This window comes from Pinus tabuliformis, chromosome 5_1 (assembly GCF_031772625.1).
Source record: "Pinus tabuliformis cultivar Carrire ecotype Pingquan chromosome 5_1, CPIR1, whole genome shotgun sequence".
NCBI classification, from domain to species: Eukaryota; Viridiplantae; Streptophyta; class Pinopsida; order Pinales; family Pinaceae; genus Pinus; species Pinus tabuliformis.
The window spans coordinates 949,914,048-949,986,136 of NC_142305.1; the positions used below are offsets into that span (position 1 = coordinate 949,914,048).

The following is a 72,089-nucleotide window of genomic DNA, read 5'->3' on the forward strand; positions in this document are numbered from 1 at the left end:
GACTATCAGTGGCACTTCAACTGGCATCACTTTCACATTTATTCTTTTTTTGTGGGGTTCTTTTATCATTTCTTTTTCTTTTTCTATTTTTTCTATTTATATATCCTCTTTTCATTTTTTATTTTTATTTATATATCCTTTTTTGGAACTTCAACTGGCATCACTTTCACATTTATTTATTTTTTGTGGGGTTTTTTTATCATTTCTTTTTCTTTTTCTATTTTTTCTATTTATATACCCTATTTTCATTTTTTATTTTTATTTATATATCCTTTTTTGGAAATCATTTGCAGTAAGCAATATTATTTACAATCTGAAATATTGAAAGAAATAATTCAATCATCATTTGATCCTATAAATTATAGGACCCTAACAGTGGCTCTAGCTGGGGATGGCACTCTCCTTGTGAGGTGTCAAGAACAATAGACTAATATCCTTGAATCCTTATCTTCAGTGTTTTACTGCATTTGATTTTTTGTGGTTGTTGTAGTTATGGTGGCAAGATGACTAAAAGCTCAGAGCCTTCTCCACGGGCTTCAAATTTTAGACATAAGCTACCCAATCATGACATTACAAAGGAAATGGTATATACAATGGGTGTGATGAAAACTGCTTTTATTCCTGAAAACATAATGTTTTAGCATCCTACCATTGACAGGTCCTCTAGGTAGCTCTGTTCCATCCATGTCCTTAAGAAAAAATGCACTATTACCCATGTAAGCATGGATTATGTAAGGTCCCATCCACAAATTATCAAACTTACCATGCTTTCCTTTCTCTTCTCTTATGGAATCCCATTTCAAAACATGATTGCCTATCTGAAAATCATCAGCCTTAGTTCTTTTGTCATAAATCTTCTTTATACTTTCCTGGATCAACTGAGTTTTGTTGTGAACTTCCTCTCTTGATTGCTGCAGATGAATTGTTTGATTTATTCTCCTTTGTAGATCATTTGGTTCAACCTCCAATTCTTGAAGCATTTTCAAAACAAGAATTCCCAACGAAGTTGGAAAAACAACATCTATTCCATAGACTAGCTGGTATGGAGACATGTCAATTGACTTCTTGGTAGTAAGTTTGTCTGATCGTAATGCATTTACGAGCTTATTGTGCCATGATTTCTTGTTATCATGCAACAAATTTTTAATAATATTAACCAGACTTTTGTTGGAAGATTCTGCTAGTACATTTCCCTGAGGGTAAAAGGTTGTAGAGTGTCGCAAAGTTATTTGATATTTGTTGCAAAAATCTACCATCCTCTTTGATCTGAATGTTGCAACATTGTCTGTAGTGATTTTCCTATGGCATCCAAATCTTGAAAGGATATTGTTATCTAGGAATTTAATGATTACTACATCAGAGGCTTGTTTAGTAGGTATGGCTTCTATCCATTTTTTAAAATAATCAGTGGCTGTAAGAATCCACTTATGTTGGGCAGAAGAGGAAGGGTGAATTTCTCATATAAAGTCAAGGCCCCATTGTTGGAAAGGAGTTTCAGCAGATATGGGCTTTAAGGGTAAAGGCAATAGTTTCCTTTTGCCTTCACATATCTTGCATTTGTGGCATGAGGTGACTTTCTTTTGGACATCAGAAAATAAGGTTGGCCAATAAAATCCTACTCTTAAGATCTTGTTGGCAGTAGTCTTCCAGTACAGGTGTCCACCGCAGTCTTCTTCATGAAATTCCTGCATCATTTTATCTACTTCATCTTTCAACAAGCAATTTAGTAAAACTCCACCAGCATCTTTCCAATACATATTTTTATCCAAAATACAAAATTTCATAGCTTTGAGTTTAATAAATCTAGCTTTTGTTCTAGCCAAACCAAGAGGAGCTTGTAAATGATGTAGAACAAAAATAATGTCTACATACCAGGGAGAGGTAGCAAAATCTTCTACTACCTGTGGAGTCGCCAACTCTTCTAATTCATCAAGTATAGCTAGAAAATTTATATCCAAAGCATGTAAATTAGATTCAGCCATTAAATTCACTAACCCTTGACCTTTAATGAGTTTGGTAGGTCTGATTTCAATGTCATATTCTAAGATAATGGCTATCCACTTACCCCTTTTCCCATCAGGATCATTTTGGGTTAGTATATCTTTTACCACTGCATTTGGAACAAAGGCAATTATATGTGAATGGAGGCTATAAACATTGAAATGGTGTATTTCTTTTACCAAGGCAAAAGCCTGTTTTTCCATGATGTCATATTTTAATGCAACATCTCTTAAGGCTTTAATAAATAAAGCAATTGGCTGTTCATGGCCTTCATTATTTTTCTGTAAGAGAACTGCAACAATAGTGTGCTCAGAAGCAAATGAGAAAATGAGAAAATATTTGTAAAATCTGGACTAATCAACACATAAGCATGAGTTAAAGCCTGTTTTGCCTCATCAAATGACTATTTAGCTTCAATGTTCCATTTTACCTCTGTATATTTTCTCAACATGTTTGTTATATTCTTTAAAAGCTCTGCTAGATTAGGAATGAATCTCCTAAGAAAATTGATCTGGCCAATGAAAGATTGGACTTCCTTTACATTTCTAGGGGGATTTATTTTTAATATAGCTTCAATTCTGCTGGGATCTATTTTGATTCCTTCCTTTGAAATGATATGTCCCAATAGTTTTCCTTCTTGTAAACCAAACAATGTTTTCTTTGGGTTGAGGGAAATACCAAATCTCCTACATTTTTCAAAGACTCTCCTCAAGTGAAGTAAGTGTTCCTCATCTGTTTTCGAAAAAACAGTGATATCATCAAGATATATGACTATAAAATGACCCATTTCATCTGCAAAGGTAAATTCCATTGCTCTCTGGAAAGTGGCACTAGCATTCATTAGACCAAAAGGCATCTTCACATACATGAAAGTGCCCCAAGGTGTAGTAAAGGTTGTCTTATCTTGGTCTTCAGGGTGTACTAGGACTTGATTATAACCAGAAAATCCATCTAAAAGAGAAATTCTACTAGATCCAACCACCTTCTGTAGAATGTGGTCCATCTTGGGCAAAAGGTAATTATCTTTCAAAGAGGTTTTATTTAAATTTCGGAAATCAATACAGAGACTGATTTCTCCAGTCTTTTTCCTATTTGGAACCAAATTAGACATCCATTTAGAATATCTTAATGGCACTATGATCTTGGCTTCATACATCCTTTTAACCTCTTTTTCAATTAGAGGCATAAGCATTGGGTTGATTCTCCTTAATTTATACTTAAAATGTTTTTGATCTTCTTTTAAGGGAATATTTTGTTGTATAATGCTAGTGTCATAGGATTTTTAATCCTCATAACTCCACGCAAAGACATCTATGAGTTCTTTGAACAAGTCAATGTACTTTAGCTTTTCTACTGGGGATATAGATTTGGATATTTTAATCATCTTAGGTTCTTGTTAAGTTCCAATGTTACACTCCTCAACTCCAGCTCCAGTAGGTTCAATTTTAGGCTTCTTATTTACATCATTAAAGTCAAAACAAATCTTCTAAGGGAGCTAATCCTCTAGGCAAAACATTGTCTTTCAACTGTAAAATTTATGTTTCTTGTTTTTCTTGATCAGTTTCTTTCAAATATAGGGGACCTGCAACATTTGGTTTATACTTTCAAAGGTAATGGTGAAAAGGATTTCACCATTAGGGGAGATGATAGCCCTCTTACTTGAGAGATAAGAGGCATGACATTTGAGGAAGAATTTTGGGAAATAGTAGGACTGGGGAAGACGAACAGGGGTAGTCTAGACCGCCAGAGGTTAATCTCGTCAGACTAGTCAAGGTAGGTGTCACGAAACCAACAACATAATTCGAAAAGGTTGAATTAACACTACCTTTCAACGATTTTATAATCTTTGTCCACTAGGGGGATGTGGTCTAAATCCACAGGGGGAGCGAGCATGGGGTTTACCACAGTGGCAGTTTTGGGGGCCATCGTGGTAAGAGGTTGAGAATGCAGAGGATTACTATTAATTTTGCAGGAAAATCTAGGAGGGAATTCTTCTATAAACAATCACTGATAGGAAAGAAAAAAGAGGGCTCAGGAGCAGCGTAACAATAGGAAAGCGATAAAAGAACATGATCGCAGGAAAAAACTGGGCTTTATAGTTTAGTAATTGGAGTGGTACTATTGGATAAACGGGTGTTCGGGAGCTGCATTTACTCAATGATGGGATAGAGGCAATGGGAGGGAGCTGCAACAGAAAAGAGTAATGGTCATCGACGTGGCGGAAAGGGATAGGTGGACGAAGGCGCGGGGCCATTGGTGGGAAGTGATAGGCGGAAGGGATACGTGGCAGTAGGGAATTGGAGGTGAAGCGGAAGTGGAAGGTGACGTGAAGTGGGATTGCCGATTAAAGCGGGATTAGGGAAACCACTTTCGAAGGGGGGTCAAAGCAGTTTATGGTATTGGGGGGGGTCCGAAATCATGAGGGAAGGACACGTAGCGGTGGGGAAACCGCTTTTCGGACCCCGCCCCCTTCGCTGTTAAAGAGAAACATAGCGAGGGGGTCCAAAAAGGCTTTAGAGACGTCAGATTAAAATAGGGTCGCGATCGGGCACAGGAAGATGTGTAAGGTTTACCACCAACAGTCCCGCATCATATCTTGGGTGGATATTTTTTACAATAAGGTCTGACTTTGGACAAAGGACCATATTTAACCATTTACATAATAAATATAATTTTCCCAAACTAATGTACCTTAAACCAATTAGGGTGCATTTAAAAGTGCAAACCCTGATTTATTTTTCCATTTTAAAGGACTAAAATATTTATTCAAACAACTAAACTAATCTAACAACTGCATTAATCCATATTAAACTGTTGGATTAATTTATTCACCTATTCTACCTATCTAATCTCAGCCAAGATTACACTGTTTGGCTAAGTTATTCACTCTAATCTAATTGACATAAATTGAAATGTGTTTGAACATGATTAAAACTATATGTTTCAAACAAAAAAGGTATTGTGCCATTTTAGACAAGCTGCACACAATTTCATGAATTTATTATCTACAAAATGATTGGACTATTATTGGCACTTCAATTGGCATCACTTTCACATTTATTCTTTTTTTTGTGGGGTTCTTTTATCATTTCTTTTTCTTTTTCTATTTACACACCCTCTTTTCATTTTTTATTTTTATTTATATATCCTTTTTTGGAAATCATTTGCAATATGCAATATTATTTACAATCTGAAATACTGAAAGAAATAATTCAATCATCATTTGATCCTATAAATTATAGGACCCTAACACTCCTCACATACAACATGTGACCTTTCACCTTCCTTTTCTCCTAATTTCCATTATTTTCATTGATAAATTGCCAAAAATGCCATTTTGCCTTTCCAAAGCCTTTATCGTTGCCTTTGTCAATTTCCTTAGCCATAATAATTGAAATGAACACCCAAATTAGGATGGGTTTTACAACATTCAGCTTGGAATAAGTGTCCCATAACTGTGGTTATTATTTTTCCTTTATTAACTTTTATTACATGGCATTTTCACCAGGGTTGTTACACTTGTGTTGCCATAGGGTTTGAAGGACCCGTTGAATATGTTGCAAGTGCTCTACCCAATTCTTGCTAAAGATGAGGATGTCATCCAAATATACAACCATGAACGAGTTGGTGAAAGGTTGCAAGATGTAATCCATCAACCTCATAAAAGTTGTAGGGACATTTGTCAACCTAAAGGGCATGACCAACCACTAAAAAATACCCTCCTTGGATTTGAAGGCGATCTTCCATACATTTGTGGGATCTATTGGAACTTGGTGATAATCGAACTTCAAATCAATCTTGCTGAAGTACTTGGCCCCCTTTAGCTAGTCAATAAGATCATCAATTTTACCTCTTCATGACAATGATTTTATTCAGTGCCCAATAATCAATGTAGAGTCTCCAGGTCACATCCTTCTTCTGTAAGAGTACAATTGGGCTCCCACTATAACCACCCATCCCACACTTACCCAAATTCATGAGCTTTCCAGGGTAAACATGAGACAAGTGTCACCATGTCACGATCCGACCACCAAGTTCCAGTTAAGGAAGTGGGGCCTTCAAACTGAACACATATTGACTTCCCACAGGGACTACATATTAGTAAGGAGTTATACATTCACCCCAGCTGATCAATCCCTAAGTTGTAACCCTGTTTCTTTGACCTAACACCCCAATCACATGCATAACAAGGAAAGGGTATGGATATCGGCCTCCAACTGCATGCAGAGGCCTACTTCCATGTGATTATGGCTTAAATCCTTCAGTTCTGAGCATGTGGTTTCGAGATCTGCGCCACCTTTTCAGGCCAACCTCTAGATCACTACCCAAATTTCCTGTAACTTTCCATAATCATAATTTACACGATGACAAAGCCAAACATTCAAACTTGAAGCAAGAACTTGACCTAGTCTGTCTAATCCATAACAAACATTTCATCAAACATATGGAAAACATGTAAGCTACAGGTCATGAATGCATATATGATCATAAATTGATAATCTCCATCTGAGAATCACCAAGAAGGCTATAATCCCTCTCTAGCTAGCTGCAATAACACTTTTTAGTCCATACATCCATCAACCATTCAATAACTTATTAAAACATGTCAAGAGCCATAGATAGACTACACCACATGACCAACATAGTAAACCATGGAAACTCAGCCATAATGTCAACATGATAACCAATACAAGCATTCATAAATCATAGTAGGAAATAACTCTTATTAAAATATGCAAATGCCAACCAAGTCAGGGACTTCCACAATCCACCCGACCATAGATTGGGTTGAACCAAATCTCTCTTTCAGCCAATCACCCTTGCGCCATATTCAAAGCGTGAATGTGGGATCTTATGAAATAAACTAAAATAAAACCAATCAGGGTTTCCAGAGGCCAAACCACCTCAACCTTCAACCATAGTGATTACACCTCTACGATCCGAAAATCACTAACATCAACCAGATCAATCTTTACCCAAGTTATCTAGGGCTCCAGGAACTAGTAGCTCAACCCACATCCTTCCAGAGCTCTAGAGCATTTGTTCCAACCGTGGCTCCAGGGACTAATAACTCAACCCACCAAGGGCTCCAGAGCATTTGTCCCAACCAACGGCTCCAGGAACTAGTAACTCAACCCAAATTGTTCCAGGGATTCTAGAGCATTTGTTCCAACTCACAACCATTGGGAACCTAAGAACCAATCGACAAAACAAGTTAAAAAAACCCACGACACCATGGTTATCCGGGAAATGGCAAGGCAAGGCTAAACCCATTGCCACTTCAGGCAAATCTCCATGCCAATGACAACACATAACCAAAAAATTACATGCATATACCATGCATCCAAAAATCAGTAAGGAAATCACACATGCAACCTGTTACCTACAAAGAAATCTAGTTGTAACTGTTGATCCAACTGTTTCCTTGCACTCCCTGGTTCCATTTGCCTTCTTTCTCGAAATTCAAGTGAATACTCGAGTGCTCCAAGATGCTCTAAGTGTGCAAGAGTATGAGAGAATGAGAGAATGAAATGAGAGAGGCAAAAATGAACTGACAAAAAGCTAGCAATTGATCCTCAAAAGCCTTTTTATCATCTAGGTCTCTATTTTCTTCATTTTCCTTCATTTCCCCTCTAATTTCCTTAGCATGCAAATATGTGTCTCTTCACCTTCCTTTTCTCCTATTTTCCTTTTTTTTCATAATTAAATGCCATTTATTGTCTCTTTGTCTTTGGCAATTTCCATAGCCATTAATTAATCACAAGTGATGCCCACTATAATGTTTTTCCCGACATTCAACTTGGAATACGTGTCCCATGACCTTAGTCTTATTTTATTTACATGTAAAATCAACCAGGGGTTGTTACACCCACAAGGTGAGGAACTTGGTCGAATGTGCCCTTTTTGCAGCAACTCCTAGATCTGCCACTCGATTTCCTCATTTTCCAAAAAAGAATGCTAACATATTGGTCCATTGGGTAAAGGAGCTCCGGGAGTTAGATCGATCGAGTGCTTGACCTAACGATGCAATGGTACTTATGTGGATGAGGAGAAGATGTCCCTATATTCTTCCATGATGTTATCAACTTTCTTCTGCTACACGAAGGGACCCTTCCGAGGGTCATGGATGTGGCCACAATCTTCCCCTTAATTTGAGAATGAATCAGAAAGAAAACAAATTTCCTGGTCTGGGAGATGACCTTACTACATTGCTTAAAAGAAATCAAAGAGATGGCGTTAGGCGGGCTACCTTTGGCAGCCTGTAAAGTTTACTAACCAAAGTAACAATCACAGTGTGAGGCCTAGACTCATACACAACATGACGCTTCCACAAGTATGGTTGGCCTAATAAAACATCACAAACTTCAAGAGGAGCAACATCACATAATACCTCATCTGTGAAGAACTTGATGCAATAGGGAAGGTGACACTGCTGGATAACACAGAGATCTCATCCTTGGTGGAGCCACCCGATGGAATATGGTTGTAGGTGTGGTGTGGTCGACAAGCCCAACCGCTTAATGACTTTTGCTGAGATGAGGTTATTTTGGCTCTCAGTGTCAACAATGAACTACATCGAAGAACTCTTCACCCACATTTATGAGTGGAAGAGTTGATCACCCTCTTCTAGATATTCAGGCTCAATCTTTTGGACCTTGGTGGTGGCAACGGTGGCACTGGGTTTTGGGTCAATAATCTGCTTCCCATTATCATTCTCGTTGTCAGGTTTTGGCTAAGAGTCGGGACATACATCAGAGTTCGAATATTTTAGCTCGACCACTAGTGACTTCTTGGCGTGACATTCATTTGTGTTGTGGGTGGGGCTCTTGTGGAACACACACCACTTTCCTGTGTCCTTCTTCATCTTCATGGTGTCATTATTTTTTGGTGGCTTTGATGGGTTGTATTAGGTCGTTCCACCTTGCCTCTGTCCTTTATTCTGCAGTTTGGGGGTGCTATTGCCCTGCTTTGGATCCGTAGATCCAAAGTCTCACTTCTTTTGTATAATTTTTTGTTCAATCTTGGTAGCATATCAATATGTTACACCAAGCAAGGAGATGTTCAGGAACTCCATTTCTTCCTGAATATATTTATGCAGATAACCGTGGTATTTTAGCACCAAATTTCGCTTGGAGTATTTGATACCTAACTTTGTGAGTAGAGTATGAAAAATATTCATCAACTCATGCACATCTTGATCCCTTTGTTGCCATAGTGTGGTTCATTGTATGTACTTGTCTACATAGCTCCCAACAAGGTAATATTGTTCCTTCGCAGTGCCTCAGAAAGAGTTCCAAGAGGGTGCGACTAAAAACAGAGAGGCTTCCTCGTCCCTTCTCTCATAGTAAGTTTCCCACCAGTCCTTGACATGGGGGGCAAGTTTAAGCATTGCAAAAGTAATATTTTCCCTATCAGAGAAACTATGGACCAAAAATAACCTTCCAACAGACTTAACCATTTATCTACAACATTTGCATCTATCTAAACTTTGAACATAGGGATATTAAAGTTAACTTGTACCTTGAAGGGGGTGGGGCCTCCGAAGTGACTATTGGATGAAGATGCGTCCCCTGTTGGCATGTGCTGAAGGATCTAGGCAAAGTTGTCCATCATTTCATTCCTTTCTCGCTTGAGGGATCCTTAGAGCAATAATTTGATATGATCTCCTACTCTCTCCTCTTTCTTTTCTTCTGCCATGGGAGGCCGTCGGGTTTTGCGATGGTGGTCTTGCAAGGGTTTGACTAATTCGAGTCCCAATTCCTTATACCTCGACCTTGTTGGGGACATGCACATAAAAATAGAGAAAGAGCAGACCACTTTGATACCACTGATCCTCATTTATGAAGTAACGAAATGAAATACAAAATTAAACAAAAACACCTAGATACAATAATACTGGACTTCAATAAATAAATAGGGAATGCAGAAAACTGTTTACAAGCAAAATGAAAATAATTTAGCTCGAGCGATGGTAGATCATCTTTGAGAAGAGCTGTGACAACTACATGCCTTCTGAACTATGTTACCATATGGTTCATATGATTTTTTATCATAAATAAGAAGTGTGAAACTCTAACCCTAGGAGATGAAGTGACAATGGTTTTGGGTCCTGTTGGGGTAAGTTGGACCACCAACTTCTTGAGGTCGTAACTTTGGCATACGATCTCCGTTTGGCTATCATAAGATCTTGTTTCAAAGATCTCCACGAGGAGGCAAAAAAATACTAATATGTAAAATAACATTCTAACACTTATTCAGTTTTTCTGTTTTCCCAAAAAATGTCTTTTAGGACCTCAAAATGGCTCTAGAAGTTTAGGAACCAAAAAGATTGCCAAAAATAGAAAGATGTGCTAGAATTAAGGAAACTGAAAGCAAACAATGTTGGGGGTCCAAGTGGAATTGACATATGGTTGCTAATATCCACCTCGATCATTCTTTTTGATAGAGTGCTCATAATGGCTTTATGCTTCCTATTTAATGTCCTCGAAAGAGGTTAATTGCGGCCTACCTTCAGGAGCAAGTAGTTTGACACAATTTTGAGACTCATGGGCCTTTACTTGTTTATGGAAAAAAGACGTGTTTTGATCACTGACTTTTAGCCATAGGCTACGTGGTTTTAGTATCCACAGTTCCTCTTCCTATCGACTAACTTTAAAAATTTCCCTTGTGAGTTGTTGTTCCTTTTCTATATGCCATGGTTCCACCTGACTATTCTCTGTTAGATGTTGATGGCTTTCTAACTGCTCTACTAACTCTTTCCTCTTCTGCCCAAGCGACTTATAACTCTCCTTAAGCCATTCCCTCAATGCATGCTTCACCATCTTTAACTTGGATTCCTATGCGAAGGAAGGCGATCTTAAGACTAGGGTTTTCCATTCTTGCCTTATATTATCCATTACACTGTCCTCTTGTAGCCATGCTGAGTTGAACCTAAACGGGATGGGACCTAAATCTTCCGATTGATCCATTAATAATGTGATTGGGAGATGGTCATAATATCCCTACACCTTGATTGATGAAGTGCACTCCAAACCCTTTAGCAAACAACTAATGTGGATAAGAAATCTGTCAAGTCGAGCCGAAATATGATTAATTCTAGTTTGTCGGTTCAACCAAGTATATTTACCGGCCTTTGGGAGCAGAGCAATTAGATCCCATTCATGGATTAGATCTTCCATATATTCCTTGAAGGGATATCGAACTATGCTCCCTCCTTTCTTTTCTACATATTTGAGCATTGTGTTGAAGTCCCCTCCCATTATATAGTTGTGGTGGAAATATTTCTCTTTAATAATGTTCAAAGAGTCCCAAAAGTACACTTTCTCTCCATATAGCACAAGTGCACAGACGTTGATAAAGGGGATTTGTTCTCTAGTGTCCTTCTTTTCCAAAATGATTATTATCCAATTTTGAGTTTGCATACTGTCTATATATTTGAAATGGTTTCCCGTAAAATAATACCTATACCTCCAGACATACCTCTGGAACTTTGAACGATGTCATTACCTTCTCTCCAAAAGGCTTTAACTGCTACAAAAATATCCTTTTCGTCAAGCTTGGTTTCATGAAGAAATAAAACCCAAGGCTTCTCCTACTTCACCATGTCTTTGACTGACAAGGATTTATTGGGGCCCCCTAAACCCCTTATATTCCAGGACAATATATTCATTATTTATTTGGAGGGAATTGAGGGGCTCCTCCTCCTACTTCTGGTGACTCCGCATCTTTGACTGGTCTTGGTTTTAATATTTTTGTGATTATTGATTGATTGTCAAGTTTCTTATTAAGCTCTGCTTCTTGCTCTCACGTGGTTTTTTTTATAGGGTCTTCCCTTCTTTTTCTTACTGCTCTATGTTTTGTGACTGCTACCATCCTCTGCCCATACTAAATTTTGCGCCATATTTCGGGTAATAACCTCTATGGCGAAAGGCCTCTCGTGGACATCCTTTTGAGGAGAATTCTCAAACGCAACCACCGGGGCATTGTGTGCTTCCATTGCAAGTTGCTTTATGATCTCGAGGATCAGATGCACTTCCATTGAATGAGGCTCTGATTGTTGCCGGTCCATGACATTATCGACACCCGGGGTTTCCCCAACTTCATTGATCTCACCTTCTTCTTTTTTCATGATTGATTCACCCTCACTCAGATTGTCATTGTTCACTGGGTCCTCTTTGTAAGGATTGCAGTTCTTACGCGCGTTCTGGCTTGAAGTGCAAGTTCAACATAAAACGTGTGAAGGTGTTATGAGTGTGTGGAAGGTTGGGTGAACAATTTATATATGCGTGGGAGTGTAATGGAACACCCACGGGCCAACCAGCGAACAAAGTAAGACCAACCTTACTTGGGAGCGTTTGAGGGAAGGCCGACTTGAGTTTTGAAGCATTTGCAATGAAGGTTGAGGGCGTGGGCAGGTCGGCTGGGCAGCCACGACCTTGCCTGCCACTCATATATATTGGAGGTGCATTGGAGCTCATTCAACCATCGCACCATCGCTCATCACAACAAACTCGCTCAACATGTGAAAGAAAAGGCGCAGGTCTAGTGTGGATGCAGCAAAGAAGAGGAAGGCACAGGTTGGTGATGCGCCCGTTCTTGGGCAAGGCCACACAGAGATAGCACCGTTTCTGGGTTTGGGTGAAGGGTGCGAGTAGAAGTCGCCCGCCGGTTGAAGTAAGGCGTGCACGGGTGTGGAGCCCGGGTTGTGCGAAGGGGCGCCCGACAGTGAAACGAAGGCGTGGGCGCCCGGTTTGTGCAACGACTTGGCACGGGTTCTTGGGTGACTCGGGTGAGCGCCCGCCCGTCGTGCAAGTGTGCACGATGTAACTTTTGGTGAAGTGTTGAGATTGTGAACGGAGGTGCGACTCGTGCAGAGGCACCCGTGTGTGGCGACTTGGAGGCTCGCCCAAGTTGGGCAAACAACACGATCGTGCAACGAGGTGAACGAAGGGTTGGTGAGCGGCGACCGTGCAGAGGTGCCGACGAGCTAGGCAACCGAGTTTGCCGAAGTTTAAAAATTGGATAAGTGTAAATTTGGGGTTTCCCAAGATTTAACTTGTACTTTGTAAAAGTGAAGATTGTATAATATATTGATTCGGGCAGACTCATATTGCAGAGAGTTTCCCCTCCCTTTATACTATTGTGCATTTCTCTTGTATAATGTTGTTTATGTGAATGTTATGGGCTTTCACTTGTATAAAGGAACACATTAATAATACTTGGTTGCGAAACACAAACTAAGTAGGATAAGTGGAATGTTAGGCGTAGTCTACAATCGTAAGTATTGGTGAAAAGAAAATGATTGGTAGTGCCGCACCTCGCTATAAGCGGTTGAAAGACTACCGCAGGTGTAGGGGCGTGACAGGTGGTATCAGAGCTAGTGTCGGGGAGCTGGTGCTGGTGTTGAAGCATTGAAGCTGATACACACCTGCACTTCGTGACAGGTGGTATCAGAGCTGGTGAACTGAATCAAGTGTTGATTCTACGAAGACCGAAGACTTGAAAGGGAGTTCAAGCTTTGCAGGTGACAGGTGGAATATTAGGGTGATTCAGGTGAATGGTGAAACAGGTTTAGCAGAGGTGAAGCTTTGTGCTTGGACCAGGCTGAACAACAAGGCATGGTAGGTTTAGAAGAATGCGAAGGGAAGCTCTTGCTTACCTTATACAGGTTGAAGCGGATGAAAAAAGAGAATCCCCGGATTCAAAAGGAACTTGAAGTCTTGGAAAAGAATGTTGAAGATGAACTTCTTCAACTTGGTTGGACAATGGAGCAAGATGAAGTTGCAGATTGTGCTGACAAGGAAGAGGAAGCCGTGATGATTGAAGATGTTGCAGATGTGACAACGATGGAGGATGAACTTGAGGTTGATCAAGTTGGACCAGGATCGTGCAGTTTGCAGACATGGATGGATGAGGGTACTCAGATGGAGGAGCCTCATGATGATGATGAAGTAAGTATTGAAACTTGGGTTTCACTTGAGCATTTGGTAGATGGACCGTATGCAGGGAAGATCAAAATCAGTTTGCCGATGCTAGGGAGGATCTTACCATGGATGTCTATGATGAGATCTTGTATGGAGAAGCAAGGATTGTTGATTGTTGCAGGACTTGTTGGGGTTGTTTGTGACCTTGTGGCAGAAGGTACAAAGGCCCGTGATAAGGGAGGAACATGATGATCATTGCGGAGGATTGGGTCATGTTTTAGCCACATGGAGAATTCGCTAAGTGCCTGGCATGACTCATGGACAGATTGAAGGGCACACACTTGGGTATGATGATGCTTGGGTGGAATTCTCATGGCCGAGACCAAGAGATAGTCTTGGTGGAACCTTTAGTGGGGGAGCTATGATGGAATGGACTCGTGATGATGATGATATGATTGGGTGACCGAGTTCACTAGACCGAAGATTGCAGATTTGGATGAGGATGACCGATTGTTGTGATGGGTCTACTTGGTTGGACTACATGGGCAACTTAGTCATGGACATCATGTTGGAGACATTGAGCATGGCAGTCTTATGCAGGGACATTAGGCAAGAGCACTTGTAGAGGTGTCACTTATGGGCATCCAATGAGGAGTGCCAAGGCAAGGATGTTGTGCAGGTGGATTTGCTAATGTGACATGGAGATGTTTTATGTATGAGTCGATGGAGAGGTTGTGCACTCTTGTACAACAAGGCCATGGACTGGATGGAGTTGTGAGCAGACTATGGAGAATTCCTACTACATGGAGAGTTGAGGCATCTTGTAGAGACCTTTGGGCCGAGACATGTATGCTTGCTAGATGTTGGTTGGAGATGACTCATGGAGCTCATGATGACATGAGGTTGTGACTTCCAGGGAGACTTCATATATGGTGGACTTAGAGGATCTGATGCATTAAGGAGCTGAGGTCAGAGACTTTGATGCAGGGTGGGGTGCATACTTTCAAGTACATGTATGGGGATGGCTTGAAAGAGTGACTTGATGTGGAGGATCGATATGAGACACTTTGGAGTGATGGGGTTACAACGATTATGATGCCTTGGTGGCAACACTTGGGCATGGGTTGAGCCGAGACTTAACCACTTTTGACACATGGGAGCTGATTGATCTATGATCATGGATAGCACATGGATAGATGAGACAGGTGTATACTTGTTTCTATGGCAGACTTGAGGGATGGCACATTACAGATATGATGGAGGTTGCTTCATGGACCTAGATGTGGCACATCGAGAGTTGGAGTTTGATGAGATGGTCTCTTCATATTGAGGAGGCACACATATGGATGATGATGTTGGGATAGATGTGGCTGATTTCAGGCAACACATTGGTACCAAACATCATGGACAACATGTTGTAGATGAGATGAGGACTACTTCATGGACCTGAGCATGGCTTACACTTATATGGAGATGGATTCTTGATCGAGTTGAGGATGTGACGGGATGTTCAGAGAAACAATTGATGGTGGCATGAGGATGTGCATTCTCATGGTTTGAGCGTGATAGTTGGACTGATCACCCGACTAGTTTAGACATGAGGGCTGACATTTACAGAGATGTGTTAGCATTATGTTGGAGTATCATGGTAGCAGTTCACACGAGGACGACACATGATGAGGTTGACACGAGATGTTGCAGGAAGCATGTAGCTTGAGATGGAGGGGCTAGCCTTCCACGATGGGGAGCAACATGTGGGGATTGCGACGAGATGGTCGATGGTCATGGATTGAAATGATTTCCGATGTATGACATACCGATGTGGTGTATACCTTGGTATGGTGATCTTGGTGACAAATGGTTGCCGGGACGAGACATGATGGAGACAGTGGTTCTACATATGATGTAGAGATGTTTGCAGTATGTGGAGGAGTTGGCATCTTGGATGAGATAGATATTGATGATCTTGGTGGATGGCTACTAGGATGGTATGTTGTTGAGGATGATAATGACTTCAGGTGGAGGAGGATGTAAGGACCTGCAGTCCTTATGCGCATTTCGGCTTGAAGTGCGAGCTCAACATAAAACATGCGAAGGTGTTATGAGTGCGTGGAAGGTTGGGTGAACGATTTATATATGCGTGGGAGCGTAATGGAACACCCACGGGCCAACCAGTGAACAAAGTAAGACCAACCTTACTTGGGAGCTTTTGAGGGAAGGCCGACTTGAGTTTTGAAGCATTTGCAATGAAGGTTGAGGGCGTGGGCAAGTCGGCTGGGCAGCCACGACCTTGCCTGCCACTCATATCTATTGGAGGTGCGTTGGAGCTCATTCAACCATCGCACCATCGCTCATCTCAACAAACTCGCTCAACATGTGAAAGAAAAGGCGCATGTCTAGTGTGGATGCAGCAAAGAAGAGGAAGGCATAGGTTGGTGATGCGCCCGTTCTTGGGCAAGGCCGCACAGAGATAGCACCGTTTCTGGGTTTGGGTGAAGGGCGCGGGTAGAAGTCGCTCGCCGGTTGAAGTAGGGCGTGCATGGGTGTGGCGCCCAGGTTGTGCGAAGGAGCGCCCTACGGTGAAACGAAGGCGTGGGCGCCCGGTTTGTGCAATGACTTGGCACGGGTTCTTGGGTGACTCTGGTGAGCGCCTGCTCGTCGTGCAAGTGTGCATGGTGTAACTTTTGGTGAAGTGTTGAGATTGTGAACGGAGGTGCGACTTGTGCAGAGGCGCTCGTGTGTGGCGACTTGGAGGCTCGCCCAAGTTGGGCAAACAACACGATCATGCAACAAGGTGAACGAAGGGTTGGTGAGCGGCCGCCGTGCGGAGGTGCCAACGAGCCGGGCAACCGAGTTTGCCGAAGTTTAAAAATTGGCTAAGTGTAAATTTGGGGTTTCCTAAGATTTAACTTGTACTTTGTAAAAGTGAAGATTGTATAATATATTGATTTGGGTAGACTCATATTGCAGAGAGTTGCCCATCCCTTTATACTGTTGTGCATTTCTCTTGTATAATGCTGTTTGTGTGAATGTTATGGGCTTTCACTTGTATAAAGGAACACATTAATAATACTTGGTTGCGAAACACAAACTAAGTAGGATAAGTGGAATGTTAGGTGTAGTCTACAATCGTAAGTATTGGTGAAAAGAAAACGATTGGTAGTGCCGCACCTCGCTATAAGCAGTTGAAAGACTACCGCAGGTGTAGGGGCGTGACACTCTTGGTCATTTTGGAGGATGCCGAATGGATTTGATGATGTTGAGGCCCCATTATTCTTTGAGGGGTTTCGAGCCTTGTTTGTTGTTGCCTTCCTTTTGTTTCCTCCTCGTCGTTGAGTTTTCCATTGCTCCGCATGATTTGTCGTTGGATCTGAGACTTTGCTGGAAGTGGCTTTTTACAATCCCTAGCAAAATGTCTGTATTCATGGCAAAACTGACATTTGAAGGGGATCTGTAGTCAAGACTTTGCCAATGTATCCAATTCCCAAGCGTGAAATTATTATTTGGGAAGGCATGCCCTTTTACAAATCAACTTCCACACAGATCTTAGCGCATGCAAATTGGGAGCGTTTGGGTTATGCCTTGTCCAAGTATTTCCCAACTCTATTCCCAATAGCTCTTTCGTCACTCCAGTAAGAGAGAGGGAGCCTTGGTAACTTAACCCAAACTGGTACTGCATTCAACATATCCTCATTTGGATTGAAATCTAGAGACCACTTATTTAAGTACATTCCATGAGATCCAAAAAAGTAAGGGCCATTCCTGAAGATCACATCCTTATCTTCCTTTAGTTCAAACATGAAGGCAAAAAATCCATTTCCACATGCATACATTCCAATGTTTCCCTTCACCTTTGGCTTTAAATTTTTGTCTATCCAGGCATCCATTGAGCGAGGGGATGGCCACATCCCTGTAAATTTGTCGACAAGGGCTCGATCGGTGAAGGCCAACGATGTTCTACACATTGTCGTGGGGAGGGCAACCAATGAGATTGATTCAATTTTTTTACAAATTTAGATTCCTTGTTCTTAGGCTTCGATGCCAATACATCCACGATAGTCAGAAAAACAACTTCGTCACGGGGAATGGGAGAGGGAGGCACCCCTCTAAAGTTGCCACTGATAGAAGAAGCTAGAGTTCAAATATGCGCAAGAGCAAAGTGAAGAAAATAAATTCTTAATTTAAATAAACTTTGTGAATATAAATTAAAATCATAATAACATTTAACTTAAATATATATATATATATCTTTATATATATATATATATATATATATATATATATATATATATATATATACATGAAAAGAAACAAACTTATGAGAAGTAAATAGTAAAATAAATACCTTAAAAAAATTCACATATTAGTATAAGAGTTAACCAAAATCACAATATTAATGTAAAACTTAAAACTTAACCAATGGAGATGATACTTCCCATATAAAGAAACTCAAGAACAACTTGATATTTTTTTTATACCACATGGTGAATCGGTAACTGCCTGGCCTAATCTAGGAGAGACCCAGGATCAAACCTTAACGCTGCCACTATAACACCAAGAGCATAACCAACCACCTGCAAATTAGTTATACTAAGTTCCTATGATTTTAGCAAGAGCAGACTCAACGGGAAAGGGGAATCCGCCCCTCTAGCCTCCACCACAGCAGGTCAATGTACTCAATGAGATTTGAACTTCGGTCCGCCCGGGCTTCGCCCATGTGACTTACCGTCAAACCACACATCACTGTACTAAGAACAACTTGATATTATTATTAAATATTTTAAAATACATAGGGTTTGTGTCTAATTGGTTTTCATAGTGGACAACGTGAGAACGCGTTTCTTTCTTTGATTTAGGGGTTGAATTGGGTTCCCTGGTTCCTTATATGAGACTTTGTCATTGCTTTTGGTCCAACCTTTAATTGTATTTTTGTTTAGAAGGAAAGTTGTGAGCACAATTAGAGGGGCCGAGGGTTTCATGTGTGCTGAACATAATTGGTCTTATTTAGAAGAAGTTTTGCAGCTGCCCAGTGCCAAAACAAGAGGCAGAAACAGTGACAGATTGTGAGCAAGTATCAATGGCCAGAGGTATTTTTTTTTGGGCATCAAGTTTTTTACATTCTTTACGATTTCTTTAAGTTTTTAATTCTGTAATAAAGAATCATTATTTAGCTAACATTTGAAATATTTTGAAATTTTGATAGATATAAAAAAAAAAACTTATTATTTAATTTAGTGTCAGATCAATAATATATATATATTTTTTTATTTTTTAATAGACATCTTTTCAAATGATTTTAGTTTTAATACACATAATATGAAAGCGCAAATCAGTTATTCGGTAAAAATGATCCATATTATATTTTGTTGTTGAGAATTTCGTTCCGCAAGCGTGATGGCCAAGTCGTGTGCTTAATGGATTAATGCATCCGTTAAATCCTCGACAACTCCATTGCGTGAGACCAATGTAACATTGATTTTGATACAAGGTCTATCATAACTCTCGCTGTTACACAGGTACCATTTCGAATCTCGACAGAGAACATGGCTTTTTTCTAGATGATAATTCTCTCTTCTATGTTAAATGAAAGCTTAAGGCTCTTAACGTGAGCTTTGGATTAGGATTGAAATCTTTCCACAAACTCTGGAATTTCTTATTTATTGGTTTTACATTTACTAAGATCTTTGCTGATAACGTATCCTGTTGTAAAGGACATTGAAATGCCTACCTGGATTCCTTATATGAATTAATAACAGTGAGTTATTCTTTAAATTCAGTCAGATTTGTTTTTGTTTCAGTAGACTAGAAATATTAAAAATTAGTAATCAATGATAAAAAGTATCTCGATGACATTCAATGCATCTCTTGAGGGGCTATCTGTGCAGATAAAATTGGGTTTAGTTGGCGACGCAGCCCCCTCTAAAATGGCCATTTGGTTGGTTTTTTAGTGTTCGTGAATCTCGGTTTTCTTTGGTCTGGTGTCTTTCTTTGGCCTTCCGAGAGGTCTCCGAAATAGCCATTTAGTTGGCTTTTTAGTGTTTTGTGAAGCTTTGTTTTCTTTGGTCTGGTGTTTAATTGTGGCTTTTCTAAGAGTGCGAGTTCATGTTGAAACAATTTGGTAGTTATGTCAAATGATTATGACAATAAATTTGAAAATTTGGAGGGTGAGGGTTCTGTTGGACACAAATTTTACATGATACTCCATTTGCAGTTTCAATAGCCTCGTGAATTTCATTACTGATTGATCGAGTATCACTTGTCTTTCCCCAGTTTTCAACGGAGCCGACATTCGATCTCGGGGCGATGTAGATTGTACATATGGGGCATGAATATTAAAGACATTTGAAAATTTTGGAAATATAGAGAGCAGTCGCCTCCTCAACAAACAGTTTTCCGGGACAGATTTGTATCAGTCTGCTTCGTTGTAGAGGGAGCAGATTGAAGAGTTTTTAAGTATTTTTGCTAGGCTAGGCAAATTGAGGCAGATTTTTGTGTCTGAGAGGAGATGGCGACTAAAGAGGCAGACCCATCATTAGGGTTTTTGACAAAGAAGGAAACTGAGGTTAAGCTGGCTCGGCCCACTAGGGTGAAAAATAAAACCCCTGCACCCATTCAGATAACCGCGGAACAAATCTTGAGGGAGGCCCGGGAACGGCAGGAGGCTGAAATCCGACCTCCGAAGCAGAAGATCACTGACGAGAGCGAGCTCGCGGATTACCGGCTCCGAAAGAGGAAGGAATTCGAAGACCTGATCAGGAGAGTGAGATGGAACACGAGCGTGTGGGTGAAATACGCTCAGTGGGAGGAGAGTCAGAAGGACTTCGCCCGTGCGAGGTCGGTGTGGGAAAGGGCCCTGGAAGTCGATTACCGAAACCCTACTCTGTGGCTTCGCTATGCCGAGGTGGAGATGAAGCACCGCTTCGTAAACCATGCCAGGAACGTCTGGGACCGGGCTGTATCGCTGCTGCCCCGCATCGATCAGCTCTGGTATAAGTACATCCACATGGAGGAGATGCTCGGCAATGTGGCCGGTGCCCGCCAGGTATTCGAGCGGTGGATGAATTGGGAGCCCGATCACCATGGCTGGGCAGCATACATCAAGTTTGAGCTCAGGTATAATGAACTGGACAGAGCCAGGGCCATCTATGAGAGGTATGTGCAATGCCACCCTACTGTCAAGTCTTGGATTCGCTATGCCAAGTTTGAGATGAAGAATGGGGAGGTTGCCAAGGCCCGGCGGTGTTATGAGAGGGCAGTCGAGCAGCTCGGGGAGGATGGGCAGACGGAAGAGCTCTTTGTTGCCTTTGCCGAGTTCGAGGAGCGCTGTAAAGAGATGGAAAGAGCAAGGTGTATCTATAAGTATGCTCTCGACCATATACCCAAAGGCCAGGCAGAAGATCTTTACAGAAAATTTGTTATGTTTGAGAAACAGTATGGCGACAGAGAAGGTATTGAAGATGTTATTGTGGGCAAAAGGAGGTTTCAGTATGAGGAGGAGGTTAAGAAGAACCCGCTTAATTATGATGCTTGGTTTGATTATGTGCGTCTCGAGGAAAGTGTCGGCAACAAGGATAGGATCAGAGAGATTTATGAGAGAGCTATAGCAAATGTACCACCTGCAGAGGAGAAACGCTACTGGCAACGGTATATCTACTTATGGTAAGATGTTTATTCCCAACTAGTTTTCTAGTTCTTTATTTGTTTATTTTATTTGATTCAATTAATTTGTTTTTAAAAAAATAATTAAATCCTTGGGTGTAAATTTTCTCTCTTTCCCTGTCATTCCTACATGTCTCAAAGGGCCACACTGCCAGAATTACCATGGACTTTCTTCTGTTCTCACCAGACTGGCAAACCAACTTCCTGTTGGCATCTAGTTGTCTAGTTAGTCTCCATGGTAGATGGCTTAGTATTCCATCAACTAGACTAGTGTACTAAGTTCCGGTTGCCATCTAGTTGTGTAATTTGTTTCCGTGGTCGATTGGTTAGCACTCCATTTGGCATTAACTAGACTAGTGTACCAACTCCCGGTTGGCATCTAGCGGTGTAGTTTCTTTCCATGGTCGACGGATAGATACACTTGATCAACCAGACAAGTAAGCCAACTTCCTATTGACATCTAGTTGTCTAGTTCGTTTCCATGAAGGGTGAATAATCAAATGGGTTGCATCAAAGGCCATGGAATAGGCCTGTTTGAGTGGAAGTTTCCACATTTTCCACTGCTGGTTGGTTGAGCTGAGAGGTTCATTCTACAGCCCAGTATGATGTGTAACCCCGTCTGTCATCAAAGTTGAAATTTTACTTATGTCAGTTCATAAAAAAAATTAATAAACCATACAAAATATTTAAATAATGTCAGTTCATAAAAAAATATTGCACACGAAGATATTGGATCCCTCTCGGCTAATGTTAGATCCGTAATTAAGATGGATCTATGCTGGTTGTATACAAAAGATCTGATAGAATATAAGCCAAAGTCTGGTATTTGAAATTAACTGTCATTTTCATTTATGTAGGATAAATTATGCGTTATATGAGGAACTTGAAGCTGAAGACATAGATCGCACAAGGGATGTATACAGGTAGTATTTCTTGAAATAAGATCGTTGCTCTTCCTCTGTATTCTTAATACTGATTGTCAATCACGCCTATCTATGCATAGGGTTGTTTACTTAGCAAAAATGCTGAAATATTTTAGAATTATGGTTTAATTTAATACAGGGAATGCTTGAAGCTCATTCCTCATAAAAAGCTTTCGTTTGCAAAGATTTGGTTGTTAGCTGCACAATTTGAGATACGCCAAAAAAACCTCAAGGCTGCACGACAAATCTTGGGCAATGCTATTGGAATGGCACCAAAAGACAAGGTAAATTTCTGGATGAATTATCAATAAATTTTTAGTGTCTTACCTTTTAGGGGGTTGTTTTAAAGTCTAAAAGTAAAAAAATGCTTCTGCCTGATTCCAACAGATATTTAAAACATACATTGAGATAGAGCTGCAACTTGGAAATCTCAACCGTTGCAGAATTCTGTATCAGAAATATTTAGAGTGGGCACCTGCCAACTGCTATGCTTGGACTAAGTTCGCTGAACTGGAAAGGTCTTTAGGTGAGACTGAACGTGGAAGATCAATTTTTGAATTAGCAATAGCTCAACCTGTCCTTGACATGCCAGAGCTCTTATGGAAGGTTTGTGACAGAACAGCTGAATTATACTCATGTTATTGGTTCTTTTTTCTATTCATCCCTGACTCTGGTTTCAATTGATTGATTTACAGGCCTATATAGAATTTGAACTATCAGAGGGTGAATATGAAAGAACAAGACAGCTGTATGAAAGACTACTAGATCGTACAAAACATTTGAAAGTTTGGATCAGCTATGCAAAGTTTGAAGCTTCCGTCACTCTTGAGGAAGAATCCAGGTCTGCTGAAGAGGACCAACATCCAGATCCAGAAATTCTTGAGGAACAGGATCGGCAACGTGTCCTTCGCACTCGTGGTTTGTAACTGATGTCAGATATTTTTATTTCCTAGGTTTGGTTTGCTTGTTTCACATAATATACTTATGTTTGGATCATGATGCAGGCATTTTTGAAAGGGCATTTGATTATATGAGAACATCTATTCCAGAACAGAAAGAAGAAAGATTTATGCTCTTGGAAGAATGGCTTAATATGGAGAGTAGTTTTGGCAGTTTGGGTGATGTAAGTTTGGTTCAGAAAAAAATGCCCAAAAAATTGAAACGAAAGAGAGCAATAATGTCAGAGGATGGAACACCTGCTGGGTATGTCATTCTTCTTCACTGGCTTATTTTTTATGTTTATTATTTTAGACAAATATATTCCAATATTGTATATGTTCCATGTTTAAATATGAAACCAATAATAAAAATGTTATGGAGGTTCAGAAACAATAAATATGTGTATATCCTGCTAAAATATGTAAAATCTGTCCTGATTTTCAGGTATGAAGAGTACTATGACTATATATTTCCTGAGGAGTCAGCAATGGCTCCTAACCTTAAAATATTGGAGGCTGCTTATAAATGGAAGAAGCAGAAACTTGATACTGACGACGATTAAACTTGTCAGTTGTTTTTTAACTTCTGATTCTTCTGTACTTCTGAGTCTGCTTGTAACATAGACGGTACCATTTTACACGATCTAAGGCTATTGGTTTTCCATCCTTTGTACAATAGTTTTACTATAATCATCATGTTATTGGCCTTGCACATCTCTTGCTCTTCTTGGCATTAGCTTCATTTATTCCTTTGAATCTTTAGTTCAGATAACAATTATGTTTCTTGCCTTGAGTTTTGGAATGAAGTGAATATGGATGTCTTTGTTGAAAAGTCCTTAGAATTAAGAACATTCTACAATCTATTAGACAAAACAGTAGCTTCTATCTATTCAAATGTTAAAATTGTTGTAAGACATAATTATCTCTTGAAGTTTAGATGTGTAAGTTCAAAATGCTTGAATGTCAAAGGATATTTGTTTTAGTTATAAAAGTCAGAATTCTGAAAATAAAATATATGCTAATCCTCTGAATTTCCAGTTACAATATGTGCAATCTTATTGAATAGCGACAAAATCTAGTCCTATTGTTATGTATGTTCTCCGTGTCTTGTTGAGTGCTTTCAGAAAGAAAAGAAAATGAACGTACGTCGTATAGTTTACAGAAATGTACTAAGGTTTTCTTCAAATCTTGTATGGGTGGTTCCTAAGGCACTTGTTTGTAAATGGTTTGGGAAAAGATAAAAGGATGTACACTAATTTAAAACATAGATTGGCTGCTTGCTATAAACTCTGAAACTTTGGCAGTCTTTGACACTAGAGAGGACTGCTTTGACCACTGAAATAATCATGCCATAGTTGATGATCTGTTCAAAGCATTTGGATTTACAGAAACACACTAAGAGCCATTTGAATGTACATAGACATGGAGGTGATCTAGCACCTTTTGGATGAAACATTGCTCCCTTTGGATGGAATGTTTCGCTTTGGAGCCCCTATACATGACTTTGGAATAAGCCTTCCACCTATTGGAGACCACATGTGCCACACATGTGAATTTTTCATGAATTTATGGAGGATGACTTGGCACATGAGCATTGTTTCTTCACTTTGGGAGCATCTTTGGGGGTATTTTGACATCCACTCTTCTATCATGGATGTTTTATGTATTATGCCTGATCTTTGGGGCTTATAAAGAGATAATGGTTGTTTGATATTTTCATTTTAATGAGAAGAGAATCTCTCATATAAATAAGAGAAGCACTTCTCATTTGGATTCATTGCTAGAACTCGCGGAGAAGAATTACTTGCCCAATGCCTACATTTACTTCTTTTCTTCTACATTTGCTATGGATGAATAATTAGGTTGACTTCTTGAGGAGATGTTTTTTGAATTGCTTTACAACATTCATGGATGCTCATGATTAGAGTTTTGAAGAATGAAACAATTTCTTGAGTAAGTGGGCCCACTTGATCTTATGCATTATTATAAGTGTAATTGTATTGCTCTAGTGTTGGTGGTGCATTCTCTTCATATTTTCTTTAGTGTTGGAGAATGTAACTAGGTTCAGTCTTCATAAAGACCTTTGTAAAACATGACATGGTATGTTTTATATATTGAAAAGAAGAAAAATAATTTTATTTATTTATCAAAGTGTGGGTTTCATGCTCAAGTCTAGGTCGAAGCATGTTCTTCATGCTTCTAGGGTCTTCTAGGTCAATAAACGATTTTTGTCATGTATTATAGTCTCATTTGGACTCATTGTAACAAAAGAAAATAATTATTTTTGAGTCAAGAAAGCAAAATTATCCTCCAAGACCAAGTCGACCTAAAGAGGCTTATCTGACTTGTCCAAAAGGCTATAAATAAGGACTTCGACTCATTTGGATCACTCACTAAAGCAAGTTCGAACTGTAATAGTGAAGAAGGAAGAGTGAGAAAGACAAGAAGAAGAGGAAGAGGTTGAAGAAGAAAGATCTCTTGAGAAAGCTCTCTTTTAAGTCCACACATGCGAAGCTCTCTAGGGTTTTTGGACAAGTTACATGGGCTGAAATTGCAGGCCGAAATTATAGACCTTGTTGCAAGGTTGAAATTGCAGGCCGAAATTGTAGACCTTGTTGCAAGGCTGAAATTGCAGACCTTGTTGTAGGGCCGAAACTTTGAGGTGAAGCTGCTTTGATCTTCGTTGACTTTGATCTTCTTATTGGGTTGGCTTGGTGTTTGGGAAGAATTGTGGCTTTGGTCTTGGGTCTTGGAAGTCTCAATTTGAACATATTCTATAAGAAGAGAAGTATTCTTTTTGGGTTTTCCCCTTGGAGGGGTTTTGCACTAACTTGGAGCCTATATCTTGTGTACTTAGTCTCTTTGATCTTCATTTTTTTGGTAATTGATTGATGAACAAGAAATAAAAGTAATAAAGGGCCAACTAATAATCATAAGTAATTATCAAGTAAGGAAAGTCTAACATAACATACAAGATTCTTGATTTTCCAACATGGTATCAGAGCTAAGGTGTAAGGAGACTGAAGATCGCATCTTTGTTGGCACTCTCTTCTCAATGGCAAGGATTGTGAAGAAGGGTTTCAAGTTTCTTGGGAACCTCCTAGTTAGGGCATCTGACACCTAGGAAACACCTCCTCTTGGCTGCTAACATACTCCACTAATCAGTCCTCTCCTCGGACGCATCCTCTAGCATCCAATCATCAAACAAGATGACATTTGCAACTCCCTGTTGCCGCCACCTTGCCTTGGGATCTTTGCACCTGCAAGTTTGGTTAGGGCACCCTTAACAACCCTCAACCCTTGATCAAACTCTGTGGTAACCTTCTCCAATTGGGCTACTCCTCTTGTTGTCCATTCAAGGCATCATAACACAGTGGTAGAGCTTGAGGAAACCTCCTCACAACTCCCTACAACATATCTAACTCCAGCAACACAAATTTCCCCTAAACTCATGGAAGAAGGGTTTGTTTAGGCCGCGACCTTCCTGAGATGATTGCGGCTAGGATAGGAGGCCTCTCCTAGGCCTCTCGGCCCAATCAAATCCTCCTCCTTAACGCCGCTGCAACTACCATGATCTGCGGCCCAAACAACATACAAAACACCACTGAAATATGCACAAATAGTTGCATTACTCACCTTTGTGGTAGCGACACCAAGTCTACAAGAAGAACGCTCCCAAAACTAGTGACAAGACACACCAAACAGGGCTTCCAAGCCTCCCTGGCCTGCAACATCACCCACAAAAGATTTTTGTGTGCCAATGTCTCCACAACCCTCAAGCCTAGGGTTTGGATTACCTTCCAAGCCTCCTCTGACGACACTAGCCCATTTGGTGCCCATCACTCTAGCATACCCTGTAGAATGAACCATGCAATCTCGGTAGTGCCTTGCCTCATCACATCTGAACCTGAAGATCCCAAACCTCCACAGTGTTTCTCCCTCTGAGGCTAGACTATCTACGAGCCTACATGATCTCCTCTAGCTCAGTCCTACAAGCACTCATCCTCTTGGATCAAATACCACTCATGCAAACCCTCGAATCTTGTATATGCAACATCACGATTTGATGAAGGCTTTAGCTTGCCAATCTGCTGTCCATCACACAAAGCAATCTCGATCAAACCAATCTCGTTCATGCCAAAACAATCTTCAAGCTGTCCCAACGATCCATGGCAAATCAACGAAAGTCCATGATCACCAATCTGCCATACAACAAACTGTTGTTCACTAGGCTTTCTACCAATCGACCAGAAATCCCAACCAATCTCGCTGGCAAGCCAGTCAAGACCACACCTCCATGTCTTCAGTTGAACCCTTTGCTCCATGATATAGACACCCACAACTCCCTCAGAGCTGCTTCACTGTGCACACTCTGATTCACTGTCCTTTCAAAGTAGCTCAGAGACGCTTTGATACCATGTTGTTTTTCTCGATGCTGGTGTCTAAGATATAATCTTAAATCACTGATGCTACCAAACCAACTATCACAACGATTTTACTTTGCACAACGGAATATAAACAACAATAAATCTACTAGTGTACAAAATATAGACAACTTTTTACAAATTTTCAACCCAACTTTGTTATATTAATCAAACTAAATAATACAACAGTCTAGGGCTCTAGTATCAGGGATAATGGCCCTCAAATATCCACTAGTACAAGAATACAAAACTGGGGCTTGGTTTTAGTCCATTGACAACCAATCTACCCTCAACAAGATACTCTGACCATCTGGCTGATGTAACATGCAATCACAACTCCTCTCGGTTGTACCTTCAGCTCCCAATATACAACACTGCCTCTATCAGTGATCCAAGTCCATCTAGCCACTAAATGCCAACTATCTAATCTGCTTACTTGTTGTGCCTTAGTCCATCAAGGGCACAACACATTGAGACTCCTGTCGAGTTGTTCACAACTCCGTTTGTGAACAACTCTCATCTACCCACTGCTGCTGCTCAACTTCTCAAGGACTTCAGTCCACTATAGTCTTCTTGCATTGCTGCAATGAAGAGTAACATAGGGCATGGAGGGTTGCCACCTATCACTGCATGATGCCCATCTCTCACAATGAACACGGGCTAGGAGGACCGCCCATATTCTGCTGTAGATGTCCTTCTCTGCACGACAAATCTAGTGCTGCTCAAAATGTTCCTGGCTTATTAGACCCTTGAGCTCTTTAATTGCCACTCTAGAAAATACTTTTGTCCATCAAAGTGCTGCACACCGGGCTCCAACTTGGGCACTATCACGTTGCCTTCCAAAAAACCATAAATGCCCAATCCACTGTCCACACTTGGTCCACTCTCATGTTGCCCTCCAATAGACCACGATTGACCAATCCTTGCTGTAGCATCTACTCCTAGTTATGGCATCCAACACCTAGGAAACCCCTCCTCTTGGCTGCTCATAGACTCCACTAATCAATCCTCTCCTTGGACACTCATCCTTTAGCATCCAATCATCAAACAAGATGACATCTGCAACTCCTTGCTGTTGCCACCTTGCCTTGGGATCTGTGCACCTGCAAGTCTAGTTAGGGCACCCTTAACAACCCTCAACCCTTGCTCAAACTCTGTGGTAACCTTCTCCAACTGGGCTCCTCCTCTTGTTGTCCATTCAAGGCATCATAACACAGTGGTAGAGCTTGAGGAAACCTCCTTACAACACCCTACAACTTACCTATAACTCCAGCGACACAAATTTTCCCTAAAGTCATGGAAGAAGGGTTTGTTTTGGTTGTGATCTTCCTGAGACGATTGCGGTTGGGATAGGAGGTCTCTCCTAGGCATCTCAGCGCAATCAAATTCCCCTCCTTAACGCTGCTGCAACTACCATGATTTGCAGCCTAAACAACATACAAAACATCACTGCAATATGCACAAATAGTCCCAATACTCACCTCTGTGACAACGACTCCAAGTCTGCAAGAAGAACGCACCCAAAACTAGTGACAAGGCACACCAAACAGGCCTCCCAAGCCTCCTCAAGCCTACGACATCCTCCACAAGGTAAGTCACACCAAATTACAAAGATAACCTTCCAGAGCTTGTGTTCTTGCCCTTGCGTCCTTGTTGCCCTAACTTGCTGTCCAAATTAGAGCTCTTTCTTTGATGTGGATACTCTTTGGATGTGAGGAATGAGGCCTCTCCTCACTTCTTTATATAAATTTCTCTAGGGTGACGTCCAACTTATCAAGAAGGGCTCTTTGAACTAAGGCCGACTTGATCTTATGACATATTCACCCACACAATTATTCAAAAATTCATATCTCCATTTCTACATGTCGGATTGTGATGATTTTCGTGCCCTTCGATTGCTCTTGGAGTGCTCTATCATTTCCATCGCTCACATGTCAAATTCTCATCATGGTTTTGGTCGCAACATCGATGGGTACAAAACCCTAAGCTTGGGTTTCAAGCCCACAAAAGACTTTTGTGTGCCAATGCCTCCACAACCCTCAAGCCAAACCCTAGGGTTTGGAGAACCTCCGACGAGACTAGCACATCTAGTGTCCATCATTATAGCATACCCTGTAGAATGAACCCTACAATCTCGGTAGTGCCTTGCCTCATCACATTTGAACCTGAAGATCCCAAACCTCCATAGTGTTGCTCCCTCTGAGGCTAGGCTTCCTATGAGCCTACATGATCTCCACTAGCTCAGCCCTGCAAGCACAATCCGATGAAGACTCTAGCCTGCCAATTTGCAGTCCATCACATGAAGCAATCTTGATCAAACCAATCTCGTTCATGCCAAAACAATGCTCGAGCTGTCCCAATGATCCATGGCAAATCAATAAAAGTCCATGATCACCAATCTGCCCTACAACAAACTGTTGTTCACCAGGCTTTCCATCAATCCACCAGAAATCCTAACCAATCTCGCTAGCAAGCCAGTCAAGACCACACCTCCATGCCTTCATTTGAACCCTTTGCTCGATGATCTAGACAACCACAACTCCCTCTAAGCTGCTTCACTGTGCACACTCTGATTCACTGTCCTTTCAAAGTAGCTCAGAGACGCTTTGATACCATGTTGTTTTTCCCAATACTAGTGTCTAGGATAGAATCTTAAATCACTGATGCTACCAAACCAAGTATCACAACAAGTTTACTTTGCACAATAGAATATAAACAACAGTAAATCTACTAGTGCACAAAATATAGACAACTTTTTACAAATTTTCAACCCAACTTTGTTTAATAAGTCAAACTAAATAATACAATAGTCTAGGGTTCCTGTACCAGGGACAACGACTGATGTAGCATGCAATCCCAAGCCTGCTAGTATTCTTCGTTATATTAGTCCACTAGTACAAGAATACAAAACTGGGGCTTGGTGTTAGTCCTTCGACAACCAATCTACCCTCAACAAGATACTCTGACCATCTGACTGATGTAGCATGCAATCCCAAGCCTCCTCAGGCCTGTGACATCCTCCACAGGGTAACTCGCACCAAATTACAGAGATAACCTTCTAGAACTTGTGCTCTTGCCCTTGTGTCCCTAATTCGCTGTCCAAATCAGAGCTCTTTCTTTGATGTGGATACTCTTTGGATGTGAGGAATGAGGCCTCTCCTCACTCCTTTATATAGCTTTCTCTAGGGTGACGTCTAACCTATCAAGAAGGGCTCCTTGAACTAAGGTCGACTTGATCTTATGACATATTTACCCACACAATTATTCAAAAATTCATATCTCCATTTCTACATGTCAGATTTTGATGATTTTCGTTTCCTCCAGTTGCTCTCGGAGTGCTCTATTATCTCCATCGCCCACATGCCAAATTTTCATCAGGGTTTTGGCCCCAACATCGATGGGTACGAAACCCCTAGCTTGGGTTTCAAGCCCACAAAAGAATTTTGTGTACCAACGCCTCCACAACCCTCAAGCCTAGGGTTTGGAGTACCGCCCAAGCTAGAAATCTCACCATACTTCACTTTTATTTCTCAAAATAAATAAGGGATCCCTTATAGGCAAATTGGCCATAGAGAAATTCAAATTTTTTACAGCAAATGAAACATGGAAAACTCGGCTCCCTGAAATTTGATTTGCACTTTCGATTTTCACTCGTGCGACCTTCCAAAATTTGACCTATTCTTTCACGTGTTGCATCACCCTTCCTTAGCCTCACACACACGACTTGTGCGTTAAGCCTCTAGCACGTGTGACCTTGTGCACTCCTTGGCTCGTGTGACCTCCTTGGAAATGATCTTGCTCACACTTGTGACTCTTTGAAATTTGGTGTTCAGTCACTCTTATGGCCTTGGCCTCCACTAAGTTTCCTTTTCCAGAATTTTCATCCACAAACTTTCCTTCTCTTCAGCCTTAAGTCTCTCACTCCTTACTTGAGAAAATCTCTCTCTCAAATTTGCAAATGAATTGCAATTGTGTTGTATCTTCTAACTTCTCTTAGGTCGTCTTTATAATTCTTCATTGAGCTAGATCTCAAACCATAATCTCCAAAGTGAATCTTAACCCACTTGAGATCGACGTATAATATCCCAAATGAGATATTTGACTAATTTTGTAGAAATCTAACTCAACCAAAATTTCTCCATAAAATCACCATTCAATTAACAAAAGATTTCCATGTAAAATAGAACAAATAGAGTGCATGCAATTCAATAACATGATAAACATAAATAATCTCAACTTTTATTATAATAGAAACTAGGGTTTACATGTCGATACAATAAAATAGCTGAGATGGAAAACTGGTCTCAAGGATCTGTGCCAATGCTGTGATGGCCCTCCAAAATTGAACTGAAATGTCACTATTGAGTTCTCCTGTGAATTCTGGATGGATTCACCAAGGGGAGATGGGTACTCACCCAATCTCACTGAATCACCCGAGGGATTCAGTCCTAGGGCTACAAATGAAGTAGAGAACCGGGTTCTCAACCTCTCATACAAGAAGAAATATCAAGTCCAAGATGTGTTGTAATGGCCTCCTCCTCCTCTTTTTATAGATTTGATGGACCCCTCTAGAACCTCCTATATTATTATTATTTTAATCATTGAGCACTTTTCCCTCTTTTTGTTTCAATTAAAATATTCTTTTTAATGTGGGAAAAGGGTAAATTGGTCAACATGCCTTCTCAGGTCACTGAAAATCACTTCTAACTATTCCATGGCGTAGATATTCTCGTTCTGGTTCCAACGAGTTAGTACACTAAGGTGTTCTCTCAAGTATTCCTCCCGGAATGCCACCTTAAGCGTAATTAATTGAGTTAGGCCCAATAATAACCCTACTGTTTGAAAGTTGTTAGAATGCAATAGAACGAAAGACAAGCTGTGTAGATGATGGACTACGCCAAGCGAATGCCATCAGATCCCATAGAAGCTCCTCAAAACCCCATGAAACATCTCCAACCCTGAAAGTCCATCCTAACCGTGTTATGAGGAACACCAGAAAATGGAACACCACAAATCCTCACGCCCCAAGATTGCTTGTCCTCAAGTAATCCAAACATGTGGACCAATTTCGTGGCCCAATGCAACTGAGAACCAATGCTCGGATCCCATACGAACCATTGGATGATGCAATGCCTCTGTGTCAACCCACCATGAACGGACCCCTAAATGCTCGGATCCCAAGTTCAGTCTCTGACTGAACCTGTCATCGACAAATCCTCCTGGATCCCAATGCCACCAAGAACAAGCATCGATTCTTTGTGGCTCCTGCTCTGCTATAGCTCTGGCTATGAATGCTGCTTTATTATCCGCGTACTAACTCATTACCTGTCTTCAATCCATCCTATGGCATAGGCCGAGGTCAACCCCACTTTGTTGATGTTGGGCTAGTGCTACTGGAATACCGATGAACTATTTGTCAACATCCCACCGCCCACTAAAACTTTTAGTAACCCTCTCATCTAAGGTTCTTGGCTGTATTGTGCCCCTTACTAAGAATGATACTCCATCAAATAGGATACCAACTCATGGTCTCCCGCCAGTCTAAGGCATGGACACCGGTGTAAGGAACAAGTCTGCTATGCTGATGTTGGTCCATGCTCAACTCATGTTGCTCTATCTAGTCAATCGACAATATCCATTGAGAGAACCCTGCCTCTCTCCCTACAATGGGTACGAGTGGCCAAACTGTGTTGCATGCCTTGTCTATGTACTCCTGGAGACGGTTGCTGCTTGGAAAGACTGTAGCTCCGCTGGCTGCCACTGCACCTATCTGCATCTCATCAGTGGGTAGGCCCAAAGATGGGTGCACCACCATCTCCAGAAGATCCTCTCTCATATGTCCGGAAGCTCCATGCTCCTCTAGTCTACTAACCTCTTGCAAAATAGACTCTAGCACCCCCTGACAACAAGTGTTTGCTAGAACTACAACCCTGCTGGTTTTTTGCACATCTATATATGTGCTTACCATACTGGATCGCCATTGATAACTTACCTCCTTGGTCTCCTCTTTGCATGGGAATAATCTGCTGCTCATCAAACCGATCCACTAGATAGTTATGCATACCACTGCTGCTGCCATCATCCCCACATGTCTGCTGATGCTTTTCAGAAGAATCCCCATCTGAATGGTCGGAATGAGTTTCCCCCTCATCTCTCCATCTATCATCCTTCTCTGTGTCACTCAAGCATGAGTGGTTAAGTCCCAAAGGTTCCTTGCAGATGAGGCAAAGACCCTTTCTCCTTAACTAGTTCCTGTTGCATGCCCCCGCAATTCTCAGTTGCTCCTCCCTGGTCAACTGCCTCCTGAGCATATTTATGTTCTTCTCAACCAACCTTTCGGCTATCTCATATGGAGCGGGTGAGACCAATTGTTCTCTCCAAACGGACAACAATCGAGATTGCAACTCCCGACAAATGGCATCACGACCTCTCATACATGATGACAAGATGGAATGCATGTGTGTTTTGACTAAGTCAGGATGATGTCTCCTATTGTTGAAAAACATTGGAACATTTGCAGGATCAAGTCATCACACTGTAGATCAAACATGACTTTGTAAGTCCTAGTCATGGCCATAATTTCCAAAACCTGAAGCTTCTTCCCAAATGTAGGACCCATTGAGTTATCCAAGTCTCGTAATGTTTCTACCATCAGCTTGAAGACTCTTCATAACATCATCATTGTAAGGAGCTATAGGGGTGGTTAGCATCATGATGCTACTAAGACAAGAGGAAACTAGAAGTGTGATCCCTTCACAAGGGTACTCCAAAAACTTGGGTTGTATTAAAGCTAGCATGGTGGGTTTCAAAGCCCACATCAACTTTTTCCCCACTAACTGATCTATCTTGGAAAGGAGTGCATCAGTTTGAAAAGAGCTTTCACTGTGACCCTCATGTGTTTCAAATCTGTCCCAAGTTTAAAGATTTTGTGTCCCAACTCATGCTTTTTTTGTGATTGCTCTTGCTGTAGCAAAGTGAGTATCTCCTTGGAAAGAGTTCTGTTGATTGTCACTGCTAGTTTATTAGGGGAGTTTATGAATGTTTTATCCACGTTTGAGCTCAATGAAGTCAAGTACATCAAGCTGATTTATACAAGACAGGAGTGTATAATAATGACCAACTGACTCAATACGACACCAATAATCAAGACTCAAGACTCAACATCATACATGAAACTCTAATGACAATGTATACAGAAAAGACTCTTGTGACATAAGCTTTGTTATGCATATATGAGTGCTAGCTGCTATGCTAACAACTGACAACCTCGCACTCAAAACACTTCACGGATTTAGCCACTGTTCAAGAAACCAATATGAGCTCACTGTAGCAGCAATACAAAATATATGCACTCATGTACTCTCAATGAGACCACCACAAGATTTGCCCAAAAATTCACACCAGAAATAAAATCCTACTTATGAATGATAAATATTGCTACTCATGTAAGATATTTATATTTCAGAGTGAGAACCTGATTGGTTGCCTTACTCTCAGTATTAGCAACCTTCTCAACAATTCTGTCCTATAAAAGCCCAGAACGATATCACTCGAATTCGTGGGAAGAATAGTCCAACAACTAAAATAAGGGAATTTGCTAATGGTGTGACAACTCCTTCGCCTTTGTTCCTCTCGTCCAATGTCCAATGCAACGTGCACCATTACACCAACAATTTGTTATACTCAGAATGCTGCAATTTAAAACTGCTCGCATAGGATGAAGATGGCTTTATTGGCGTTCAACAAAGGAAGTCTCACAACCCTTCTGTAACTCATATCTCTCTTGAGGAAGACTCACGTTCTTCTCCATCCACAACAACTCCAAAAAATTGGTTCTCTGTGAAACATATTAGTCAGAACACATAGGTCTCTCTGAAAGTAGAGTCTGCTACAACTTGAAAAATTGCGTCCCCAACTGAACTATCGACACATTAAATCTTCAATTTGGTCTTTAGAAGTTACAACACCTCCATGTGTAGATCATAGTTTTAAAAACCGTTTTAAAAAACCGGTTACCGGTCTAACCGGCCGGTTAGCAAGCTCGCCGGTCTAAACCGGCCAAAAAACCCGGTTTGAATGCCCATTTCTCCATTTTTTTGCCCTAACCGGTGAAAACCTGGCCGGTTTAGGACAAAACCGACCGATTTGTATCAAACCGGCCGGTTTCGTCCTAAACCGGCCAGTTTTAGGCACGCCCACCGTACAGTTAAAAAAGCATATTTTTTACTGTGTTTTAGGAGTTTTGGGGGGAAACTAAGGGTGTTTCAACCCTAACAATGTTGGCAATTAATGGTAATGTTAAATTCTTAAAGTAAAAGTGACATTTCCTTTAATTTTCATTTTCATCCTTTTACTTAAATTTTTAACATTACCATGAAATGACTCAGGATGTTTGAGAGTGGTTTCGACCTCATTGGATTTCATATGGAGAAACTAGAATTTTAGATTTCACTCAAAATTCAGCAGACTTAATGGTTTTCAGGATTTCATGGTTTGGGGGTAAACAATAAATGCAATCGGAGCTCCAAATGATGAGCAAAACTCTTAATCTAGATCCCATTGTGTTGGACGATATTGATCCAACAGCAGAATGGGTGGAGGAGACTGAAGAACCTGTGTTTGAGGCTGATTTTGATATCGACATGACTTTAGCGGGGGATGACGCAAGTTATGTGGTGGCATCAGAACTAGGATTAGTAGCGGCATCAAGGAAAGGCAAAGAACCAATGGGAGGCACTAGTCATGCAGGTCGAAAAACTCGTGCTTCCATTAGGTCCACTTTTATTGTCATTGGTGGCATTGATACTGAGGTTGCAGATCAAGCTAAAGCATCCTCAGATTTTGAACAGATGATGTCTATGTAGCTCCTGATGATGATCCTGTGTCTAGTAGTGGTGATGAACTTGATGATTGATCACGTGTACACTGTAGACTTGTAGTAGGCCAATGGCCTCATAGCTTGCAGCATTGTTTTTGGACTTTATAGGCCATTTAGAGCCTCATTTCTTATGTATTTTGCTATTTTGTCGATGATATGTATTGCACTCGGTGCCATTTTGATATATTCACCTTTACATGGTATATAAATGAGCAAAATTTGCATATTTTGTCTCCATTGGCTTGGAATCATGGTTTTACATCTTAAAAATAATTTTGTTTCATTAAAAATTAATTATTTAATGTATTTTTTTAAAACCGGTTCGTTTAGACCAAACCAGTCCCGGTTAGACCGGTTCCGGTCGGTAAACCGGTTCATTAAGTGGACCGGTCCAGTCACCGGTTCCGGTTTTAAAAACTATGGTGTAGATCATTCTTGGGTATTGGTGAACTCGACAGTTATAATATGAATTTCGGTTTGATTAAAAGGGAAATCTTCAGACATCGAACCCTCCCTTGCAATGCAACTCGGCACTGGGATATCTCATCTGGCAACACGATCTCAGACTCAACTTGGTCACTGGCGACTTCCATCAGTTTGCAATTCGATTTTGTCACTGGCAGCTATCACCATTTTGCAATTAGATTTGGTCACTGACAACTCTGAAATTGCTTGCAGTTGCCGCGAATAATTGTGTCCTTGCAAGTTTTGGTTTGGAGCTTCAATTTTCAGAGCTTGTGGGATTCCTTCTCGACCTCTGGTTACAATAACTAGTCCTTCTCAATTAATTTGCAAAACCATTATTCGAGCACATGAAAAATTCCGAGAGGCTTACCTATGCTTTCACGACCCTTCTTAAAACTTTGATAAATATTTCACGGCCCCACAAGATGTAATTTTTTTTGAAAATTTGATTTCTCTCTACTTTATAAGATATAGGTCCACTCCTCTTCATAAGTTTATTTAATAACTCCACCACTTTGTCAATTCGACTCTTATAACCTTTACGACCCCCATCAATTTTAAGACGACCCTTTCAAAATAATAAACTTTGGCCCCCTTTATATGATTTAATCTCTCAAAATATAATGGCCCTTTTTTCAAATCTTTTTTTAGGAGTAATTATTGTAAAATATAATTTGCTCAACAATTTGTGGAGTTTTTAATATTCAGGGGACAAAATTTGTGCTCAGAAAATTTAACCTTTCAATCTGGGTTAGTTTTTAGAAAAACTTCCTTTCTTCCTCTGAAATTGATCTGCAATGAAACCCTTAGGCTTGTAGGAAGAGCCAACTTTGATACCACTGTAATATCCCAAACAGGATATTTGACTAATTTTGCAGAAATCTAACTCAACCATTTTTTTTTCTCCATAAAATCACCATTCAATTAAAAGATTGCCATGTAAAATAGAACAAATAGAGTGCATGCAATTCAATAACATTTTAAGCAGAAATAATATCAACTTTTATTATAATAGAAACTGGGAATTGTTGTAAAATATAATTTGCTCAACAATTTGTGGAGTTTTTAATATTCAGGGGACAAAATTTGTGCTCAGAAAATTTAACCTTTCAATCAAGGTTAGTTTTTAGAAAAACTTCCTTTCTTCCTCTGAAATTGATCTGCAATGAAACCCTTAGGCTTGTAGGAAGAGCCAACTTTGATACCACTATAATATCCCAAACAGGATATTTGACTAATTTTGCAGAAATCTAACTCAACCATTTTTTTTCCTCCATAAAATCACCATTCAATTAACAAAAGATTGCCATGTAAAATAGAACAAATAGAGTGCATGCAATTCAATAACATTTTAAGCAGAAATAATATCAACTTTTATTATAATAGAAATTGGGGTTTACATGTTGATACAATAAAATAGCTAAGATGGAAAACTGACCTCAAGGATCTGCTCCAATGTTGTGATGGACCTCCAAAACTGAATTGAAATGTCACTGCTAAGCTCTCCTGTGAATTCTGGATGAATTCACCAAGGGGAGATGGGTACTCGCCTAATCTCACTGAATCACTCGAGGGTTTCCGTTCTGGGGCTACAAATGAAGTAGAGAACCGGGTTCTCAACCTCTCATACAAGAAGAAATGTCAAGTCCAAGATGTCCTGTAATGGCCTCCTCCTCCTCCTCTTTTTATAGATTTGATGGACCCCTCTAGAACCTCCTATATTATTATTATTTTAATCAATTAAAATATTCCTTTTAATGTGGGAAAATGGTAAATTAGCCACCATGCCTTCTCAGGTCATTGAAAATCACTTCTAACTATTCCTCCAAAACTGAATTGAAATGTCACTGCTGAGCTCTCCTGTGAATTCTGGATGAATTTACCAAGGGGAGATGGGTACTCGCCTAATCTCACTGAATCACTCGAGGGTTTCCGTTCTGGGGCTACAAATGAAGTAGAGAACCGGGTTCTCAACCTGTCATACAAGAAGAAATTTCAAGTCCAAGATGTCCTGTAATGGCCTCCTCCTCCTCCTCTTTTTATAGATTTGATGGACCCCTCTAGAACCTCCTATATTATTATTATTTTAATCAATTAAAATATTCCTTTTAATGTGGGAAAATGGTAAATTAGCCACCATGCCTTCTCAGGTCATTGAAAATCACTTCTAACTATTCCATCGTGTAGATCTTCTCATTCTGGTTCCAACAAGCTATTACACTAAGGTGTTCTGTCAATTATTCCTTTCGGAATGCCACCTTAAACGTAATTAATTGAGTAAGGCCCAATAATAACCCTGGTTTTCGAAAGTTGTCGGAATGAAACGGAACAAAAGACAAGCTATGCAAATGATGGAATACACCAAGCGAATGCCATCAGATCCCATATAAGCACCTCAAAACCCCATGAAACATCTCCAAAATCCCTTGGGCCTGCTGATGAAGTAAACCTGCATCTGTGACATGTCTGCCTCCAACCTCGAAAGTCCATCCTAACCATGCTATGAAGAACAACAGAAAAAGGAACATCACACGACGGTTGAGGTTAGATCTAGATTACTAAAGTGAATAATTCACTTAGAAAAATTTAGCCCAATAGCTAACATTAATCAATTTAATTAATTAATGTGCTTTTCCTAAGTCAGATTTACGAAAAAGATGATAATAGATACTCACTCAACATGAGCAAGTTTCTAGGAAGGTCTTGGACTACTCCTGCATGCTTGACAATTAGCCTATGCATAAATGCTTGTTTGCTGCTACAATCAACAAAATGCTCTTTGGATCTTGAGGATCTCCACTAGTGATTAGATTACTTGTTATGTACCTATTCACTCCTTTTAACTTTACTATCTTCTTCTCTTTATATGCCTTTATCTCTATCTTCTTCTATATTTACCATTAAGGCCACATTATTCGTCCCACATCCACTATATTCTTCTTCTTTCTTCTTCCACTATCACATCATATGTATTAAGGGGTTATGTTGATATATGTGAACACATTGGTGGTTACCCGCTTGAAATGGCGTTGGAAGTTACATAATATCTTTATCATTTAACTCATTACTTGTCATATATTGATATTGGATGTGTTGTTGCACAGAATGTCTAGGCACCACGACAACAACTCAGATCCGGGGTTGTCACCTTGATCCCCAATCTTTCCGTTTAAGCTGTCTCCCTATAGCAGGCTAAGGGGGGTAGGTCCTATGGAAAATGGAATGAAGGAGAACTAGTTGGGAACCAACTAGTTTGGGAGACGTAGTGAAGCAACCAAGTACTTGATTAAGATTTAGTAAGACATATAGGATTTGATTACATTTAAACAACTGATACCAGTGCTTTATGGAGTCAACGATTTTGCTAGGGAAATTAAGACCAAGTAATCGATTAGCAACCGCTGCTTAGATGAATGACTATCTTATATGAAACGCAGAGCCTAAAACTAATGTGAGATGCAAGAATCTTGGTTAATTTTAGTTAAATGCCTATCTGAATTTGAATCTTTCGATCCTTTCTATGTTGAGCCTGATTTCGTAATAATTTGTGGAGAGAAGATAAAGTGAAGCACACTACCTCTCTTGAAAATCTAATATACCCGGTGCCTCCGGCGCTGCAGAGAGCTGTGGCTTTGACCACTGCAAGGTCACTGTTTTAAGTACTACTAAAAGCAGGCTTCTCAAACAAAGATGGATGGATACCTATCTCTCTATCGACCAAGCTTATGCTTGGAAGTAAATTTTATTTATGCAAAGCTAGCTTATATGCAAATGCACGAGATAATAAGATGAAGTTAGACTCAAGGATTAAAAACACTTGTGTCGCAAAAGCCCTTAATCACCAAAATGAAATGTTCACTTTACTGGATGAAGACTTACAAATAAACCCTTGAAGATATCACAATTAAACCACAAGCTTATTTCAAATCTTTTTGATACAATTATAGCTCAAAGAGAACAAAAACTTCTTTACAATTTAACATCAATGTCAACAGATGCTCAAAAAATACTTAGCTTAGGAAACAAAGATATGCAATTTATTACAATTCCACGACAAAGTACTTTGATAATTACTCGAAATATTGGCAAAATGTCTAACATGCAATGAACATCAAATAATTCAAGCAATTAATATGACGATCAATTTCAATAGATGCAAAATATTCTAGCAATTAAATTTCTAGAGATCTAAATACTTTGAAAAACCATGAAATTTAAATGCTAAACAATTCACAATCCTAGAATTAAAATGATTTGTGCTTAGTGGCCCAAACCTAGGAAAATTTGTTGCTTTCCCATAGTCAATCTTTAGATACAATCTCTGTTTAAAAAAAACGGCTGGCTCGGAACCGACGCGGCCGAGTTGGTTCGAGCCAGGCCTAAAATATATGACTCGGCCAAGGATTCGGTTCGGCCGACTCGATTGAGCCTGCTCTAACTCAGTTGAGTTAGTGACATCAACCCATATGAAACCCGAAACAATGATTTAAAAAAAAAAATTGGGGACTCCAAATCGGTTTATTTTTGCCTATTTGGTCTTTGGGGTCCATTCCCCTTTCCTAAACCCTATTTAACCCACTTAACCCCTCTCATTATCTCACAACCATCCCATGCATTTGAGTGAGAATTTCAGTGAGAGTTTGTGAGGAGTTGTTGAGTTTGTTTTTGGAGCAGCAGTGAGGAGTCTTGGGCAAGCATTGTAGTTGGACCAAGGAGCTTCTTGGACAGTTATTTGGAGCAGCATTGAGGAGTTGGTTTCTTGGAGCAAGCTTGAGGAGGCAGTTTGTGCCTGAAGGTATTTTTTTTCACTTGTAAAAATCTGTTTTTGCTTATTAATTTTATGTGCAAATTTAGAAATCCTAAAGAGTGTTTTTGTGTGAAAGAAATGAACATTGAATCAATGTTTTTTGTTTTGTTTTCATTTTTAGATTGTTTTCTTTCATTTCCAAGTCAAAAAATGGCACCTAGAGAAAGATGCTGCTTGGGCATATGTTGAAATGGTTGATAGTCAAATGCATTGCAAATTTTGCCATAGGAAAATTAAGGAAAGCCCTGGGGGCATTAATAGGCTGAAACAACACTTGGCGGGGATTAGAGGCCAAATTACTCCATGTACCTCACCAAAAATTGGGGAGATTAGGAAGGATTTGTTAGCCAGCTTTGAGAAGTTTAAAGAAGATAAGGCTAGGCAAAAAGAGTTAGAGGCTGAAATTGGGAGGAAGAGGAATATACAAAAAATGCTGGCTACCAACCCCCATTTTGATTTTGAGGGTTCTTCCTCTATCCCTTGTACTAATGCATCCAACCCCTTCCAATATGGTCCTCCTTCTTTTGAGTCTATTCAAGAAAAGGGAAACGGTAAAATGAAAAAGGGTGATATGAATATCAAAAGTTATTTCACTCCCTCCTCTCCATCAGATGCACATGGTCCTCAACCTAGTAAAAGTCATTTGCAGCCCACTTTAGATGACCATTGGAAGAAAGAATTGAGGGAGACTGCGTGTGATTACATAGCTAGATGGTGGTATGATGCTGATATCCCCTTCAATGCTTCCCGTTCACCATATTATGAGCCTATGTTTGATGCCATACATGTTGCTGGAAAAGGCTTCAAAGGCCCTACCATGCGTGAGCTAAGGCGATATCGTTTGCAGAAAGAAATTGCCTCCATTAATGAGTATTTGAAAGATTTCAAGGACTCATGGGCAAGAACAGGATGTACCATCATGTCAGATGGATGGACTGATCAAAGAAACTGTACCATCATAAACTTTCTTATCTTCTGCCCACAGGGAACCATGTTTCTAAAATCAGTTGATGCATCTGATAAGGTAAAAGATGGACGATTGTTGTTTCAGCTATTGGATGAGGTTGTTGAGGAGGTGGGGGTGGTTAATGTTGTTCAAATCATCACAGATAATGCCTCTAACTATGTTCTTGCTGGTAAACTCTTAGAGGAAAAGAACAGAACTATCTTTTGGACCCCAAGTGCTGCACATTGCATAGACCTCATGCTTGAGGATATTGGCAAATTAGATTGGGTCAAAAACACTGTAGATCATGCCAAAAGCATAACAAAATTTATCTACAATCATTCATGGATTTTGAGCCTGATGAGGAAACACACAGGGGGCAGGGATATTATTAGGCCTGCCATCACTAGATTTGGTACTCATTTTTTGACATTGCAATCTATGCTTTCACAACATAGAAACTTGCAAAAGATTTTTTCTAGTGAAGAATGGAATCAAAGCAAGTGGTCTCACAAACTGGAAGGAAAAGAATTGGAAAAGAAAGTTAATGAATAAATATTTTGGAGAAAGGCAGCAGAGATTGTGAAGCTTGCTGAGCCACTGGTTAAGGTGTTGCGGTTGGTGGATGGGGAAAGAGCTTCATTTATGATGCTACAGATCAAGCAAAGGAGCAAATAAAGAGGGCATACAAGGATAAAGTGGCTAAGTATGGGCCCATTTGGGCAATCATTGATGAAAGATGGAACAATCAACTCCATCGCCCTATACATGCAGCTGGGTATTTTTTGAACCCACGGTATCATTATAAAGCTAAAGCAACAGGAGCTTTGAAGGGGGAGGTTAGAGATGGATTGATTGATTGACTGCATTGATTGCATGATCCCATTGGAGTGTGATCAACTGGAGATACACCGACAGGCCACAACCTTCAGCAGTGCCTCAGGTACCTTTGGGAAGAACCTAGCAAAGATTGCAAGGGAAGTAGATGAGCCAGGTAAACAAAGATTTCAATTTTCAAATTCTTAATACTTATTTCGTTAAATCGTTTATAATTTGAAAGTTGGATATAATTTGTAATTTTGTTGAGCTAACTCATTACACTCCTATGTTTTTTGCAGCACAATGGTGGGAGGCTTTTGGTAGCCATTGTCCTGAATTGCAGAGGTTTGCAATTCGTATTTTGAGTCAAACTTGCAGTGCTACTAGGTGTGAGCGCAATTGGTCTGTCTTTGAGAGGATTCACACAAAGAAGAGAAACCATTTGGATCAAAAACGGTTAAATGATCTAGTCTATGTCCAATACAACCTCCGGCTCAGACGCAACCAATTGCTGAACAAAAGACCTGATTCAAATCCCATTGTGTTGGACGACATTGATCCAACATCAGATTGGGTAGTGGAGAGTCATCCAGCAGAGTTTGATTCTGATGAGGATCTTGATTTGGATTTACAGGTGGGGGCAACACTCAAACATAATGTTCAGTTGAATGCAGACCCTGATCCACTTGTACCAGCCTCAGGGCCAGCCCCAAGTCCTCCAGTTGTAGGCTCTTCTTTTGTGGAGCCACGACAGAAGCGAATATCTCGTCTATCTCAGCTTGCAGCTGCTACACAGCTTGCTAGTGCTACCACTTCTACAGTTGCAGTTGGAGATGATGATGAGGAGGAGCTATGGGGCCCCTGTTTGACTCTGATGATGATCCAGAGATTGATCCACGTGATCTCGGCTCCTCTGGCAGTAGCCAGTTGTACTGGACGACTGGTCACAGTTTACTTTTGTTGTAGAGGCCATTTCTAGCCTCCTTGGTTATGTGTTTTTGTTTTGATCTCTATATCATGATCATGTATGTATTGGATAGTGCACTGGGTGCCATTTTGATATAATGGATATATTCATGAGCCTACTTTGATCATATGTTGTCTTCTACCTTTATTCTAATGATATGTGTTTGGAAACATGAATGAAAATCTTTAAAATTATGTTTTTTTATAAAAAAATAAATATTTAATGTATTTTTTACAACGACTGAGTCATTGGAATCGAGTTGATACAGAGTCGGAGTCGAATCTCAGTCGAGTCGGTGTCGGAGTCGGAGTTTTAGAACATTGGATACAATTAAAAATTTAAGTGTGTTTCACTATGGAGAAGTTAAAATGTGTAATACCACAAAAGTTTTCTTTTAGATTTTACCCTTAACACAAAAAGACACCAAGAAGGAACTATGGATTAACAATTTAATTATTCCTTAGGAAAAATTCTTTGATGTGCTAAGTTTTATGAAACAAGTTGATGTGGCCAATGATCGATTAAGATTTTTTTTTTTTAATGTGACCAAAACAAATCAAAAGGATTTAATAACTTTTAAATCTTATAATGTGAAAACTTATCTTTTGATTTAATTTATAGTCACATAAAATAAAAATGAAATTTTTATTATATTTTCTTTTAGGGTTTGGTTTTATTTTTTTGTTTGCGAAAAAAAATCAAAATAGAAAAAAAGAAAAACCAATTAAAATGAAATTTGAAACTATAAAAAAAATCAAAGTCAAAAATTGATTTTTATTTTTATGTTTTAGACTTTTAAATCAAAACAAATTAAAAAAAGGAAACTCATAAAAAAAGAAGAAATCGAACTAAAACGAAGCCTAACCTAAATGAAGAGAAGACAAAACAAAACAAAGCAAATCGATTTTTTTGAGTTTGCAGGTATGGCGGCAGAGGAGGAAAAAAAAGAGACGGCAAGGGAGCTGACGAGAGAGACGTTGCAAGGGGATGGAGCTGTAGTTCTCGACGCGGAGGAGGAATGAGCTTGATGAAGGATGCTAGTTAGGGTTTGCAGGAGAATGGAGCCGCGACGCAGGTTGAAGGGAATGCCGAGAAGGTCTTTTCTTGCAGGTTGACGACGTATGGAGATGTGGGGATTCAAGCAGCAAGGGATCACGTAGCGGAAAAGGAAATCTGTGGGAGGAGAAGGAGCGAGCAACGGGCAAGGGTTTCGAGAATGCAGGAGCAAGGATGCAGAGGAGAAGAGAGCCGACGGAGGAGAAAGAAAAAGGCTGTGGGTTAGGGAGCTCGAGGAAATGAGGGATAAGGGAGAACGATTGAAAGAGTAATGAAAGGAGGAAGGGCTAATGAAGGATGTTAAAGGGACGTGGATCAATTTGCAGGGAGCAAATAAAAACACAGACAGAGAAATGAATAAACCCAAAAAGTTTTTGGCAAAAACACAGGGAGAAAGAATAATTTTATTTTATTTTATTTTCCCAGAAAGGAGAAAACACGACAACAGAAGAGAGAGGCTTGACACGACAACAGATACGAGACAAATGGATTTGAAACTCTTGTAGAAAAACCCCAGATCTAAACTTTGGAATCCTTACACTGAAAATAATTTGGAATAATGCCCTTGCAAATGATTTTCAGGCCAGATTTTACCCTCCAGGGCCTAGATCTGGCTTCAAATAAAAAACTCTCTTTCAGATCTGCGCCCTTTACCTGCAAAAACAAAAACAAAAAACAAAAAACAACCCATAACCCAGATATACAAAAATAAATAAAACACCAGAAACCTAAGTCAGAAAACCAAAAAAATTACATATCTATGAACAAAAATGGTAGATCTATCAGATCTGAGGAGTATGAGCCCAACTCCGCTTCCAGATCTGATAATATAAGGCTCTCAACAGCTAGATCTATTAATTTTCCACACTAAAAATTAAGTTTTTTAAATTTTAAAGGAGGGGCTAACTCGAAACCCTTCGTGTATCACCAATAAAATTTTATGATAAGCTCAGAGCTAATTTGTTGGGCTCTTCAGAAAACGCGGAGCGAGAGTTGGTTGGTCCAACTGAAAACTTCCCCTAATGCCCCAGGATCTAAAATCAAGATTTCCCTGCAAAACTCAATCCAACCATCAAAATAGAGCAATAAAATAATAATAAAATTCAAGCAAATAGAGATACTTGCTATTACATTCAAAATTTAGATTATTATTCAAACCCTAGCGATTGAGCAAGATACCTGTACTCAAATCACTTTTTAGAAGCTATCATCAATGGCTTTAGAAAAAAATATGCATGAAAACAACACATCTTATAGTATTTCCATGAAGAGTAACACCCGCAGAATTTAACCCCAAAGTTTTTTTTTATTATTCAGGAAAAAAATAAACAAGAGCTTTTTGCTCAGCACACGACTCAGAGATTGGATGATTCGACTTACAAATGACTTCTTTTTTAAAGGTAAATCCTCCAACGGCTAGTTCGAGTGATTCTCGTCAAAGCAATCTCGATCGTTGATGAAGATTAAAATTTCTTTTAATCTCATCTCTCAAAATATTTAAATATTTGGGGAAATTCGAAATTTTTAATTAAATGCATTTTAATTAACTCAAAAATAATTTTTTTGAGTTAATTTCCCAAAAAATTTGACTTTGACTTAACCCCAGGGATTAACAAAATAATTAATTTACCTTAGTCCCGAGACCTTTTAAAATTTACTTTTTTAGGGCCGACGAAATTTGCCTTTGGAGAATTTAAATTTACGTATGACCTAGAATTAATTAAATTTCTGGCTTAGGATTTTAATTAATTTTGGGCCAAAAAATTTAATTAGTTAACCTATGAGGGGATAAATTATTTTTCCAACCTTCAAGACACTTAACATAATGATTTTCATATTTTTTACATCATAAGGGGGAAAACCCATTTGTAATAGACCCTGACAGACTACCCATTTTTGCCACACAAATATAATCTAGCAGACCAAGCAATTTGTAATAAAATAACTTAACCAAATAGTTAGGATTATTCCCAAATTACTTTTACATAGATTCGATCTCGAACACTAGGACTCGCCTAAGATCCTAGCGACAAAATCCATTCCAGCTTTGGGATAAGACTGGAGGAAAACTCTGCCGATCATCCGAGAATGTATTGGTGAGACAAAAAACCTCCCAGAATGGAGATCGCCACTAGGTCGTTACATATGACATAGATCTGCTGAGATTATTTACATTATACATGCAAAATGGGTTTATATTATAACATCTTGGAAGTCAAGCTGGACGACACGAACACATTGATCAAGTGCTATCCCTTTTGCAAAAAAAGGGGGTGTAGTGCTATGGGTCGTTGACACGTAGTGGTCAACAGGATGTTAACAAAGTGTTTGTATGTATATCAACAATTGTGAGTAAAGTATCCAAGTGGCATCATATTGGTCTATCCTTGGTTTACATACCTTGTATGTGTTTTTAGCTCTCGTACCCATTCCATTCGTTTCTTGGCAACCTTTTTAATTTGATTCCTCTCCCATTTTAGGGTTGGCTTGTTTCTTTTCCAAAAAATGTCGATCCTAGTCATAATTGTAAAACAACCAAACCCTAGTCATAACAATCTTGTTCGTTCCTTTGTATTCCAGTGTCCAAGCATCCACAATAGTGCTCTTTTCAAACTACCATAGGCTATACACAGTTTGAGTGCTCTAGCCTCTTATGGTATTTCTTCTCCTACAAAACTTGATGGGCTCAAGGGTGTCATCTGATAGGAATATTGATATGAACAACGTGGTTCATAAATTGAATACAAAAAATAAATTGGGTAACTTTAAAGAATCCATATAGATTAAAATAATGTATTGAATATTTAATATGAGAGATAAATGATTTACTAAGAAACATGATATATCCCACTAGGGGCCTATGTTTGTATCCCACATATCAAAGACACACATGCTATAGCGAAAGAGCTCTCATGGTCCCTCATGATATATATAGTTAGTTAGTTATAGTGTCCCTTGTGTTCTCTTTACAAGGTTGAAATGTCTCGTGTTGGATATTCATATTTTTTTGTTGAGAGGTGTTCTATATCCCAGTACAAGGGAGATGTAGTGGTGTGTAAATTGAAGCATTATATCAAATAATAATAATAACAAAACATAATGTCAGCTGAATTAATAAAAGTAATAAAAAGTAAAAAGTAATAAAAATCAATTTAATTCAACTTGTTATATTGTAACTTTGTTTTTATTAATAAAAATTGCAAACAATGAAAAATCATAATATACAGAACATATGATTAATAAACATATAAAAACTTGATTAACAAACATATACTTAGAAATAAGAATATTTCTATATATAGAGATGTGAAATATATATAAATACAAATACTCTCTATAAATTAAGATCCATTTTACCTTATAAATTAAAATAATGATTCATATTCAGAACCACGATATTTCGGAATTTCATATTTAAATTTAGTTAATAACCATATACAAACTTAATATTTACAATAAACTATGTATATCACAATAAAAAATAAATTAAAAAAATATGAAACATGTTGAAGGAAAATGCCAATTCTATATGTATATAACTATATGTAATATCAAGGTTTTAATAAAATTTAAATTAAGAATATTTCTATATATAAAGATGTGAAATTTATATAAATATAAACAATATTATTAAGAATCAACAGATGCATCTTAAATATGGATCTACCAAGCACCCAGAGGAATCAAATCTCTTGAGGTGCAAACCTTTTTTCAAATTTTGCACTCAAAAAGAGGTTTGCTTCTTGAGAGATTTGATTCTTCTTGGCGTTTGGTAGATTTAGAGTTAAGATGGGTCTACGCTGGCCGTGTCATCCATCTCTCATGTCGTTGTGTCATGTGACTTAGTTGATTTATAATGACCTACATGATGGGTCACAAGGTGAAATTTTACAATGAAGAGTTTATGTTTATTATATTGCGTATCCCTTCAAGGATGCTTTGTCCTCAAATTACTTATGGGAAAAAGTTTGTATTTGTTTAGGCTTTTAATGCCTTCTTATGATTCTATATTCGAGGAATTGTGATGGTTGACAAGACAAGACAACATTAGTTAAGAAGTGTTGAACAAAACCATCTTATTGTAAGAGGGTTAAACCATCCTAATTAATTTTTCTTTGCAGAATTATGTGATGACGACTCTTATGTTTTGCGGAATCGTAAGATTCCACACTTGCGCTTTTTTCCAACATATTAAGATTGTCACTTGGTTTTTTCATATCGGTTGACTTTTATAATTGGAATGGTGATAAGGCATCCCTGCATCTTGTGTCTTATTTTTGAAACATTTTCCCTTTGATACTTCTGATGATATATTGGTTGATAAGATTTCAATATAAGCATCCTTTTGGTTTTTGGTGTTGATTGGATCTGTATTGGTTTCTTTCTCCAAAGTTTGGATTTCTACATTTATTGACTTCTTTGTTTCAATGAGGCTAGTCGTTTTTCCTTTAGTGATCATTGATTTCTTGTTGGTAAGTATGCTTCAATGCTTCTTGTTGCGAGTTCTTTTCCCTTTCTAACTTCTTAATCTATTTGGTCAAGTTTTGACTATGATTCTTAAGGCGAGAATTTTCTTTATCTTTATCACTGATAACATTTTCAAACTCTTTTTGCATCTTTTGTATTGACTTCTAATTATCCCAAAGGATCACCTTTGAGATATTTTTAAAGTCTTTTGACGAGGGAGCTTTCAGGCATGACTATATTGTAAAGCCTTACAAGGTTATCCTATTCCTATAGAAAAATGTCGAACTTTTTCTTCCTTGGAACTACCCAATGTTTCCATCAGGTTGAACCTAGAATTATGTCAAATTTGTTTAGATATATAGCCATAATATTGAATGAGGATATGAATCTATAATCATCAATTATTTACTGCTAGTCCTTAATTTCATATTGCTTTTTGTAAAAAAAATGTACTCTTTTTTTATTATACTTGGCTTTGAAACTATAATTGATATTCTAAGTCAAAATTTATGTAATTTTCTTTGAGATATTTATTTTTGGGATTATTTGTGTAGAGTAAGTTATTAATCTATCACCCATATCCATGAGTATTAGTTTCAACTAACCAATTTTTCATGATTTTTAATAGTCCACTTACCACTAATTACATTAAGTGAAGAAGTGGGATTGAAAGTAGCGTAATAAATCACATAGTATCAATCATCACTTTTGGGGCTTGCTCTTGGTAACTAGGATTTCTTGGGAGGTCACTGATCCCAAGACTTCTTTGGTTCAAGTGCATTTAATTATGGTGTTATAGTGGCAGTCGTAATGTTTGATCCTGGGCCTTACCCAAATTACTTCAACTTGCTACCATTTCACCATGGTTTATAAAAAAGAAGAAGAAGAAGAAAAACACTATGGATTTTTCCCCACAATTAAGGCCACTTAGCTTGCTAACCCATTTGCAAATCCTTAGCAAGTATAGTGCCTTGTGAACTATTCAATTAGAGCTCCCTTGACTCTTTATTTAAGCATTGAGGGACTTCCACAGTCCAATGTATGAGATATTAATTTTGGCATTATTTATGTAGGGTAAGTTATTAATCTATGACCCATGTCCACGAGTATTAGTTGCAATGGTCTGATTTCTTATGATTTTGTATAGTCCACTTAGCACTCATTGTATTAGGTGATGCTCATAGGTGTGAAGAAGTGGGATTGAAGCTAGTATTCTGCTTTATGAACTATTTACTCAGAGCTCTCTTGACCCTTTTATTTAAGCATTGAGGGGCTTCTATACTAGGATTACATACGTGGAGTAAGTCATTAATTTATGACCCATATCCATGAACATTAGTCGCAATTGACCAAGTTGTCATGATTTTGAATGGTGCACTTAGCACTCATTGCATTGGGTGATTCTCACAGGGGTTTATATACCTTGTAAGCTTTGTTTCATGGTGTCTAGGAAAAATCAATAGAGCTGTAGTAATTGAAGTGGTGAAGGAAAAATCAATAGAGCTGTAGTAATTGAAGTGGTGAAGGTCATTGTGAGGGTGAAGTTCTAAAGAGGTTTGAGTTTTATTCTATTTCCTTGCTTTGCTGATTTTTTTTAGGGCAGACTTAGATATGTACTTAGAATGAATATCTTTATGGTTTTTTCTATTACATCATAGTTGGTTAAAGAAACCCTTGCACTTTGGTTTATTTCTTCATTAGATTTAACCCCTTTTAGATTTGTTAGCCTATTGCCTTTTCAGATTTGATGCTGTTATTACAACCCTAGCTGCAAGAAGACTTCAGCACTTCAACAAGGAGACATCACAAAAGGAAGGGATGATCCCTTGGTCCATTGGAAGTCTATCTGTCCTCTTCATCTACAAACAAATTTCAGTTCTTTTTCTCTATTTTACTTTCCAAGCATGTTATAATTTTCAAGTTTCATTTTGTAGTAACTTGATCCACTCAAGTTAGATTTTACATTGCTGAAGTATACATTTAACTTGGGTTTTCAAGGTTGATTAGGGCACCATTTTACTTCTGAGGAAGTCAACCTAATAAGGGTGCCTCTGATCTCTTTCATGGTTTAACTTATGCATCTCTTGGCACTTGAATCTACTAAACGACCTAATTCACACACTCAAATCTGATAAACATGTAGTAGCATACGATGCATGGTACAAACTAAGAATCTAAATATTATCTCATTTGGATGCTTATCTTTTCTGCAATCTTTTGTTTTCATGCAATAAGTTTGATTCTTGGGATCATTTGAATCTGTTTAGGCTTTGTTTGACACTTTTTTTTTTTGAGGAAAGAAATCAGCCTCCTCCTCAGCCTGAGAGCTAGAGTGAAGTTGCTGATACTAGGCCAGCCCAAATGTAAACTTGCTTAAGAGTTAATAAGGCTCGAAGCCAATATAACAATATTCATAGGCACGAAGCCATTACAACAATATTTATCAAGGCGTTATAGCTCATCATGTCACTAGTGGGGATTTGAACCTGGGTGGGGAAGATAGCAGCCATTCCACCCAACCACCCGACATAACCCCAATTGACATATGTAATCTACACTTGTGTTGATTATTCACTTTTCTTTTCTTGAAGGCTAGGTGGTGGGACTACACACAGGGTTTCGAACCAGTGAGAATCACACAAGGTGTTATCAGTGCACCCATTCACCAACTGTTCTACACCCTGTGGGCGCTGATATTTTACTTTGTGTCAAAGATAATTTTGGCATAATAATTCCCAGTTTGTTCCACAAGCACAAGTTATGTGGATAAACAATCTTTAATGATAAATGATGATCTGATGATATAATCTGGACATGTTATAACTCATATCTTTTTACATCAGCACTGCACTAGTTACAGTATAAGGCTTAAACGTGACTCAATACTCATCACTGGTATGTCTATATTTCTAGTTTGGCATAACACAGTTGGGTTACTAAACGGATTTTGAGCATGATTTTGGTGCAATAAACCTTTAACATAAATCTATGCTATTCTGTTAGCACCTACAACGCCTTATTCTCATGTTACTTTCTGAACAGTCGACACATTAATCTCCTAATTCACATGTGGAATGGTTAAATGAACAATGCTCTTTTGATGTCTCAATTTCAACATTGTTTATAAGTGCATTGTGCATCAAAATCTTAACAGCAGATTTAGAATTATGAAATAAATCTCACTTGCTCAGTATTCATTATATGATGGTTCCATGGCGCGATTGTGGATGGTCATCTACATAACATGATAAATGTGTAGGAGATTTAATTTTTTTAGCTGCCATAATACATTTGCAAGCACTCCAATGGTCAAATGGTTCATGCTGCATATGTGGATGATATGATTTCCTTGCTACCGTAACAATCTTGAAATCATCTTTAAATTGGTTTTAAGCACCCTTTGGGTCATTACTGTATGCAATAGATCTTGAAGTTTCACCTACAATGTGATTATCTCATGTAGGAATTTCGTCAAACACTTAGTCAACTCAGATTTCCGACTCCATTAAAAGCTTCCACAAGAATGTATTTTCACACAAATATTTGCAATCTGATTTTTATGAGCAGAAATGCTAAAGACTAAAATCTGAACTTTAAATGCTGAAAATAACAGTAAAAACCCACAAAAATTGACACATAAGATTTTTGGGCAAAGCCCCTGGAAAAACTCCAAGGGGAAAACTAGTAGAGACGAGGAAATTTTAGAGTTTACAACAATTAATTTCCAACAAAAATCATCTGTACTTATCTAAAAATTGTGCCCAATATTCTTTTGAAAACCATGCCACAATCTGTCTAGAATTCTGTGCCTCTGCTGTACAGAATGTATGGCTGTGCGGATAGCACTAAATGCACCAGAAAATAGTCTAGAAAACAGCACCCTTGCTGTCTCAATTTCTGTGCAATTTTTTCTTGTACAAAACAGCAGTATTTATCCTTGAAATTTGTGCCCTCAGAAGAAATTTCGTGCCCAGATTTACTGCTGTACGGCCTACATTAACGGCTGAAGATCTCCTAGAAAAGTGTGTCTTTTCCCTACTGCAAGCTTCTTTTTGAAATGTGTCCTCTTGCTGCTAGCTTCCTTGGAATTTGTGCCCTTACTAGCTGCTACTCTTTTTCTCCTCTGACCTCTTTTCCTCTCTCTCTCTTGAAAAATGTGCCTCTTCATTACCCCCATCTCCTTTTATAAACTCATTAATTACTAGAACCATTGAATCTTGCCATCTCAAGATCAACAATGGTGACTTAATCTCTCATTGAGATGACTTAAGTCACTTAGAAAAAAACACTATCTAGAATCACTTAAGTCACTCAAACTCTATAAAATCATTTTTAGGAAAAAACACTTTCTAGAATCACTTACTATAAATAAAGTGTCTAGGAAAGCGACACTTGCTCAGTCACTTCTGCAAGCTAGGCACTGCCACTACACAAGTACCCCCAAACTACAATTTCTAATATTGCCTCTTAGTGAGGGAGGTACTTTTGGCACCTCTATCACCTCTGGGATCTGACTTCAAGTCCATCACATTGTTTATTATAGCAGCTCCCTCTGACTCAACAACCTATCCTGCTACTTGTCCCTGATTTGAATACCTGTGCCAGTAACCCATGATCCTAGGAGTCTCCTCTCTCCCACTCTTAGCATCCTCCTCCATCATCTCGAACCTTGACGATCTCTTGACCGAGTTAGACGAATCCTCTCCTCTAGCTGCCTCTTGCACTACACTGAACATGAGATCCCTCTGGACTCACCATCCACATGATGACCTGCCAACTTGTACATCCTATCCACATGGATGCCAATAACTTGTGCTATATCCACACTCTTGCCCATTAGATAAATCACTACATGTCCATTACAAAATAGAACGATTTATCTGTCATCTTCTAGAACTGCCTCGGAGAGGAGATTTTCCCGTAGCTCTGGTACCCAAAGCACATGGTCACCCTCCAGATATCCTCCTCCAACTAGAATCTCACATATTCAGTCCCTCTCACTGCATGTGTGGTGTGCGCCCCACTGTAAACACGCATGTCTGAGTTGATACTTGTCATACTAAAGAACATAGCTCTAGCTCCTGTCATGTGGTGTGATGCCCCACTGTTCACAACTAAACTGCAATGTTCTCCCACTTATTGACACTGCTCCTTGAAAGATGAGATACCAAGGAGAACTCCTCGAACTTCTCCGCAAACTTGGCAACCTCAGCTGAACCAACTACCTGTTCCTCATTCTCTTTGCCTTTCTTTTTGTTTGGACATTGGCCTACATAGTGACCAAATGTGTGACATGCAAAGCACATGAATTTGCTCATGTCCTTCCCGGAAGTAGATCCCCCACTTCCCTTTACATTTCCATTGCCTTTACCCTTTGCTGCAAGGGCCACATAATGTTAGTCACCACTGTCTGTCTTCACTTGATCTCTACTCATAGAACACTCTCGGATTTTTTCTTGAGTAAAGTCATCCCACAACCTGCTCCAATCTGGAAGATGCTCTCTACCCACCACACACTTCACAAAAACATCCCACTCCTGAGTCCTTGGTGAAGCCCTTCAAAGCTATACGCACCAACTATGAGTCTGAAATGACCTTTCCAACTTTTGCCAACCCATCTTTCACCTGAGCATCTCTGGTGAGATAGGAGGCCACACTCTCTCTTTTGACCATCCTAGCATTAAGGAGCTTGTCCTTAAGGGCCATTTTCATGTTCTCGTTTTTAAGTGCATCCCACATTTCCTTGGCTGTTTGTTTCTTAGCCAAATGTAGAATGAGGTGATCTCTCACACCATCCAAGATAATCCTTTGTGCCCTCGCTTCCTTCACCTCATGAACATCTAGAGTAATAGGATTTGATGTGGGTACATACACAACAGTGCTAACGAAATTCCACAGCTTGTTCTCCTTGAGAACAACTGCCATTCTCACTTTCCACTGCAAGTAGTTAGAGGCCCCTTCCAACCTGTCCTCATATCTGATACTAGAAGCCATTTCCCCAACTAACTAACAGTCACTTTTCATTTCACTTTTCCTTCACAATCCCTTTTTGCAATCCCTGTAATAAACTTGTGTAAACACCTGTCTACTGTACTTCAACAACCTTGCTCTGATGCCATGTTGAAATTTCACATACAGTGTGATTATCTCATGTAGGAATTTCGTCAAACACTTTGTAAACATTCAGATTTCCGACTCCAATAAAAACATTAGCAATAATGTATTTTAACCCAAATACACGTAATCTTATTTTTATGAGCAGAAACAGTGAAGACTAAATTCTAACTTTAAATGCTGAAGATGACAGTAAAAACCCACAAAAATTGACACGAGATTTTCGGGCAAAGTCCCTGGAAAAACACCGAAGGGAAAACTGTTGGAAGAAATTTGTCATTGATGTTAAAGGGCCATAAGCAGCGTCGAAAGTAAATCAAGAATTTGGTGGATTGGATCAAGACAAGCACAAGAATGAATTACACCATCTTGTAGTGCTCCCCGAGACCTTTCCACCGAGCTATGGCCTGCCTTCTAACTCCTAATGGTTGAAGAAAAAATAATTTTTGAATGTGACTATATGAAGTTTGGCCAACCTAAACTTTGAGACACATTTAGGATCAAGTCGGCCCCATAATATGCGTCTTCAATCAATATAAATATGCTCTAGCCGTGGGCACTTTGGGCATCAACTCAGGACATCTGAGGCAGGACGAATTCTGAAGCAGACTAATACTCAAAAGGAGCAGCGAAGGGGTCATCAAGAGCACTGATTAGGGTTACATTTATCTTTGTTTTGATTTGTCATCTGTGGCTATTTGCTGAGGTGATTTTGTCTTTTTGAGGCATTGATCATTGTTTTTAATGACTGATCTAAAGGTGAATTAAAGGTTGTCCGAGCACTGAGATAGTCTAAGTTCAGAGGCCCTTGTTTGAGTTTGACTGAGGCCATAATTCTGCCCTGCGCTGAGGCCTATTCAGCCTTGCACCTAAAACCCAATTTGGGCTGCCCGAGGTCCATTTCGGACCTGTACCTGAGGCATGTTTTGGGCCTGTTTAGGGTAAGTCTGAGGCTAGCTCCAAGCTAGTTAAAGGTCATTTTCTAAGTTGTCAGAGCCTGGGTTTATAGCTTTCCCTAAAGCAAAATTCGACCTCTTCTTGAGGCAATCTTTCATTTGTCCTTAAGCAAAGTTGCATACTAGTTTCGCACTGCTTTTGTTCCCTTGTATGAGGTTGGACTTGGAGGTATTCTTGTGGCACAATTCAGCCCCTTGTCTGAGGCACTTTGGAGGACAGAACCGAGTCACTTTTGAAGCAGATCCAAGTCTTATGTTGAGGCTGATCCAAGACATTTTAATGCAGTTCCGTACTCCTCCATGAAGCAGAGCTAGACTATATAGTGAAGCAGTTCAAGCCTATGTTGAGAGACCTTGTCCAAGACAGATCTAAGCTTGTTTGAGTAGAAACAGAATTAACCCTATCCAAGAAGCTTGTTCTGAGGTATGGAGTAGATCTGTTCATTTGGTATTGAATTATGTATTGTTGAAACATATTGTAAATTGAATATGACAAAGAATCACGCCTGAAGTTGTAAAGGGCTTAATGGTATTTATGAATTAAGAGTCAAGACAGTGATACTTGGACAAGTTTGATAGAGTTTTGTTGACTATAATCTGAGCATGTATTGATAAAAGTTGACAATATTTATATTGTTGTAATTGGGTCATTGTCCCTGGTACGAGAGCTCAAGAATTATTATTTATCTTTTATTATAAAGGGGGGAAGGGTGGTGCTAGGCAAGGAAGTTGTAGCTTCCTTTAGGAGGTTTTCGCCTCCTTTTAGTGGGAGTTGGTAAACGTGGGGTTGTGGCCCTTCCAGTTGTAGCTGGAAAATCTTGAAGTTGTTGCTTCCCTTGTTATTGGTTAATGGTTTTGATACTAAATTGTAAGAATAAGTGAAATACTGTTTCACCGCCCCCTCAGTGTGTCCAACAAAAACTAGTAGAGGAAATTTTATTAAATGCTCACAAAGAAATTTCTGAGTTTACAACAATTAATTTCTAGCAAAAACCAACTTTACTTATCTAAAAAATTGTGCCCAATATTCTCTCAAAAACTGTGCCACTTGTCTAGAATTCTGTGCCTCTACTGTACGGACTGTGCGGACAACACTAAATGCAACAGAAAACAATCTAGAAAACAATGCCCTTGCTGTCTTGATTTTTGTGCCATTTTTTCTTGCATAAAACAACAATATTTGTCCTTGAAATTCATGCCCTCTTAGCCGAAATTTCGTTCCCAAATTTAATGTTGTACGACTTGCATTAATGGCTTAAAATCTCCTAGAAAAGCATGCCCTTTTCTTGTTGCAAACTACCTTGAGAAATGGTGCCCTTCTCTTGTTGCTAGTTGCGTTGGAATTTGTGCCCTTCCTTGCTGCTCCTCTTTTTCTCCTCAACCCTCTTTCTATCTCTCTTGAAAAATGTGCCTCTTCACTTCCCCCATCTCTTTTATAAACTCATTAGTTACTAAAATCATTAAATCTTGCCACCTCAAGATCAAAGGTGGTGACTTAATCTTTCATTGAGATGACTTAAGTTATTTTAGAAATCACTTTTAGAAAAAACACTTTCTAAAATCACTGAAGTCACTTCTAGTATTTAAATATAAAAAGCTAATTTATAAATAAAGTGTCTAGGAAGTGACACTTGCTCAGTCACTTCTGCAGGCTAGGCATTGCCACTGCAGAAGTACCCTCAAGCTACAATTTCTAACAATAGAGTCTTTTCTATTCCTTCACAAGCTCTATTCATGGTTTAAAATCTTGAAAAGTCAAATTGCATCTGAGTCACCATTTGGGTTTGGGCTTGCTCTTGGGAAGATGTCTTTGCTACCAAAGCTTTAATATTTGCACCTCTAGGTGAGTAAGTTAAGTTGAGTACGTCAATCCTAGGTTATTTTCCTCCCCTATACTAATGCTTAGGATTAATTCAGGGATTCCCACCTTGGCTAGGACTTTCCTGACCGAAAGAGTGGAGTGAATCACTAGAGTGACCGATAGTAATTCACTTGATAATATTCTTATCAACAATTAATTTCTAGCAAAAACCAACTTTACTTTTCTAAAAAATTGTGCCCAATATTCTCTCAAAAACTGTGCCATTTGTCTAGAATTCCATGCCTCTACTGTACGGAGTGTGCGGACAACACTAAATGCACCAGAAAACAATGCCCTTTCTGTCTTGGTTTTTGTGCCATTTTTTCTTGCATAAAACAACAATATTTGTCCTTGAAATTCATGCCCTCTCAGCTGAAATTTCGTGCCCAAATTTACTGTTGTACGATTTGCATTAATGGCTTAAAATCTTCTAGAAAAGCATGCCCTTTTCTTGTTGCAAACTACCTTGAGAAATGGTGCCCTTCTCTTGTTGCTAGTTGCCTTGGAATTTGTGCCCTTCCTGGCTGCTCCTATTTTTCCCCTCAACCCTCTTTTTATCTCTCTTGAAAAATGTGCCTCTTCACTTCCCCATCTCCTTTATAAACTCATTAATTACTAAATTCATTAAATCTTGCCATCTCAAGATCAAAGGTGGTGACTTATTCTTTCATCGAGATGACTTAAATCACTTTTATAAAAAACACTTTCTAAAATCACTGAAGTCACTTATAGTATTTAAATATAAAAAGCCACTTTATAAATAAAGTGACTAGGAAGTGACACTTGCTCAGTCACTTCTGCATGCTAGGCATTGCCACTGCAGAAGTACCCCCGAGCTGCAATTTCTAACAATAGAGTCTTTTCTATTCCTTCGCAAGCTTTATTCATGGTTTAAAATCTTGAAAAGTCAAATTGCATCTAAGTCACCATTTGGGTTTGGGTTTGCTCTTGGGAAGAATTTTTTGCTACCAAAGCTTTAACATTTGCACCTCTAGGTGAGTAAGTTAAGTTGAGTACGTTAATCCTAGGTTATTTTCCTCCCCTCTACCAATGCTTAGGATTAATTCAGGGATTCTCACCTTGGCTAGGACTTTCCTGACCTAAAGAGTGGAGTGAATAACTAGAGTGGCTGATAGTAATTCACTTGATAATATTCTTATCAACAATTAATTTCTAGCAAAAACCAACTTTACTTTTCTAAAAAATTGTGCCCAATATTCTCGCAAAAACTGTGCCACTTGTCTAGAATTCCATGCCTCTACTGTACGGACTGTGCGGACAACACTAAATGCACCAGAAAACAATCTAGAAAACAATGCCCTTGCTGTCTTGATTTTTGTGCCATTTTTTCTTGCATAAAAGAACAATATTTGTCCTTGAAATTCATGCCCTCTTAGCCGAAATTTCGTTCCAAATTTGCTGTTGTACGACTTGCATTAATGGCTTAAAATCTCCTAGAAAAGCATGCCCTTTTCTTGTTGCAAACTACCTTGAGAAATGGTGCCCTTCTCTCGCTGCTAGTTGCCTTGGAATTTGTGCCCTTCCTTGTTGCTCCTCTTTTTCTCCTCAATCCTCTTTTTATCTCTCTTGAAAAATGTGCCTCTTCACTTCCCCCATCTCCTTTATAAACTCATCAATTACTAAAATCATTAAATCTTGCCATCTCAAGATCAAAGGTGGTGACTTAATCTTTCATTGAGATGACTTAAATCACTTTTAGTATTTAAATATAAAAAGCCACTTTATAAATAAAGTGTCTAGGAAGTGACACTTGCTCAGTCACTTCTGCAGGCTAGGCATTGCCACTGCAGAAGTACCCCCGAGCTACAATTTCTAACAATAAAGTCTTTTGTATTCCTTCGTAAGCTCTATTCATGGTTTAAAATCTTGAAAAGTCAAATTGCATTTGAGTCACCATTTGGGTAAGTACCCCTGAGCTACAATTTCTAACAATAGAGTCTTTTCTATTCCTTCGCAAGTTCTATTCATGGTTTAAAATCTTGAAAAGTCAAGTTGCATCTTAGTCACCATTTGGGAAGCTGTTTTTGCTACCAAAGCTTTAAGATTTGCACCTCTAGGTGAGTAAGTTGAGTATGTTAATCCTAGGTTATTTTCCTCCCCTATACCAATGCGTAGGACTAATTTAGGGATTCCCACCTTGGCTAGGACTCTCCTGACCTAAAGAGTGGAGTGAATCACTTAGAGTGACCGATAGTAATTCACTTGATAATATTCTTAGGATTCCCCTAGATTATGGTTTGGATTTTACTTTAGGAAGTGTCTAAGATAGATAAAATAAGATAATATGTGTAACTCATTTAGAGGTTACCCCTTGAAGTGGTATTGTAAGTTGGCGTTTTGAAATGCACTTTATTATAACAGCGTCATCTTTTAACCCATCACTTGTTATGTTTTGATATTAGATGTTAATGGAATAGTTGTATGCACTATGTATATCATCAATTAAGTAAAATATCCTTCTAGTACTAGGGTAGATCCTCTTGTACCATTATCATGCAACGATACAACATTTCAAATCCTTGTTGTTGACATCCTCTGAGATGTCTCATTAGGTCCTGAGGCAACACAGGCATCACGTCATGTAGTCAACTGTTTGTCCCACATCCACTATGTTCTTCTTCCTTCTTTACTCCCACTCTTCAAATAAGACATATATGAAATCTTTTGGAGTTTACACCCTTGAAGTGGTACTAGGCTCTGCTTCATGTTTTAACCCATCACCGAAGTCACTTCTAGTATTTAAATATAAAAGCCACTTTATAAATAAAGTGTTTAGGAAGTGACACTTGCTTAGTTACTTCTGCAGCCTAGGCATTGCCACTGTAGAAGTACCCCCGAGCTACAATTTCTAACAATAGAGTGTTTTCTATTCCTTCATAAGATCTATTCATGGTTTAAAATCTTGAAAAGTCAAATTGCATCTAAGTCACCATTTGGGCTTGGGCTTGCTTTTGGGAATAATTTTTTGCTACCAAAGCTTTAAGATTTGCTCCTCTAGGTGAGTAAGTTAAGTTGAGTACGTTAATCCTAGGTTATTTTCCTCCCCTATACCAATGCTTAGTATTAATTCAGGGATTCCCACCTTGGCTAGGACTTTCCTGACCTAAAGAGTGGAGTGAATCACTAGAGTGACCGATAGTAATTCACTTGATAATAGTCTTAGGATTCCCCTAGATTAAGGTTTGGATTTTACTTTAGGAAGTGTCTAAGATAGATAAAATAAGATAATATGTGTACTCATTTAGAGGTTACCCCTTGTAGTATTGTAAGTTGGCGTTTTGAAATGCACTTTAATATAACAACTTCATCTTTTAACCCATCACTTGTTATGTTTTGATATTAGATGTTAATGGAATAGTTGTATGTACTATGTATATAATCAATTGTCAATAAAATATCCTTCTAGTACTAGGGTAGATCCTCTTGTACCATTATCATGCAATGCTACTACATTTCAAATCCTTCTTGTTGACATCCTTTGAGATGTCTCATTAGGTCCTGAGGCAACATAGTCATCACGTCATGCAGTCAACTGTTTGCCCCACATCCACTGTGTTCTTCTTCTTTCTTTACTCCCACTCGTCAAATAAGACATATGAAATCATTTGGAGTTTACACCCTCGAAGTGGTACTAGGCTCTGCTTCATGTTTTAACCCATCATTGAAGTCACTTCTAATATTTAAATATAAAAGCCACTTTATAAATAAAGTGTCTAGGAAGTGACACTTGCTCAGTCACTTTTGTAGGCTGGGCATTGCCAGTGCAGAAGTACCCCCGAGCTACAATTTCTAACAATAGAGTCTTTTCTATTCCTTCGCAAACTCTATTCATGGTTTAAAATCTTGAAAATTCAAATTGCATCTAAGTCACCATTTGGGTTTGGGCTTGCTCTTGGGAATAATTTTTTGTTACCAAAGCTTTAAGATTTGCTCCTCTAGGTGAGTAAGTTAAGTTGAGTACGTTAATCCTAGGTTATTTTCCTCCCCTATACCAATGCTTAGGATTAATTCAGGGATTCCCACATTGGCTAGGAATTTCCTGACCTAAAGAGTGGAGTGAATCACTAGAGTGACTGATAGTAATTCACTTGATAATATTCTTAGGATTCCCCTAGATTAAGGTTTGGATTTTACTTTAGGAAGTGTCTAAGATAGTTAAAATAAGATAATACGTGTAACTCATTTAGAGGTTACCCCTTGAAGTGGTATTGTAAGTTTGCCGTTTTGAAATGCACTTTAATATAACAGCTTCATCTTTTAACCCATTACTTGTTATGTTTTGATATTAGATGTTAATGGAATAATTGTATGTACTATGTATATCATCTATTGTCAGTAAAATATCCTTCTAGTACTAGGGTAGATCCTCTTGTACCATTATCATGCAATGCTACTGTTGAAATTTCTAAGTCTATCCATTAGAAAATTAATCTGTATTCTGCTGGTTTATTTCTTCTACTTGTAAATTCTGAACAAGTTATTTAATACATTTAAATACCGAAATAAACACAATACAGTCACATCTACAGATCAACAACTGAAAGAAAACAAGCACACAATTGACATCGTTGTTTTTGGACAAATGTCCCCGAAAAAACCCAAGGCGGAAAAACAGATGCAGCTATTCTAAGGGTTATATTATTATGCAGTCTTTCTGAGTACAACTGGGTGCCTAACTGACTCACCCGACAGAGAAAAATACACGACAACAATACCTCTATTTTCGGAAACAGGTATTCAGAAAACTTGTCCCACAAAACCCTCTCCGACACAACTAAAGCTCAGCGCTGGTCCTTCTGGCCTGTGTGTTGGCCTCCTGCTGACCTGCGCCAGCCCCAGGACCCTCCATGTCAACCTTCTGAGGCAGTGCGTAGCCTTTGGGACCCTCTGCGTCACTCCAACAACTTCTTCGTGGATGACGCAGTCCCTCTGGCCTCTGCGTTGTCTCTGCTGGGCTCTGCGTAGCCTGGACTGGGTGTTGCTCTCGCTCTCTCTGCTTTTGCACTGGTCTCCCAGTGCTATCTCTGCCTCTCTGTCTCGTACTCACTGCCCCTCGCTACTAATCACTGATTCAACTTTGCTTGGCAACCCTGCTCTATCAAAATGAATGATTGATCACTCTGGTGTGTTCTCCAACTGACCTCAAGCCTCTTCTTATATTTTTCTTGTTGGTCCATCAATGATCGCGATTAAATCTCTAAGCAACGACTAAGATTAGATTTGGCTTGATCCATGACTTTTGGAACCTTTTAACCGAGTTCTCCATTAAAAATATTAATTATTTTAATATCTCCCAAGCCGGGTACAATCTGTCCAACCATTTCTGGGTCTTGGAGATCTCACGTGCTTTAGCCTCTCCACCAATTTTCATGGCTAGAGCACATCCGATGCTACCCCAAATCAACACTCCCTCTTAGCGAGCACTGTGCTCTAGTAATACTCCTCACTGAGTATCACACTAATCATCCGGCACCGGTACCTGTGCTGATGCTAGGCCTGCTTCCCAACATCCTCTGCACTACTGCATCTTGTACTGTTGCCCATGGCCCTACCACTGCCACTGCTGCATCTGTACGACAACTCCTTCTGCATCCGTGCTACTGTTGGTCCATCCTCCCAGCACTGCACCTACACTGCAACCCCCTCTCATCATGCTGCATTGTGCCACTGCATATTGCTACTACACTGCAACTCAATTACTGAGAAGTAAGTCACTGATCGACCCAACTTATGACATCCCTTTTCGGCTAGAAACACTCTCGATGATGAAGCTCCCTTTGCCGCTAACAAGTGCTCCCTCTATTGACCCCTGCACTGCTGCAACAACTCCCTGCATCTCGCATCGTTGCACACCTCTCTGTGCCATCCTGCACTAGTGCAACACTCACGTGCCTCTCACACTGTTGCAACCTGCTAGCCTCGCGCTGCCCGGGGACTACTGCACTGTAGCACTCTCTGTTGCTCCATCCGCATTTGTCTCTCCCTACATATGTCAATCATGCTACTCCTCTTCGGGGCTCCCGTAGCAAGGTATAATCCAAGAGGTTGGGTACCTCAAGGATCTTGCCCCTCATCACTTGTAGTCCGTTTGACTATAGCTCGATGTATCCCCACTTCTTCTCGAGTGGCACATGAGCACTCATGGCACAATCTTCATCCTCCTCGACCTCCTTCTCTGCCTTCGCTGGCTCTGCCTTAGAGTCCAAAGCCTCTCCCTTAATCTTCTCCCTTGGACACTGGTTCACATAATGACCCAGTTCCCCACAATGGAAGCACTTGACCTTGGAGAGGTCCTTCTTCTTTCTCTTCTCCTGTTTTCCCGTAGATGCCAGAGCCGCATCCTCTTCCTCTTCCTTCTTGATTCTGACTCCTTTCCCACTACGCCCCGTCTTGCTCAGCCGTTTGATCTCCTCTTGGCGAAGAGCTGCCCACAATTCTTCCCAATCTGGAAGATCCGCCCTGCCTATTATACTCTGGACAAATGTCTCCCACTCCTCGGAGACTGCGTTAAGTGCGGTCCTCACCAACATCTCCTCATTCGGCGTGGCTCCTATGGAAGTTAGCTGGTCCCGGATCTCCTTCAATCGACCGAGAAAGTGATCTATTTACTCCCCCTTCTGCATCTGGTATTACCGCAGCTGATTCTCAAGTAACATCTTCCTCTGCACGAAAGTATGCTGGTACAATTTCTTTAGGGCCTCCCACATCTCATTTGCCGTATTCTTCTCGGAAATATGTTGGACCACATGATCCTTGATCCTGTCAAGGATGATGCACTTCGCCTTGGCCATTGCCTCGTACTTCTCATTCTCAGTTGGGTCAATTGGGATCACCACTACTCTCAAGGCGAAGGCCTTGATGCGATATCTGTCTAGAATGGACAAGATCATGGCCTTTTAGACCACAAAGTTGGACGCTTCGTTCAGCCTATCCTGATCCCTCAGCCCATTCACGGCCATCTCGCTACTCTTCTGTCGACTCCTCCAAGTTTCTCTACTTCCCTCCTGGAAGTCCTCTGTTTGACTCCTGCTGAGTCTCTCTACTTCTAGTCTGGAAGTTCTCGGTTCGACTCCTGCGGAGTCTCTCTTTTTCCCTTCTGGACTCCTTTTGAGTCCCAATTTCCCTCCTGGAAATCCTTCTGCCAAACGTCAAGTTGCCCCTCTCCGATCGTCTGTGTAACTGCAACACTGATCCAGATTCCTTGGCTAGAAATCCACCTCAGCAGCAACAACACCCCACCAGCTTCACTCCCCGCAAACTTCCCACAACTTCCTATGCTCCAACAACTGAAGAATTGAGCCTCTAGGCTCTCCGCAATCCTGGCACTGGTTAAAATGCTCCCCTAGCCAACTGCTTCAACCCTCTTGGTCTCTGCGTGGCTCTTCGTGAGCCTTTTCTTCCCCCCTCGGCTTCTGCGCTGGCCTCTCTCTGGCTCGAACTGATGACACAGTCCCTCTGCGTCAACCCTTATCTGCTGCTTTCTGCAAGGAACAACTTTTGTCACTCGGGACAATTGTTTCTGTTGCAAATGCTCTGCTTCAGCGGGTGCCTTCAGCTCTCCTGTGATCTGCAATCACACTTTGATACCATGTTGAAATTTCTAAGTCTATTTGTTAGAAAATTAGTCTGTATTCTGCTAGTTTATTTCTTCTACTTGTAAATTTTGAACAAGTTATTTAATACATTTAAATACCAAAATAAACACAATACAGTCGCAACATCTACAGATCAACAACTGAAAGAAAACAAGCACACAAGTGACACCGTTGTTTTTGGACAAATGTCCCTGGAAAAACCTAATGCGGGAAAACTAGTGCAACTATTCTGAGGGTTATATTATTATGTAGTCTTTCTGAGTACAATTGGGTGCCTAACCGGCTCGCCCGACAGAGAAAAATAAACGACAGCAATACCTCTATATTCGGAAACAGGTATTCAGAAAACCTATCCCACGAAACCCTCTTTGGCACAGCTGAAGCTCAGCGCTGGCCCTTCTAGCCTTTGCGTCAGCCTCCTGTTGACCTGCGTCAGCCCCAGGACCCTCTGCGTCAGCCTTCTAAGGCAGTGCGCATCCTTTGGGACCCTCTTCGTCACTCCAACAACCTCTCGAGGATGAAACGGGCTAAGGTGCTCAAGGAACAAGGGGATACCACTCGGCATAAAGAGGCGGTATTGAAAGCGCGCCTACAGCCATGGATCGATGAGGCGTATATAATTACAACATCCATTGAAGCAAAGTTCATGCAGCTGCAAGCAACTCAAGAGAGGATTCAGGGAAGCAGTTCAATAGCAGCGGTCACCAAACAACGCGTGAAGGGAGTCTAGTAGGTAGCCGCTCAGTGCGCTGTTGATCTTGCAGCAATCCAAACAGAGTTGGGAGGTCTTCACGCTAAGATTTCTGCACCTACAAAGTGACTCGAGGGTGAGTCACGATGTTTGTGTTGGGGGCTTGTTGGGTGTGGGATCCCTAAAGGGAAGTTTTGGGGCTTAGAACCTAGATTTTGGTCCGATTTTGTAATTCCAATGTAAAGACTCCAACAACCTCTGCGCTGTCTCTGCATACCTTGGACTGGCTGCTGCTTTCGCTCTCTACTTCTGTGTTGGTCTCCTATTACTGTATTTGCCTCTCTGCCTCGTACTCACTGCTCTTCGTTGCTGATCACTGATTCAACTTTGCTTAGCAACCCCGCTCTAGCGAAATGAATGACTGATCACTCTGGTGTGTTCTCCAATTGACCCTCAAGCTTCTTCTTATACTTTTCTCGTTGGTCCATCAATGGTCGAGATTAAATCTCTAATCAACGACTAAGATTAGATTTGGCTTGATCCATGACTTTTGGAACCTTCTAACCTAGTTTTATATTAATACCCATTAGACTTAGGAACTCCTGTTAAACACACATGGACAGCCAAGACAGTATGAAAGATAAACATGCAATTCATTTTTTATTAACAGAAGATATACATTTATAGTACATTATGTGACTCTTGGGTTTCAGATCCCAAGGTCTCTTGGACTGCTTTTGTCCATTCAACTTCCACACTAACCATTTAGGATTAGGTGTCCAACATTCCCCCCCTTAATCCGAAGGGTTATGTATGAGTCCAAGAAGAGAGCTGTAATACAACATGTGCAAAAAATGCATGGCAGCACTAGGCTGAATGTGCTCTATGAAATGTTGGTATAAAGGGCAGTGGTTTAAGGATGACCACCAACACTGGAACACTTAGTGCAGTTCCTGTAACTCTTCCAATACTGGCAAGAAACTGAAGTTTTCTGCTAGAGGAAGTGATCCTATTGTTTTAAAGAGGGAAACCTTCAACCATAAAAGGGAGGTCTCACCCCGCATAAAAGGTAAAACTTCAACTTGAAAAGGGAAGTCTCAACTTGTGATGGTTTAAGGATAACCAACAACTCTGGAATGCTTAATGCAATTCCTTGAACTCTTCCAAAATTGGCAAGAGGCTGGTGTCTTCTGCTAGAGGAAGTGTTCTTAATCTGTGATGGTTTAAGGATGACCAACAACTCTGTAATTCCTGGAACTCTTCCAAAACTGGCAAGAAGCTGGAGTCTTCTGCTAGAGGAAGTGTCCCAGATTGCCAATTGAAGGCATGTTCAGGCATCTTTGTCTCTGGCTACAACTCTGAAACTGGTGTGGCAGGTTGTGGCTTAGGCTCACTTGATGTGACTTTGAAGCTTGTAGATGACCATCATTTCCCCCCCTGTCGGGTACAAGGTGAGAAGATGGAGAAAACTCAACTGCAAGACTGTTCAATACTCTAGAACAAGTTCTAACATGCGTTTGGAATATCTTCTTGGCTGTTGATGCCCATTGCCAAGAAGCGATCCATCCAAGATGAATCTTTGTTCTTGCAGGACGTTTATTTCTGAAGCATCTGTGTGAAGAATGACTGGTTTTATGACAGTGCTTACATGGATGAAGATCAAAACAATGATCTTTCAAATGGCCAACTCGATCACAGTGTTGGCATTTCACAATCTGTTGTTGTTGTTGTTGCTGTGGAAGAGGGGCAGAGTCCGGAACAGCTGAAGCTGAACTGTCATAAGGAGCAGGTGAACTGTCATGAATGAATCCAGCACTCTGAAACTGAATGGGCTTGGCATAGTCTGGAATATGAAAGGACAAGTCCTTGTCATATCCAAGACCAGTTTTGTGCTTGTTGTGGACAAGCTGTTCCCAAGGTCTGATGATGGGCTTGGGAAGTGCAGACTGAGTTTCTGCATCTGCATGTACAATTGCTGCTTTATTGGGCACTAGATCTAAATGAACTTCAGCGATATTGTTTTGCTGTTTATGGGAGTCTGTTTCATTGTTCTGAACAGAAACAGGTTCAGAATGATGACTCCACTGCTGTAATTCTTCTTGCTGTAGCTTTGTCTCCAACTGCAAAAACTCAATATTTTCCTGTGCATTTTGTAGACATGTCTGAATTTCTGAGAGAAAATCCTTACTGATTCTGACTGTCCCATCAACAGTGGAAAAGATTAGACTATTTAGTAACTGTAATGCATCATCAATTTGCTCCATTTAATGACAATGTTGCACAAATATCTCATACAATGCCAAATAACCGCAACTTTAAAGAATATAAATAGCCCCCAATGCTTATGAACTTTGAACTCTGTCGTTCCAATTAATCCTCCAATTGATGAGGATGCCCTTTTAACAGCTCAGACCACATTAATAGAAATGTCTCAGTTCTTTGATGGAATGGATGAGGATGGAAATCTTCGAAATACCAATGGACATGACACAGATGGAGATGCTGGTTATTTTGAAAAATAATGCAAAGTGGCACCTTCTAGTAATGGCAAACAGCAATGCTATAAGGGAAGGTGCAATCAGTGGTAAACAAGGAACCCCAGATTAGATTGTGCATCTTTTGAGCATTATATACGTTATAGAATTCATCGAGCCCTGAGTGGATGTATACGGCACTGATCTCAAAAATCCTGGCACAGTGAAGTCAGGTATATATATATATATATATACGCGGTTCTCTCAATGTTTATGGGACTATACTATTTTTGAAGTTCATCAACCATATGACCAATCTCGATCACTGAATTATGCTAACAACCTGCTATAGGAACTTTCCATTTGATGCAATTAGAAATGCATATCATGGCAAACTTTTCATATAGAATAGCTGGAAATTAATCAAATAATGCAAGAAATATTCTTGGTGTTGTCCTGTTCGGATTTGTGAGAAGTCCGTGGCATTTTTGGGTAAATATGCAACACACAAGTCTTTCTGCTGCCAGATTATTTACAGTTATTGGTTGAGATCTGACTTGACATACATAGTATATTGATGATCCATGGCCGCGCTTTTGATTTGTTCATTTGTTCATGTTTATATATACATAAACAATTACGTATTCCGTGTCATCCAACAGCTTTGATTCCCTGCTTTTCGTCCATATTAGGATTTTCGTTTTGACTTTGATATCAATAATGAAAGGTTCATGAATGTATTAATTAGGTTTGTAAACTCCCTGGAGATCGAGAATCGCACGGGAGAAAACGCTTCAGACAGATGCTACGTAAATTCTTTATTCCAGGAACTCGCCAGACAGACAATTCTACAAGCTTGCATTGCGGATTGCCTGTACTTGATCCAAGGTTAACATAAAAATTGAATAGTTTCCTTGTATTAGAATATGATTACAGGATTGTTATTGGAGATGCGATGTCTACTTCTTCTAAACAAGATTTCATTTATTCGAAATTGTTTGTAACTAGAGGCGTGGCCTGCTTAGAATCTTTGATCCTCTTAAATGAATTTTCAGCGTACCATTATTCAATGTACACATGTAAAACGGTCTTCAAAATAGTTCAAGAACCAAAGCAAACATCATCGTTCAATATAGTGCAACATACATACCATAGAATACCAAACGGTCTTCACAGAGCATACACCTCCCAGTACCACAATCCGGCGGAATTGTTTATGTGTTTGATAGCGTGCCACCTGAGAAGGTACAATCAGTGCTTTTACTTTTGGGTGGTCGTGAAATACCTCTAGGCCTCTCAGGCATGCCTATTCGTGGCCATCATCATCAAAAGGTTTTGGCAGACATACCACAACGTTTGAATCAACCACAAAGAATTGCTTCACTTACGAGATTCCGGGAAAAGCGTAAAGAGCGTTGTTTTGACAAGAAGATCCGCTACAGTGTGCGGAAAGAAGTTGCTCTTAGGATGCAACGTAACAAAGGTCAATTTACATCTACACAGTCCAATTCTGAGGATTTGGGTTCATCTGCAGCAAAGTGGGATCCCTCTCAAGGTTGGCACCCTGACAGTAATGGTAACCAACAAGAAGTTGTAACTCCAGAATGAGCGGAATTGTTTATGTGCATTCAATGGCAGACAACATCGTATTCACCATAATATCGCATATATGCCACATTTTCACTGCAAATTCAACAAATATATACCGCATCTTTCAAAACTGGCAAGATTCATCAAACACGCTTCATCAAACAACGAACACGAGAAGCAGATTCATCAAATACGCTTCAGTATTGCAGATAGCACCTTCCTTCCTTTAAAATGTAGCTGCTCAGCTTCAGTGCCTTCCCTAAAAACCTCCTAGACCTAATTCGAAATATCCATTGCAAATGTGTATCTGCTAATAAAATTGGTGACCATTAACACCAATCAGAGGACATCATAAGCTCTGGAGCAGTGGCATTGCGGAGGAAAACAGGGTATCCAAAAGGGCATTGCATTTGAAACCCAGATTGTGTATACTGTAAAATTGTAATCTTCAGTGATAATTTTTAAAGAAGATTGATTTAACAGTAAGCTGTAGTTGCAGATTGAAGAATAACA

The 72,089-nt window shown here is 39.6% G+C and overlaps 1 protein-coding gene and 1 pseudogene across 2 annotated transcripts; both read left to right on the top strand.

The window, feature by feature from the left end:
* Window positions 1–19,290: 19,290 nt before the first annotated feature.
* On the top strand, window positions 19,291–52,196 carry LOC149167915 (uncharacterized). 2 transcript variants are annotated; one of them, XM_089433240.1, is made up of 9 exons: window positions 19,291–19,441; window positions 20,196–21,584; window positions 22,442–22,507; window positions 22,647–22,791; window positions 22,895–23,113; window positions 23,203–23,425; window positions 23,512–23,710; window positions 23,891–24,012; window positions 52,017–52,196. In XM_089433240.1, exons 2-8 carry the CDS (start codon window positions 20,431–20,433, stop codon window positions 24,006–24,008), a joined length of 2,124 nt encoding a protein of 707 aa, XP_089289366.1. In that variant the 5' UTR covers window positions 19,291–19,441; window positions 20,196–20,430; the 3' UTR covers window positions 24,009–24,012; window positions 52,017–52,196. The 2 variants fall into 2 exon arrangements, with proteins under 2 accessions (XP_089289366.1, XP_089289365.1); XM_089433239.1 differs by lacking the exon at window positions 52,017–52,196 and having other exon boundaries at window positions 19,292–19,441; window positions 23,891–24,157.
* A 17,742-nt stretch (window positions 52,197–69,938) lies between these two features.
* LOC149167916 (GATA transcription factor 28 pseudogene) lies at window positions 69,939–71,594 on the top strand (annotated as a pseudogene).
* Window positions 71,595–72,089: the final 495 nt, after the last annotated feature.

Bases quoted from the DNA above. Each gene is read 5' to 3' on its own strand.
- LOC149167915 (XM_089433240.1), top strand. From the start codon at position 20,431: ATGGCGACTAAAGAGGCAGACCCATCATTAGGGTTTTTGACAAAGAAG. The intron at 21,585-22,441 runs GTAAGATGTTTA...TCATTTATGTAG, and splicing joins CAACGGTATATCTACTTATG to GATAAATTATGCGTTATATG. The intron at 23,114-23,202 runs GTTTGTGACAGA...ATTGATTTACAG, and splicing joins TGCCAGAGCTCTTATGGAAG to GCCTATATAGAATTTGAACT.